This window comes from Dipteris shenzhenensis, chromosome 31, assembly GCF_047967505.1.
Source record: "Dipteris shenzhenensis isolate YYH24624 ecotype China chromosome 31, Dip_SZ_1.0, whole genome shotgun sequence".
NCBI classification, from domain to species: Eukaryota; Viridiplantae; Streptophyta; class Polypodiopsida; order Gleicheniales; family Dipteridaceae; genus Dipteris; species Dipteris shenzhenensis.
This window is the reverse complement of record NC_141626.1, coordinates 31167747-31239835: the sequence shown is the minus strand read 5'-3', so window position 1 is coordinate 31239835 and position 72089 is coordinate 31167747. Positions and strand designations below refer to the sequence as shown.

General features: G+C 40.4%; 1 protein-coding gene across 1 annotated transcript; it reads right to left on the bottom strand.

Moving 5' to 3' along the window:
* Positions 1 to 33507: 33507 nt before the first annotated feature.
* LOC147881337 (NAD(P)-binding Rossmann-fold superfamily protein) lies at positions 33508 to 70369 on the bottom strand. Its single transcript, XM_087369803.1, has 6 exons — positions 70110 to 70369; positions 68572 to 68724; positions 59775 to 59868; positions 37678 to 37760; positions 37303 to 37456; positions 33508 to 33868 (listed from the first exon to the last, which is right to left on the bottom strand). Exons 1-6 carry the CDS (start codon positions 70260 to 70262, stop codon positions 33633 to 33635), a joined length of 873 nt encoding a protein of 290 aa, XP_087225929.1. The 5' UTR covers positions 70263 to 70369; the 3' UTR covers positions 33508 to 33632.
* Between the last annotated feature and the right edge of the window lie 1720 nt (positions 70370 to 72089).

The following is a 72089-nucleotide window of genomic DNA, read 5'->3' as shown; positions in this document are numbered from 1 at the left end:
TTTGATGGGCGCTCCAGCTTTTGTGACACAAGTACATGACCTCATGGTCCCTCCCCCCCACTTAGTGGGGACCACTCCTACTTGGAATTTAGCTTACCAACTATCACACCAGCAATAGGGTGGGACCAATTGGCTCCCATCCATACCCAAATACACTTTGACCATGATTTGAATGCACTATATATGTCCCAATTGTCACATGAGATATCAAATGACTTGGAGATGACACAGATATTTCACATGCTTCATACAATTTGATTTTAGTGGTCCAAGATGTTGCCACTTTTGCTCCAAAAAAAAAAAATGTTGCCACCAGGTCCTTTCCCACTTCTCACTCTGTAGCCCATGCCCCGTCTAGCAAGATGCCCTAGACTCCATGGTTTAATGATGGATGCCAAGAGATGAGATCACACATCATATGAGAGAAGGATTTGGATAGATGAGGTGATCCAATCCTTTTGAGGAGGTGACTCCACCTTTGCTTGGGGGCACTTATTGGGGGGGCAGCCTATTATCTCTATGTCAACATAGACTTAGGTAGCACAAAATGTGTGTGTAGAGTAGTGGCAAAGCTCCACTTGCATAAGGCTAGGAATAATCTCTCTTAGGAATCCTCAACATGCAAGTTCTACTTGTAACTCGTACATGCATGTTCTATCCTACATGCATGTTCTACATGCAAGTTCTACATGCAAGTCCTACATGCGATTCCTACATGCATGAACATGAAACTTCTATATGCAAGTTCTACATGTAGAGAGAGAATGTATTACAATTCCTACATGCAAAGAGATAAACTCTCCAACTTGTATAAATACCACATAATGGAATAAAGCCCACACTCTTTGGGGCATTGTGTTGATGAGAACACTGTACGAGAGCTACCACTAGGGTCTTATGCTCAAGCTACCACTTGCAGCTTACGCTAAATGGTCAACCAAGTCATGTGAAAATATTTGTATGCCAAATATTGAGGGAGTTTGGTGCTCTATGCAAGAGGCTTACATGTGTATTGGTGAGAGTGTCTACCCATGAGAACACTATACGAGAGCTACCACTGGGGTCTTATGCTTGAGCTGCCTCTGGGGGCTTCTACCCATGAGAACACTATACAAGAGCTGCCACTGGGGTCTTATGCTTGAGCTACCTCTAGGGGCTTATGCTAAATGGTAAACCAAGTCATGTGAGAATATGTGTATTTCAAAGATCAAGCTTGTAATATGATGATGTGGATAATTGTGTGTTGAGAGTAGCCAAGAGGTTGTACTAGGCTGATGGATATGTGTGTAGGAACCAATGCCAAAAAATAGTCAACAATGTGTGAATTTACATGGGTGGCATGTGTGTGTGCAAGAAGAATGCAACAACCATAAATCTGAGAGGAAGATCACTCTGCCAAGTGTCACACTTAAGTGCTAAACTACCAAATGCCAAGAGGCTGACCTGGTGTTAGATGTATGAATGGGTATACTGATGATAGAACCTAAGGGAATGACACGGGTGGAAACTAATCAGTTAATATGGCAATAGCTTACTTGGCTTGGTGGAGTCTAATCTCCTCTATGGCTATGCTAGATCAAGAGGTGGTTCTAATGATGAGGAGTGAATGTTTTTGATATGTGGATAAGTCAGAATTTAGATGTAAGGTGCTCACTATGTAGAGCATAATTTGCCGATCATTTTTGTTGTCATAGCTCCTCCAAATTCCACTTGGATCAAAATTGATGCCCATTTGAAGTTTCAAAATGATGATGTGGATGGAGGGTGCACATGCAAAATGCACTATGTGCTTGTGAAGGGATAATAGTGCTAGCATGAGGTTATGCCACATGGCACTAATGAGCTGGCAATATGATGTGATTGTTGATTGGGCAACTGAGGTGGACTAACATGAGGATGTGGATTGACTGCATGGTAGTGTTGATGTGGCTGCACAAGTGGCTACTGATGTGGCAGTTGATTGTGCACCATGCTAACATGGCACTAACTACTGATGTGGCATGTATGGAGTAGAGTGATGATGGTGCTTAGGGCTGACATGGTAGTCAGTGAATGAGGTGGCAAGTGGCCAAGATGATGTGGCACTACGAGGTCAGCCAATGATGCGGTAGTGTTGACACATCCGATGATAAGGATAGTTTATTTGTAAGGTGACGTGGTTGCCTATGTGGTAACTGCATACATGCCAAGAAGGCCATGCTACTGACATGGTAGATAGGGCTACCACATGGTAGCTATTAGACCAAAACTATGTGTGTGGTAACCCTTGAGGATAGGGTTGAGAAAATGCCACTGGAATCTAAAAAGATTTTGTTAGGAATCTAGATATTTTGTCACATCTCCTAAGATTCCATAATGTCCTTTCTCCGTTGAAAAATTGTGTTGAGGTCCATGGACTATTAGAGAAGCATTTGGAGCTCACGTCATTTGTGCCAGAGTTGTGTGAAGGCTCATTGTTGATGGAGCCCGCTGATGCCGATCGATTGTAGTCCCATGAGCATCACTTTGGAGCTGCATATGGGTTGTTGTGAGCGGAGCCATCTGCATCATTGGTGTTGTTGGAGATCATGGGCATCACTTTATTGCTATGTAGAGGCTACATTGAAGGCGTCGATGGAGATGCTATCACAGGATCTAGGTTGTCTGAGATGGGCTTGTTGGCCCATGCTAGAGGTCAACTATGAGTTAATGATGGTGTTGGCTCAAGGTTGCCTCTCCAAAAGGTTGTTGGAGCATTGGCCAGAGCTTGTAGGCAATCATTGTCGATGGCATCGTTTGGAGTGCTTGATGCATTTGCCAACTAATTGTCTTTGTTGTTATAGGATTGCTGTTGTATTTCATGTAGAGATGTTGTGTTGTCGAGCTTCATTAGAATCTTCTAGAGCAACTTTGGTCATAGCATGTGTGCTTGTAGTTGCTTGGAGGGATTGCTTTGAGCATATGGCAGAACATGCTGTCATCTATTAGTTGTGGGAGCTGCTCTATGAGCTCGATTGTCCATTGTTGCAATAGTCAGTTGCTTGCTGTTGCTTGTTTGTTTTGAATGTTCAAATTGTAGAAGTTGTTTGAGAGTCATCTAAGTTGGTTGCATGTTGAAGCTGATGTAGATGTTCATTGCATGGTCGCCTTAATGCTAGGCCATTGCTGTAGTTCCTCATGGCATCAAGTTGTTGATGGCAAGCTATGTTTCTTGTTCGCTCTGTGTGAGCATCACTATTGTAGCTCTTGGGAATCACCACTCATTTTGGAGGCCACAGTTGTTCCTGGATCCTCCTACCTAGGAGCCCTCATTGATGGAGTGGTTGGTATTGCTGCACAGTTTTGATTCATTGGAGAGGGAGAATTCAATCATTGTAGTTTGTCGGTGATGCCACCTTGCTCATGGAGTTGAAGGCTCAATGGAACTCACAAAATAATCACTCATGAACCTTTCACAAAATAGACAGAAATACTCTCAATGGAATGGAGAAATGAACTCTCACAATGAACATAATCGTTGGAGACTGTATCTCAAGCCCCAAGGATTGGATTCTGTGCTCAAATGGCATTTTTTGATGAATTTGAGTGGCTGAATACATTATATGTAAAAGTTATGACACTTTCAAAAGTGCTGTCTAAGGTAGTTTCGCCAGCAAAACTCCCTTCGAAGACCTACTTCAAAGGGGTTTCGCTAATGAAACTACCTTGTATGGCTTGCTTTAATGAGGTTTCTTTGGAATAACCCTTTCTAAACCTAAAGAAAGATGAGAAGGGGCTCTATAAGAAGAGCTGAAGATGCCTTAAAAGGAGGGCTTAAGCTTGATGAAACAAGGCCTTACACTCTCTCACAATGAGGACGTCTCGCAAGGAAGGCTTATCACTCACGATAGTGTGAGCAACATCGGCTCTAATACCATGATAAAGTGGAGAGAGAGAGAGAGAGAGAGAGAGAGAGAGAGAGAGAGAGAGAGAGAGAGAGAGAGAGAGAGAGAGAGAGAGAGAGAGAGAGAGAGAGAGAGAGAGAGGAGTTCACATGATATAGCTACATGTACACTATGTTGTATTGAACATAATCGTGAATACATACATGAGTACCCCTTATGGTTAGGGGTACTCCCAAAGAGTAGCGAATCTGTAGATTATGCACCTTAGAGGAGGTGGAGATAGAGGAATGCTTCCTATGTACTTGCCCTGTGTACTATGAGATTTGAGGCTGATACCATTTTTTATTCGTGCGATTTGAGGCCGATACCATTTTTTATTTGAGTACTTGCCCTGCATACTATGAGATTTGAGGCGGATACCATTTTTTATTCGAGTAGGGATAGGAGCTTGGTCCTCTCTCCTAGTTGATCCATTTCTAGGATTAGGTCTACATCGCTCTCTATTTGATGGAGATGTGATGATATATAGAGACTCTGGTGCACCACATTGAGAGCAGGATGAGACAGCAACCTTTATGATCGAGCTAGATAGAGATAGGTTACATATATTTACACTTTTGAGTCTGCCCTTGGACATAGTGGAATTGAGGAGAAGGAGATAGATGACATGAGGGCTTGAGTGGGCTAGTGGGATGAGATGATGATGTGGAGAGGCATAGCTAGAGATGTAGAGATATGGGACCAGGGCATGCATGATGGAGGTCCATCCCATTGCAACTATACTCTAGGGAAATCATCCAACTAGAGGGGTAACCATTTATATGGTCCACTAGATATAGAGATCACACGGAGCCCACACCCCCCACCACTGAGAGACATAACCTGCCAGACACAAGTACAAGATATCTTCATAGCTCATAGGAGAGCCACCCTTGCACCAGGCTATATTTTTTAATCTTGAGTCTGAGTACTAGATCCTCATTATTTTGTTTTATCTTAGCACATACTACTCTGCAAAGGACCTTAGCAAACCATTTGTTTCATCCCACATGGCTTGTATGGGTTACTTCTTGTGATTGTACTTTGTCTCATGGGTCCTCGAGGCCTCTAGAAGATGTAAATACATCTTCCTTTGTTTCTTTCTCTCTCTCTCTATATTTTGGAGTAGCTCTTGCTTATGAGAGTTAACTATTATTCCTAGCTTTAGTTGTGTGCTTGATATAGTAGCTCTAGTGTCTGTAGTTGAGTCCTATAGCTAGTAACAAACCCAGTACAAGTGAGCCACATTTTTATTGTAGTCTTTCTCTTTGAGTCACAAGAATTTGGTAGTTGAAATCTTTTGTCCATCTCATGATATTTCATCCTCATCTTTTTAACACTATTTATTATTTTATGTGGAAGCTTCATAACATCCTTGGTTTGCATTCATAGACTTACAGTAACATGCTTATTTCATTTTGAAAGTTGTGTGTGCTATCAAATTTGTTTTAGATGTAGATGAAACTCTTATATACATCATCGATTTGTGTGAGAGTGATTCAATAGTTATACTTAACCTACAAAATTTCTTGCATATCGTATTAGACCTACAAAATTTCTTGCATATCGTATTAGACCAAATTTATTATGAGCACCTATGAGTCCTTTGCATGAGGGAATTGTGTTATAAAAACGTGTTGAGGTGTCGAGTGAGTTTGGGAGTCTTTGAAGAACCTAGAAACGTGTTGGCTCAGCAACTTTGAAGGATATTATGATAAAGTTTGATCCTAAGGGATTGCATTGATTGTGCCTATGTTGAATGCTTTTGTGATAAAGCTCTACAAAATTGTCATTTTTTTTTGCAATGAGAAACGACTTGAAGAGATAACAAGACTTGTTTAATGGAAGATTCTTCATCAACAATAGATTTTGTAGCTTTTGAGATTGCAGATAATGGTGATCAAGTTCTCTAGGAGAATTGCAGAAATATTCATTTTTCTTAACAGGAGGTCTACTAGTCGTGAATATACGAAGAAGAGATCATCAAAGCTAGTCTAATGGTGTTTTGGAAGAGTGATATGACAACTTTTAGGTGCTGTGGAAGATTTTTAGGTTTGATATAACTTTGTTTTCTTCATGGGAGGTCTATTGATCGTGATGAATATACAAAGAAGAGATCATCCCAGCTAGTCCAATGGTGTTTTGGAAGAGTGATATGACAAGTAGGCGATGTGGAATATTTTTAGGTTTGATCAAAGTTTTTGTTGGGTCAGACAGCTCTATGTGGGTGGCTCACTCTTTTGGATCATGCCCTATACCACGTTCTTCCCATTAGAGCAAAAAAGGAATGGTGTAGGTGATATGCTTCTACAAACCAAAATCGTTCTATTCTGGTCTTCCTTTAGCCTCGGCAAGAAAAAACAATATGTAGTATCTAGGGATGTCTGCTCTCTGTCTGCTCCTTCAAATTAATGTTAAGGAAACTGTTGAAAATATTACGTTACTATTTTAAGATTTATTCTTGATTGATTAAGGTTTGGTGAAAAGCCTTGAAAAGTAAGTACACAAGTTTTTAGAATATACTTAGTATTATTAAAATTTTAAAAAATTTGGGAAAGTAAGTGGTGGGTTTTCTAGAATATACCTAGGATTACTAAAATCTAATAATATCCTACCTAAAGAGTATATATATGGAGTAAATATTCAATGCCTATTTTGCTTTTCTTCAAACAGCTTAAGAGCTAACCAATGGTGGTTATTAGAATGCAATATTAATAGTATACCAAATGATCTTAATCAAATGGGTACTCATCCATATTTGTTCTTAGGTGTTGAACTTGATTTTGCATGAATATATTGTATTCCCTCAATCGTGCATAAATGAACATTGTGCAATCCAAAATAGGTCTTGCACTTATGTGGACCTACTTTTTGATTGTATTGATTTGATCCATCAATTGTATGTGAACAATAGTGGAACACAAAACATGACTTGTACTTGTGCAAACGGTTCCATTCTTACACTTATTTTTGAATGAATATATTTGATTCTTTCAATTATATGTAAATGAAAGCGCAATATGATATAGATGTTGCACTTATGTTAAAAAAATATTCTCAAATTTACTTTTGAAAGAATGTAATTTATTTTTTCAACCATATGTGAATGAATGTTTAACAAAACAATTATTATACCTATGCTTGTGAAAGAGTGCAAAAGTACTCTTGTAGTTACATGTCAAATGCAACTTATGTTCAGTCATCAAGAGGTCAAAGTCCTTGGTTGGGATTGAGTTATAGCTTGCATTTTGGTTCAATATAAATTATAGAAGCCCTATTGTTGAAGGATAACTTCTTGCCTCAATAGATTTTCCTAGCTAAGTTAATTATTGTAGCCTACTTAGTAAAGCTTGTGTAGGACCAGTAAAAGTAGAAGGTATTGAGATGTCCATTAGCCTCAAATTGTGATAAGATTACATACACACCTCAAGCAATTGAAAATGGTGGTGGGTCCATGTGTGAGCACTCTAACGCAACATAATAAAGCCTTTGATGAAATTGATGTATGGTCTTGGGATTATTACTCTTTAACAGTGGATCTAAGTGCCTTTTTAGTTCTCATTTCCCCCATCACAAGTGCCCAAATAATTTCCTCAAATGACTTGGAGAAATGTAGCATAAAGTTTCGAGCATGTAGATCACTATGCAAGACATGGTGTTGTGCATGTAGTGAAAAGGGGGCACAAGTGTGCTCAAAATATACAAAACGTCATGATGTACATGTTGAGATCTTACCAACATGTTTTCATCTTGTTGGCATCCCACCAGAGATGCTCTCTTACCATCATGCCCAAGATATGTCAACCATCTATCAAAATGATTTCCATTCTAAGAAATAAAATCATAATATTTTCACCTATTATGAGACCAAAGGCTCTAATGCTACCCATGTCCTAAACATCTCTAAGTATATGGTATCCTCCAAAGCATATGGCATCTCTCGGTGTCCCACCAAAGATGGTCTCTTACCATCATGCCCGAGATAGGTCAACTATCAATTGAAGTGATTTCCATTCCAAGAAACAAAATCATTGCATTTTCACCTATTATGAGACCAAAGGCTCTAATTGTACTTATGGCATCCTCCAAATCTTTTGCTTGCAAATCCACTATAAGATATATGTCTCTTTTTTACAAAAATTGCATGCAAAATGCATTGAATTTTTTTTTCTTAGTATGAAAACATAAGTATATGCATTGGTAATTCCTTCAGAAGAGCCCCATTAGTATAGATATCGAGCCTTGATGGAGCCCAACAACATCGTATATGTGTCAAGAATCCATGTCAAAAGAGAGCTACAAAATGGAAAAATGGCTGCAAGGCGATTATGTACTAAATCATGGGTAAAGATAGATATATCTAAGATAAAATCTACCCATCCTCCTCATCTACATCTCCGGTCTTTTCTCCTCCCTTGCCCTTTCCTGTGTCCTCATCCTAGGTCTTTCCCTAATAATGTTGTGTGTAACAATTTAGAAAATATAACAAAATCTTGATTTTAAAAATGGAAAGGGAGATGATTGGGAATAGGAGGATTGAAGACTTACTTGGGGTGCAACTACCATCTAATTGATAGAACTCCCTCACAATTAAGCTTGTCAAAGAGTTCCTACATGCCATGAGCATAAGCATAAGCATAGTCATACTCCTGCATGCCTTGAGCATAAGCATAATCATGTTAAAGAGTTCCTACATGCCATGAGCATAAGCATAGTCATATACTCCTCATCCATAGGATATCGTCCAATCGTGAAATACTTGTGAACCCGAATCAAAAACATCAAATGAAGTGCTATGAAGATAGCAATGTTTTCAAGCCAAACTAAAAAGTATAAAAGAGAAATATAACACACATACTACCATGTGTGCTCTAAGTACTTGTTTGCTACCACTCCCAAGATGTGAAGCACCTCTCTTCTGCATGCTGATTCATGTTGACTTTTGCTACTTGCCCCACTTATCTGGATCATTGTAGGACTCATTTTTGGCTGTCCTCCAATATAACTTGCTCATGTAAGGAGGTCTCATCTTATTTTTCCTTGCTACATCCTAGATCTCTGATTGGCAATGTTTCATTACTTTTTGCAATGCTTGATAGCATGTACTTCATATCAAAGTCATCATCGAGAGGTACATGGCCTTTTGGAGTTCATCTATGATACATTTTTCTTTCTCTTGAATCTAGTGTAGGAATGTATCTCGTAAGTTTGTCTCAAAGGTCACCTACATGAGCTACCTCATGTGGGCTATGACTCTGGACCCTCTAGCATCCTCAATGATCTATCATGACTCATTGACATCATATGATAGATCTATGAGAGAGGGTTGCTAGAAGGTGCATGGGGTGGTAGATGGGATGGAAGATGGCATGGTAGTGGATGTTTCTCCTATATAAATGTTCTAGTATTACCTATTGTAGATGGCATTGAAATGGCTCCTGGTACTAGATGGGGTTGTTGTGGATCTTGTAGCTCTTCCATCCATGGGGCTGGTGGTGACTCCATTAGTAGGCTATGTCTCAATAGATAACAAGTTCTTGGCTATGATGTACAGATTCTACCACATCATTTGAATCCTAACATGTATGGATGTCGGTTGTGTCAGCTTCCGCAGCAAATAGTTGTCTTGATAGTGGGTGGGCCTTGTATGTATGCAAGTCCACTCACACTATTTGCTCCTCATGCCATAAATAGATGTTATTGGTGCACCAATCATGTATGAGTCTGGACATTCACAAGAAGGGCCTACCTAGGATGGCTTCATATCCATGCTACTGGGGGTAAAGTCGATGACTACAAATCTAATGGGGTATGTGAAGCCAAATACCTTAATGTTAATACCCGTGAGGACTCCCAGGGGTTTAGCAGTTCCGTAGTGAACTAGCTTCACTACCAGGTGGGTTTGCTCAAGAGAAGGATTTCCCCACCTCTCCCAGCATTCCTTGGTGTAAACACTCACACTTGATCCCCCATCCAGGATGGCATCAACCCTTTGGTTCTAGTAGGTTAGGGGGATAACTGCATTAGTATCATCACCTTCAAAGTATTGGCCTAACTTATTGATGGGGACCTTGGGTAGGTTCTAGATCTTCTCCTACGATTGGTCAACTTTGGGGATGGTAGGTCTTGGGGGCAGGAATTGCCTGTTTATCCAGTTTGAGAGGTCTCACTAGAGGGTAGGATTCCCTCTTAACAAGGATGTGATTGGCATCTTAACCTATGTGGAGAGGAAAGTTGCTAACGTGGTGCTATCGCATGGTTCTTGAGAGGTCTCCCTACCTACTGGATAGCAAATCCTTGTGTCTCCTTCCTCTCATAGGTTCTATAGTACTGGGTCCTCTTGGAACATTCACTCAATCAAGTCTGGAGCCTCTGATCTATCGGAGCTGAATTGTTCCTCTTCTTCCACCCTCTCTGGCACCCTAAATGCCTTTTCCCCTCTATGAGTGGTCATGTAGTCCGGGTGGATGGTATTCGACCCTCTGCTCATCCTGTACCATGGTTTCATGTAAATAATGTAAGTGTGTGCAATGTGTATGCAATAAATAACTTGAACACCATTGACTCGCTAATGAATGAGATTCATTCACATCAAAAGTTTGAAGTGTCAAATTTTTCACTTGTAGTGTGTGCAAGGACAAGGCAAACTCTCTCATAGTCACGCTATCTTCATCTGATGAGGGCCCACTCCTATCCATATACCACACGACAACCATGCCAAAGATTAAAATTTGAACCCAATTGTCTAATTCTCTACTAACATTGTATTAAGTATTGGTATATTTGTTGACATATGGAAATAATGATGCCTATACCAACATTGTGGTTATATTTCAAAGAAAATACCATTGTCTATACTAATGCCTATATAGAAGTGCTATTTTGCCTCATTCTCTTCCATAATTTTCACCAATTTGCCTTCTCCTTCCTCTAATGTCTATTCATTGCTCCTCCCCTAGTTTACAAGGGTCTTCCCTACTCTTTCCAATGCTTCCGCCTTGCTAGAACATATTTGCAGGGAGATCGAAGAAGTATTTCAAGTTCCAAGGAGTTTGGAATTTTCTTCTTGTTCAAGCTCAAACCCAAGATTTTGATCCTCAAATCTACGATTTTGACCCTCAAATCTCTCCAAGTTCCTTCTAATTATATTATTCTTTCATCTAGTTTGAGGCATGCTAGTAGGCCATGTTGGAGAGGTCCATTTGTACCTCTCCTTTGAGTCTGTACATTAGGATACTCATAGTGGGGGTGAGATGCGTCGCATCATTGTTGCACCCGATCGGTCATGAAATCAAAGAGATTTAGGCAACTTTTAGGGAGTGCTAGAGCGATCATTAATAATGCTTGGAGCTTGAGGATCGATTTCTTAATGTACAAGATAAGGATAGTCTCCCTAATATCCAAGATGAGAGTATGGATGACCATTTTTAGATGCACTATATCACATGTACATGAAATGCTCGAGTCTAAGAGCATCATTTGGGAGTTCCCCTTGTATGATGGTGCTTTGATGTCAAAAGTATGGCCTTTGCCTTTTGATGCTAAATTCGCAAAAGCAACATATGGTTGGTCAAACTCTAGTGTCTTGGCTTTATTGAGGTTATTGCATTTAAGTCAATTCATGTTTGGATCTTATTTTAACAATAATTAATGTAATATTTCTTGCAGATATGAATTGCAATAGGTTGCTCTAAAAGATATTTCTTAAACCAAATACCATGCTTGCATCAAATCCCATGATTGGCATAAGTTTTTACAATTGTAACATGTACTTCATACTTAAGTGTAAATTAATATAGTTAATGACATTTTCATCTTGAACACAGGTGGTCTTTCATCTAGATCATTTTGCTCCAAGATGGTGGTATGTGGTCCAAGTTGCTACTTGAAGTAAACCAACTTTCAAAGATAGGAATGTGGATACAGAGATGTGAATGGATCTAGCTGAAGCAGATGGAATATAGGGAAGAATATGAAGATCATGATATGGGAGAAGAAGGTGGAAACAATGGCATTGCAAGAGAAGAAGGTGGAGATCATGACACAAGGGAAGAAGGTGGGGATCATGAATCACTTGATATTATCGAAGAGGGTGAAGAGGATAAGTTTTAGGTAGTACAGACCTTGATGATATAGGTGATTTGGGATAGAACTTGAGATAGAATTATTTGGCATGATGGACTTGGTTGAAGGCACAACCTTTGATGTAAATGCTACTAATTGATTCCTTTGCCTAAATGCTACTAATTGATTCCTTTGCCATGGAAAGGGCTTCTTATCCTTTGTCCCTTCATTTCTATACTTGCCTTATGTCGCTTTTTATATTAATTTCATCATGAATATATGACTGCTTTGAGCCCAGACTTTGTGTAGATAAATTTGTATCTTCCAAGTGATAAAAGTTGCAAGTCAAAATGATTTTGGATCCTATTGCAAAGTCCTTTCTCTACATTCTTTTGGATTACTAGCATTAATTGACCTTGGCTCAAGAAATGATGTGCATTTTATTGCTTTGAAGTTTCTAAAGTGAACCATTGTGGTTCTTCCAAAAGGAATAAGGTATCGCTTTCTTCAAGCAGATGTCTAAACTTTATCGTCCACCTTTGCATCTCTAAGAAATGGGTGAGGTGAAGATGATCTACTCTAATTCCATTGGTACAGGGGTATGTGGTATGTAATCCATCAGCCTTCAAGTTTGGGAGTGAACTAGAGACTTTAAGGAACTCATCAATGAGCCTAGAAAGAGAATCAATAGCATAGTGGTTAGGCTATCTTCCTGTCAAGATTTAGCTGATCTTAATCTACAAACCTGTGAATCTACATGGGTGAGGGATTTGTGCTTACAAGCATAGGGTCGCTACTTGGTCGGGTCATAACGAGAAAAACCTAGGAGTAGATTGTAAATGAGAATCATTTATTTCAAAAGATCTATTTCCATTGAGAGACTATTAATGTGGATTTGTATCCTAGTGTAAGCATGTCTGGTTGACACTGTACTGTCATTGATTGCAAATATTGATTGTGCAAAATATATGGTTCGATATAGATGGAGATGTGGGGAAGTCTGGCAAGTTGTTCAAAACATTAGTCATTGGTTTCAAGTGGAGGCTTGTGATTTATTGATTGTGTTTGTGGTGCTCCGAATGGAGGAAATATGTGGTTCTTATTTGTGGCAGGTGTGAATCAAGAAGAACTAGTCCACTAATATGTTTATAGTCCAAAATTCACACTTCTTATCTGATGCTCCTGGGTCACCCTTGGTTGTGGCAAAGCAAGATCAAGTAAAAATGGTCATGGCAAGAAGAAAATGAGGGCAATTATTGTGAACTATCTAAACTTGTGTGACCTTTGTGTGGGGAAGGCTTAAATTGGTTGATGGGTATTGATGTGATGACGATGAGGAATTGGTTTTTTTGGATCCTAAGACTCGATCCCCATGCATTGGCTATCTCTAAGTGGCAAAAGGTTACAATCCTTTTTTGAGTCCCCATGTATTCATGTAATAGATAGTCATGCTATTGCAAGAGTGTGCCAAATTGTGATTATTGTCCACTCAAAGGGTGGGCAAGGGCACCCCCTCATGCCCAAAAACTTGCACTCCAAGAGTTTCATGCCTTTTTGGATCTAGGTTGTGACTGGTTTTAGGTACACAGTGGGCTATGACTAGTTCTAGTTACATAATGGGAAGAGAAGGTAGGAAAATTCGGCCTGCATACAGCCTCTATGCAAATTTTGTGGGTTTCCATCGCCTATCTTGGCACCCGAAGGTCTTTATTTGGGGTCCCACAGCCGTAATGCATGGATAATGGCTCTAATCCCACGTTGGTTGGGTTATTTGATCTATACTTGGGTAGCATCGCTGCACAGAAATTGTCAATTTTATCTCATGGTTGGTGGCTCAGACCTAGCATTAGGAAAAAAGGGAGCTCATTTTGGGGACCTATAAGAAATTCGCTAGTTTCTCTTTTATCTCTCTTCTAAAATGTGGAGAAAACAATAAAATACATATATCTGTCAATTCAGGCCTACAGGTGTGTCAGTCCAAGGAGGAATAAAAAATTCCTTTCAAATAATTGAGAAGATGCTGCATTAAACTCTCCATATAGATTCTCTCTCCATATAGATTTTGCATCTCTTTCGACCGCATTCTGGTGGCCTCTCATAAAGAACCCATCACGCCATCACTTATCTATTTTTTTTCAAATATTTGAATGGTTATCACGAAAGATTAGATGACTTTATAAAAACCAGACAAGATGAAGAACCAACCCTCATGAAATGGTTGCGTGCAACCATGCTGCTAAAGAGGAATCTCAAAAGAAGTGACTCAACCATTTGAGCATTGATTTAGAAGTAACAATATGCACCACTATAGAAAAGAGAAAAGGTTCCGTTTGCAAATGCTGAGCGAAAGGAGAACATGAGAAGAGCAGGCTCCCAGCATATCAACTCCACTTATGGTGCGACAGATAGATTTACCCAAAATGTCCATTTAGAAATTTGAGCCCTGCATTTTCTAATCCGACAATGCTATTGAGTTTGTGGGTGACGGTAACAATGGAATGTATGGATACATTTCGACTCAACATTCAACTACAGAAATGTGCAAGACATTGTATGTCCGAGAAAGAATGGAGAAGGTGCAAGAAATGCCAATAAATTTAGACTTGAAAGAGTAGCTGCAAAGGGAAATCAAAGAGCATTCAAAGACAAAGAATGAGCTACGCAGAGCAAGAATGAAGAGAACGATTCTTGGAGACATACAATAAAGCAAGAGTGTGTCTACTGTCTTGCAAGAAAATCTGTATACTTGTTGCAGGGAAATTTTGAGACCTCAGAAAGAAAACATTGATCCTAATTTAATTCCCATCAGACAAATGAAGGGTTTAGTCTCCACTATTGTTGCAAAGAGCATGATGGAGGAAAAGAAGTTTAAGAAGGTAAAACGTGAAGTGATATACTTCAATATTTAGAGTTGTGTCATCAACATTAAAAGATCAATGGATAAAACGTGTGTTGTTACCAACACCAGCACAAGTGTGGAAGGAACGAGGTCATCTCAACCAGGAAATTGATAAGTTCATTGGACAGTACTTTCATATCGAAAGTGTATATGAAAGTGAAAAGGGAAGCATATATATAATGCTTGGAATAATATTTTTGTAGATCTTGAACAATTGTAGAGACTAATGGTTGAGTTCTACAGTATCACATTTGAAAAATGTAAAGGAGTTTTGAAGTTTTGTGAAGCTCGATGAGTGTGAAATTGTCAAGGAAAAAAAGTTAGAGAGAGTTTCTATCACTTTGATGAATCGAGCACTTAATCAATCGATCACAAAGTCCAACTCAAAGTACTTTAGTGTCTAGTCAAAAAAGAACATATGGTGGTTGGGCTCATTTGAGGTATGTAAACTATCGCCTTACAAATTAGTCTTTGTTTGAAATGTTATAAATTTATATCATATATCTTGCAAACTTTGTGGTTTTAAATTACAAGTGAAGATTGAGGACCATGTAGTACTTTATTGGGTATTTCATCAAATAGATATACCATCATTCATAAAGAGTTAAGTCCAAGGATGCCATCTTCATGTTCCAGGGAAGGGTGATTTTCAAATTGAATGGCATATGGAAGGTGACCTGAAGACACTAAAGTGTATGTTCAATATAAGCAAAGGGGGTAACTCAAAGTCCCCTTGCTTGTACTGCAACAAACCAGCGCATGTATTAGATTCTAAATGGTGGAAAATAGCTCCCAACAGAGATAAAGTAGATAAAAATTTCAAAGCGGTTCTTGAGATCCCATTATGCAATGTTCACATTTGTACATTGCATGCATTATGTAGGATCATTGAGAAACTAGTTTTCCTACATATTGGATTTGCATGGAAAGTTTTGCCCGAGAGCAGAAGAAAAGAGGCACTACAATCATTAGAAGTAGTGCTATCAAAAATTGGTCTCCATGGAGGAGATGTACATATTACAAAGAATCTTTAAAAATCTACAAATGGAAAAGATGTTCCTATCAAGCCATCTATTGGTGGAGTAAAGGTTAGAAGATTTTTGTCTCATTCCAATAAAAGAAAAATAAATGGTAGTAAAACAACATATGTATCAAGGATAAACTATAACTTGTGGAGAAAAGTACACAATGTTGTCAAAGATCATTAGGCAGATGGATTGGCAAGAGATGTCAAGGCAAAAGTGTGGAAATGCTTAGATAAGCATTTTGTTTTTTGTTACCAAGCTACCTTTAGCAAAAATGATCAACAAGCATTTGAAGAAGCGGTAAAGAGTTTTGTAAAGGCAATGAAAGAGGCTTGGACAACATGTAACATCACTCATTACGTGGTAAGAACAATATCCTATTTTTTAAATAAAAGAAAACAATATTAGTTTTATATATTCTAATTCCCACTTGCTTGTGTATCAAAACATCATATAACCTACAATCAACTTCCTTTCTTTGTAAAAGAAATACGGATGCCTTGCAATTTTGTCCACACAGGGAATGGAGAAATCACACTACATGGCACGGAATGCATTCTTTAGACATATACAACATTTTGGAGGGGAACAAAAAGCCAATATTTAAAAGAAGTCTTCTAGTGATTCTATCAAGGAATACTACAACTTCAAGCCAAGAAGAAATTTTATAACATCACAAGTTAAGCTAGCTTTTAGATTGGGTCAAAAGGAAAGAAGGAGGTGAATTTTAGAGAACTCAAATGTAGCACAAAGACATGCTCCAGTGGAGACACTCAAAGATATTTGTATGGGTAGATAGAAGCTAAGTGCTAAACCTTGTTCATCAATAGGTGTCATTAAATGTAACAATTTTTTTTTTGCAATGAACAAGACTTGGATCTTTCATTTATAAGAAGTCATTGTACACAACCATTGAAATATTTGAAATGTACTACATATATTTCTATTTTAAAATGTACATTGTTTTTGTCACAAATACACATAAACATAACTAAGACATTCTAAAATGACAATGTTCTCACAATTCAACTCTACTTCTATCTTGTAAAATATACAATGCCATACAGGCTATCCTTCCAATGGTTTGCTAACTTTTCTTGGAATCCTTCTTGTGACTTTGATTGGAGACCTTTTTTTCTTGAGTTGAGGAGCAACCTAACTCTTTTCATCTTGTGCAAGAGTTGTTGTGGTCGCAGTTTGCTCTTCATCTATTTTGTCGGGAAGGGCCACCAAAGAAGGCTCTCAATTCCTTATGAGCTTATGCTTTCCATAAGCTTCCAAGGAGAGGGGATCCTTTACACCACAAGCTAGTGCCCAGGCAGTATATGTCAAAAAGTAACTAGCTCTTGAGCCTTGCTTTCTAGCATAACACCAAAAAATAATTCAAGCAGATTGCTTCTCTATCAAAATGATCTTGTCTATTTGTCATGATATAGGATGACCACCCAAAACTTTTGACAAACACTTCAAAAAATAAGTAAGAGCAACTCCATCATTGTTGCTAAGCAATTTGCTAAAAATTAGTATCTTTGCAATAGATAGGTCTTTAATATAATGAGAAATGCTTGATAGTTTACCAAGCCCAAGAATTCTAATTCTAGCCGCCCTTAAGAGAAATGTGTCATCTTCAACGAACAATTGCCATACACGAAACACACTTAGATTTAAAACAGACCATGAAATTGCATATCTAAACTCCAAATTCAAGAAAGGTAGGTGTCTTACCTCAATATTCTCATCTTTCTCTGGTATATAATCATTAAACAAGAAGATACCCATCTCCTCCTTCCCCTTGGAGCTCTGAGTGATATCCAAGCTTGCTATGAGGTTCATTCATGCTTGGGTTTCTTGGAAGATTGTCTCATCCACCTCTTCATACATTTTGGCTTGCTCAACATAGATAGACAATGCTTTCGAAGGATTGAATTTGTCCTCCAGCTCTAACAAAGGATCATCATCAATCCTTACTTCCTTGTCAACCTTGCAAGATTGAGCAATAAGGGCAATTGCATAATCTTCTCTCAAATTAAATAGGCACTGTATGTCATACAACAAGACAAACTCTTTTCCCTCAATATTGAATGAGGGAAGAATGGGCATAGTGAGGTCAAAGATCTCAGCCTCAATGTCATCCATTAGGACAACATCTCTTAGGGTCTCATTTTTTAAGGCCACTAGGTCCAATGCTGCAATTGCAGCTCCTCCTCTTTCGGGTCAATCTTCTCTTCCACTTCTGGTAGGTTTGACTTATCTTCTATTTCCTCTTCCTCATCGCTATCCTTTGTGTCCTCAATTGATCTATCAGCATAGTGTACATACATGGCAAATGCAAGTGACTCTTCAAATATCTTTCAATTGCCCTTGTGTACAGTGCAGATTCCCTTGTGGTAGCTTCAAAACTATCAAACAGCTTGTGCATTTGATACCTCATTCTATCATTTGTGGCAATGTCCTTGATATGTACAAAAGTCTTACTATTGACAACTTTTGATCCTTCAACTGTCAGCTTGTGGAAGGATTCATACACCTCTCCAAGAAAATCCTTGTGTTGTGTTAGAAGAGACTACAAATCCATCTCCTTATTGAACATCTTATGGTATTTATGATAGTTCATTTGGCATTCTAACTCTCGTAGAAATTCAAAGAGCTCCAGTTGGGGTGACTTCTTTTCCTCCTTCTCCTTTCCCTTAGTTGCGGGTGACTTCTTTTTCTCCTTCTCCTTTCCCTTAGCAACTAGCTGTCCACTTTTGTCTGAATTCTTATCATTGGGTTTTCTTCTCTTGACTCCATCATACAAAATTAAAATTGAGTCCTACATGTATAATGCTAAAAAGAAACAGAAGAACTCATAAAGAAATTCTTACCAAGAGATTCCTCCTCCTCGATCAAGCTAACAACCATTAAGCTATCACCCATGAAGCTCTTATTATCTACATACTAATAGGTTAGTACCTTTTGTAAACTAGTCTTCCTCAATGCATTGTATAGACTCTTGCATAAAAATTTCCTCAAAAACGTGATATTCAAGTTTGTTCAAGAAAATTGCTCCAAATCACATTTTTTATCAAATACTAGCACACATAGCATTTTTTGTGGATAAACGCGATATAGGGTGTTTTTATGCAAAGAGGGCCTTAACTCACATTTTTAGGAATATTCTTGTCCTCTATGGAGCAAGGACTGGGATCTAAGGAAAAGTGAGGTCTAGACAATCACAGATCAATAAAACACTATTGCACACAAATATAGTAGATTCCAAAGTGGGATATATGAATACTTGGATTTTTTTTGTCCATAGCTAGCCTTGGTGACTTGCTTGTGGCTCTTGCATAGGTGCAATAAGAGGGGGGGGGGATGATGGCATTGATGCAGATAAGGATATGGTGTAGGGATGGAGAAAAGTGTAGATAAGAAGAAATGGCACAGTTTTCAATGCATGTCACATCGGTCTTGTCAGCCAGACAGGTGCAATAAGGGGGGGGGGGATGATGGCATTAATGCAGATAAGGATGTGGTCTAGGGATGGAGAAAAGTGTAGATAAAAACAACTAGAGGGGTGGAGAAAAGTGTAGATAAGAAGAAAGGGCACAGTTTTCAATGCATGTCACATCGTTCTTATCAGCCACATGTGTAAAAAATGGTCTTCTAGGTACACGTGCATTTATTTACTCATCATGTTGGCATAGATTTCAAGACAAACCCTCCACTAAGTAGAGTTACCACTCTTGATCCTATCTCTAGTTTTAGTTGCCTCCAACCTCACCAGCTCACCACCTCCACCACAAAGTCCCACTATAGCTCTAGCTCCAACCTCACTACCTCACCACCTCCATCACAGAGTCCCACTATAGCTCCAGCTCCAACCTCACCAGCTCCATTACACCCACTGTAGCTCTAGCCCCAACCTCCCCAGCTCCATCTCACACCTCCCCACCAACTCCAGTTCCAACCTGACTAGCTCGAGCTCTATTCTAAACCACCACCTTCACCTATTTGTCATTAGGACACACAAGACCAGGTAAGCAATCTATCACCAGTTATTGGTTTTTTCCTATTGTTAAGGTGAAATGGCCATTCCATAGCACATCTCATCTACATTCTAGGGTTTACGAGGATGGTGGAGTCTAATTGATTGATTAGATATGCTTCAAAGAAATTTGCTAAAAAAAGTGATTTTAGCATTTTCTTTGTATTTCTCCTCCATATTGCAACATGGAGTGTGTTGCTGAAGTATGTAAAATTTCATTTGCTTAAAAATGCGATTTCAATATTTTGCCCATATCTTTGTACCGAATCGCGTTTTTAAGAAAACTCTTGGGTGGCTTATTTCCTCATTATGTTTGGGTTTCTATCTAGGATAAGAACACAATAGACTATGGCAAGAACCAAAGCAACAACTAGAAAGAAAGGGAAGGGACCTGACATTGTAGGGGTTACCACAACTTTATCCAGATCAAAATCCTCAAAGAAGGGGAAGCCTATGCACATGGTAGCAAGGAACATGAAGAAGAGAGTGAGCCAAAGCAAATCTATCTTGATGGAGATCAGGAAGGCTTAGAAAGCCATAGGATATGCAATACCCATGGCAAGCTTGTGAGGGCAATATGCATCAACTAGTGTGTGGACTTTACATGGCAAAGGACTGCACTGCTTGCTCTCCAAGAAGCTATTGATGAAGAGTGGCTTATAGAGTTTTTCATGGACACCATGATGGTAGTAGCACATGCACACAGGGTCACTATCACGAAAAAAGACATCCAAACACTTATAAGGGTCAGGTATAGATATGACAAGATCCTTAATGCAAAGGATTGGGATGATCTAAAAATGAGAGATATCCTGTTGATACCTCCAGCTAGGAGACCTAAAGCAGATGTAGTCAAGATCATAGAGGTCACTCACCAACATGAGACCAGAGGCAAGGTTGCCTCTATAAAGAGTCCGCAAATTCAGTATAAGCTCCTACAACTTGGACCAAGGATCAAAGTATCTGTCCAGACTGTGAATGATGACCTGACCTAGGATTTGACAGAAGATTGCATCATGGCTTTAGCACAGAAAGAAAAACATGTCACTTGCACAATCATGCTTGCAACTCTATAGTAAGTATATATTTCTAGGTCAATTGTGTTTATGCCATTGTAGCATTCACTTTTTCATAGGCTAAGTGAAGTGTTTTTTTGTAGTTTTTTGAAGAGTCAGATCCACTGGATCCTTCAGCACTCTGTGTAGATAGTTGATCCACCTATATCTTTTAAGGTGAAGGATAATAAGACATCAACCAAAAGCATTTCCAAGTGGTTGCGTTTTTGCAATTTGGATGTGGTTGATATGATTCTCCTCCCATATTGTTCAAAGTATGTTCCCTGACCTTTCCCACTACTACCCTCTATTGAAAAAATCCTGATATGTTCAAATTGTATTTATACCCTCTTGGTATAATCCCCTCATGTTATTTGTTTCTCTTACATCAATCACTAGAGTTTGGTGCATATAGATGTACAACAAAAGCTATGCTATACCTTCAACTCCTTAAAGGGCACTCACTAGGATTTAGAATTGTAAGTCAATCATTCCCCATACTTTTGCTCTAAAATGCGATTTTCAGGTTTTCTCTTGAAAAGGCAGCCATATCGCTTTTATGCATAAGTATAAATTTTATATTTTGTTGCCCTTCATTCCCATTGCAGCTATCTCAAAAGACTAATGGATGCACTAGACTCCGTGATCCAAATTTAAAGATGTTAGATTCAACTCAACTAATGCAATTGCAGGTACAGTAGTTATTGTCACTTATCTTTATCTCCCTCTTATTTTTGCACTCTTCATAGTCCAATATATATCTTAGCTTTCTATTTTGATAAAACAGACACTACAATAGGAGGATCCTTACTCTTGTGGATGGAGGACTCTAATACGTGCAAAATATATGATGGACACATACTTTTCAGAGATACAGCTTGAATTTGTAAGTACTTTTATTGCATAATATTTAAGAAGTTCTAAATTCAATGCGCATTGATACAAAAAAGATTGAAAACATTCTTTGTTTTTATTGTAGATGAAAGAGGATAGTTTTGGCTCTGAATATGTACATAGCTTCAGAGCAAAGACAATTTTGAAGCTGCTAGAGGTCTCTTCCCCTTGTCCAGCACCAGACCGAACAATCCATATAGGAGAGGGCTTAAGAGGCCCTGAGGATCTTCGGATTGAACAAGAGGCTCAAAGTGTCCCTGTCACTAGCAATCTAGAAGATATTCTAGAAGGTGTTGGTGTTGATGAGCTACTCGAACAATTCTTGAAGGATGTGGAAGGAGAAGCTGTAGTTGATCCTTTCCAAGCAGAGCTACCACAAAAGCCCGAGCCGATCGATGCACGAGGAGGCAGTGCCGATAGAGGATGTACAGCACTATCATCTTGTTGCATTTATAGTAAAAAGAGAAAAATAAAGTTTTGCGAGGCAATCATGTAATTAATGTTGATGGAGTTTGAGCAACCTCACAATACAGATTGTTGGCCACCATTCTATCCCAACCATTATCCAAAAAATTTGGAATTAGAATTTCATCATATCCTTTTGCTCTAAAATTCAACATTGTCTTACAAACATTAACTGGATAATCCTAAATGTAAAACTATAAGTGGCATGAAAATGTTGATTTTAACTATCTTAGTAGCAATATTTGGTTTCAGGGAATGCTATAGTTCCAAAAATAGTTTGGCTCTGTATGATTCTGTGATGCTGCCATCAGGGATTGGCCAATCAACTATATTCCACGCCGGGAGATCTTGCTTTTTTAATAAACCATGTGAGTGAGCATTGCCCATCAATTGATAAAAGTGATCATAAAAAAATATACCGGATTCAGCCAGTGTTGTTGATTTTCTATCTTGATACTATAGCTCACTAATAGCACCATGTAAAGCATCAAAGAATCCTAGTATGCACTCCATTGGTTGCCACTCTTCGTATGATGAGGGATATATATCTGAACCAAAATAAAGATACTATCTGTCATAGAAAGAAATAGTTATTTTGTTTCAACTATTTCATTACACAAATACACTTACAATTGAATCTACGATGTGGAAGATAAGTAGGATAATCTCATAATACAAGTTCTCGGTGCATGTAGACATGTTGTATCCAAACCTCTCTAACGCATCTTGTGCCTTCCTTTTTTACTCTAAAATCTTTCACTCTGCCCTTCCAAGAAGCCAAAAAAGTGTTAGTTGATTTTTGCTTTCTCCGCTTGTTGGGTTGCATTAGAACCCAATCTCCTTTTGCCACTACTATCCTTTTCCAGCTACCGTCCACAGTCAAGTATTGGAAACTTCTACACATGAGATTAGTGAGGTAGGTCTTTATAGCAAAGAGATACTTTGTACATCCACATCTTCGCCAAGTAGAGCGACAGACCGTTTCCTAGTGGCACGACCAAAGTTTTTGGCTGCCACCTGAAATCCTCACTGTAATACCTGCAAAGTCAAAGAAACAAACACCAAAATAGTAAGACATTAACAAAAATGAATGAAATTGAGAACAAGCAAATAAAAGGTGAAAGAAGCTTATTGTCTTGAAAGTTTAAGAGCATCACAACAACATTGATGCAATGAGGAATACTTGTCGAAGAGAGAATGGAATGGCTCGTGGTGGCCTCCTACATTAGTGACTATACCTAGGCTCGTATGTAGAGGATCAAGTTGTGATCAAATGGGATGTTTTTACATCTCGGCTACATTTTTGTGTATGGTGCAAAACACATTCAATCCTAACTATTTGACTTTGTTTATGTTGGAGCTCCTAGACAATTTCAACACCTTCAGCTCAAAGGGGGAGCATCTCAACAACTTGGCTTTTTGCTTGGCTCATTGTTAGTAGCTCATCTCATCCTTAATCTAGTCAAGTGTGATTTTACGATTTTGAGTGGCATGTTGTTGGGACACATTGTGTCCCATCATGGTGTTGCCTCGGATTCGAAAAAAGTATCAGCCATCCGAGAGGTACCCATTCTACATAATTTAAACTAGTTGGGGCATTTTCTAGGACAAGTTAAGCGACAATTGATTCTTAAAGTACATGGCTATTATGGCTTCCCTTGTCTATTTGTTAAGGATTCTTTGTTTGATTGGATGTCAGAGTATACTTAAGCTTTTTGTTCTTTGAAAAACATCCTTACTCTGGTCCACCTTTGGTCTCGGCACTTTTTCCTCCAGATTGGGAGAATCCTTTTCATGTATACCTGGATGCATTGGATGTGCCAAATTAGTACTCTTCTGGTGGAAGGGATTCTTGCAAATTGGTTTCCACCAATGTACCATGCCAGGCATCAACTCTCAAAAGCCGAGCACAATTTGACTATTGAGCGGGAGGAGTTAGACATGATCTGTACACAATCAATGACTTTTCTTCATTACCTACTAAGTAATCCGTTCACCTTTCATGTGGATCGTTAGGCATTGTTGTATCTTGTGAGCAGGCTCACTTGACGCGGAAGTTGGTCCGTTGGATGCTATTGCAGTAATTTAACTTTTCACACATTGGGAAAAGATCATATCGTAGTTGATCTTCTTTCCCATATCAAAATGGGTGAAGCTATAATACACATTGCAGATCCTTTTCTTGAATGTAGATTTCTTTGCTCTTAAAGTGCCCTTGGATTGGTACACAAAAATGCTCACGTTCTTAGAGAGGAACACACCTTTCTAGAGCAGTATACCCAAGATCATAAGAATCATCATTATATTCTTGAGCATGAGCAGCTTGCTGTGTTGGAGGAGGCTCATTAGGGCTTGAGTGGTGGTCACTCTCTAGAGATATCACAAGGTAGAAGACATTACAAGCAAGGTTTGAAGATGCATGGCCATGGCTCGTGAATGCGATGTGTGTCACTGAGAGTGGGCTGACTTGGAGCTACAATAGGATATCCCACACACTGATGCTAGTGTTGGAAGCATCTTGAAAATGGAGGTGATTTTGTGGAACCATTTCAACTTTCGGCTAGACTTGCTGGTAACCCCTACATTTTGATGGCGACAACTTATTCTATGAAATGGGAAGAAGCCAAGGATCTCCTAGAAAACTCTACCACATCTTGGACAACTTTTTACATGAAAATAGTTTGTGTGGCTTTGGTTGTGTCCAAGTGATCAAGGGGGGTACTTTCTTAATCATGTCATCTAGGAGCTCACACAAGCAAATTAATGGTTAGGTGTAGTCGACTAATAATGTGCTGCAAACAATTTTAAACAAGGTCAACAACCATCAAAATCATGCTGATTGGGATTAGAAGTTGCATTCCTTTTTCAATGGTGTATGGCTTGGAAGTGGTCATACGCATGGAGTTTGTGGTTCCAAGTCTCGTGTAGTAGGATTTCCCAAGCTGTCCTCGGTAGATTCCATTCCTCTTAGGCTGATGCAATTATTCCAACTAGAAGAGCACCGAGTCCGGAGCCAAGGATGATTGATTTGTTGCAAGACACAAACGAAATGTATGGATGGGTTGCAACACAAAGGTCAAGACTTTTGATGTAGGCGATTTGATGTTAATGTTCAATTCTCGGATGGGTCCTCTCAAGCTTCAATGGATGGCCCGTACTAATTGTTGCAGAAAAAATGGATACTAGTATGTTTCACTTATATACTCTTGATGGAGAGCCAATTCCAAAGGTAGTTCGTGGGTTTTGGTTGAAGCCATATGATGGGCACCTTCTGTTAGATTCGACACCGGCTATTCTTTCTTAGGCTTAATGAGTGGTTGTGTGAAGTGGATCCATGTGTCCCCCCTGCTGTTCTTCGAGGCATATGGTATGGCTACACTTTTATGAGTGGTTTATTGTATGTTACTCTACCTAGGCAGTCCTCATCAAGCATACAAACAAGATCTCCTCGTTCTAATGAAGTAGCCGGCCGTCAAATACTTTACTTGTTCTTCTCTTTCATCTTTGCTAGAATTGCCTTGTAGTCAGATAGTGCTCTCCTTACGCTTTTTAAAAAGTGTCCCTCCAATTATTTTAGGCCATGTTTTGCACTCTCTCTCTCTCTCTCTCTGTCTCTCCTTCTCCTCCCCCCTTTTCAAAGCTTTCCCCCCCCCCCCCCTCTCTGTTCCCAAATGAACTCATCCCTCTAAGCGCAGTGCTCACAAGTACTTGTACTCGAACACCTTTTGTTGCTCATTAGTATTGCCTTCCAGGCAACGCTATACTAACATTTTTGTTAAAAAAGTGTCCCACGCCATTTCTTGCCAAGTGGCCCCCTTCTATTTTGGTTTAATCTCTATCTTTGTCTCTCTCTCACACACACTTTTTAAAAAAAGAACTCTCTCTCTCTCTCTCTCTCTCTCTCTCTCTCACTCTCCCACACACACATAGAGTTTGCAAATCTCTTTGCATTTGCAAGTGGTTGCATTATAGCATCCATTCATCTTGAGAATGGTTTGTGTTTGGAGGAAGCTAAGGGAGTGCTTTCGAGAACTTTGTACTCACTTGTTCTTTCCTCATCCCGTTTATTGCTTTTCGTCTTCCTTCGACTCTCACCATGATCACCTTTCGTTTGGAAATGGTTCAACCAATCGCATTAGGGATTTTGTAAAGTTGCCATGGGAGCAAACGGCTGTTCCAAAGGGAGTGGCAATATAACCGCCTTCAAGTATAAAATTGCAAAGTTCTCAAATCCTTCCATGATTCCTTGCTATTGGTTCTTTGTGGAGGCGGCCTCTTTGGTGGATAAAAGTTACGTACATGTCACGAAAACTGAGGATAGCGAGTGTTTCAATTGGGGACAGCTTGTATTCAAGGGCGTACAGAAAAAGATTGAATGATTGGGAAATACAGGGAATGCCAAAACAAAGATTGAGCCCTTCTTGACATTCCTAAGGTGCTGATGAAGAAGATTAATTGAATCGTGCTGAATCGGGATCACAATCGGGATCACAATATCCCATACTGTTATCAAACGAGGTGCAGTTGCTTTGGGTGTGGGTGCTCCAACGGGTGCTAAATGACAGCACATCAGTTTGTGGCCGTGGGGTGGCACCAATATTTGTAACGATAATGTCTGAGGTCTCAATATATTTGTACCTCAGTGGTTTTTATAGCTACTGAGCTTCTATCGCCCCAATTGGCTTCAGATCAGAGACTGCGACCATAATCCTAGGCTGATTGGATTCCACAACTGGCAACGATTGTTAGTCTCCAATATAATCAAATAAGTAATCATCAGTCTGCCGCCACAATTGAGCGCTTGGCATCACATCAGAATTAAACATTCGATTACATAGTTGCTCCATCACACCGCAGCCTTATTAAATATATTCAGTCATGAGTGGTTGTGGTGTGAGAACTGCTCATTTTTTCACAATGCTAGTTTGCAGACCGGTTTGTTGCCACTTCCCTGCAATCAGTACAGATGGAGCTGGGATTACCCACGAAAGGCTGTTGCTGCTAGAGGTTGCTTTTTCGGATTGGTGGCTAGACACATTAAGAATGGACTGCTTCACTAAGATGAAAGGACTGCTTCACTTTAAGAATGGCTAGACTCATCTGATCAACTGTGGAGCCAGTAGGTAGTCTCAATATTCTTTTGTTTAACCTCCCTTTGTTGCTGCTTTCCCATAGCTGGTTGCTACTTACACCGCAACATATCTTCTAGCAGCCAATAGTTATCTTTGCACAATGCAACCATGACTTCCAGACCATGATTAACAGATTGGGCCGAATGAGAAACACCAGAAGTCGAAGCACCATTCTGCACAGCGGTCACCACTAGAGGAAGAACAGCAGCCAAACCGGACGGAAGTGGAGCACCGCCATCCGGATAGTCTCAAGAAAGCTAGGCTGCCAGACTACAAGGTACGGGCAGAACAGATCAATTGTATATGGGCAAGCAGGAAAAACAGTAACAAATGAAATAGGTGAAGAAGAGGATGTTCGAGGAGGCGAATGCGGGAGAGAAATAGAAGCAATAGTGGAAGGTGTTCATGAAAGCTAAACAAGGTGAATGATAATAAATCATTCATAAGTAGCAATAGTGGAAGGTGTTCATGAAAGCTAAACAAGGTGAATGAAAAAGAAGACTAATTGGATTTGTAGCTCTTAAAAGAGGTTGGAGAGATGATGAATTGAAAGAGAGACACACAGAAAGGGGGGGGGGGGGCAGGGTTGGTGAGGGAGGGAGAGAGAGAGTGGCTAAAAATATGGAGGATTTGTAGGTAAGAAATAGTAAGTGGATCTTAAAATAACTCATGATTTTTTGAAAATCGAAAAATGACCATTTTTTGCTTCTTGGGAATCGTCTTCATGAAGCGTGATGATACATCTTAGGTACATATTCAAAGACTGCTTAGAATAGCCATAGACTTGTTTTAGCATCTCTACCCCTTTGAGCCAAGTTTGAGTTAACCAACTCAAGTTAACCCATATGGTGAGAGAAGAGGTAAGGAGACATGTAGTGAGCATCATGGCTACATGTACTTGAGAGCCTCAAGGCCCTCTTCTCGAACGACGATACACTTTTAGTCCCCACTCTATGCTTAAGGAAGAATGGGACTTCGATGACTTTTACAACACTTCAAGGATAAACTTATTTTGCTCCCTCTACTTAGTCGAGTTGAAAATAGTTTTTACTACTTAGGACAAGATGGACTTTTGAAACTATTCTTCACGACTTAGGATAGGATGGACTTTTGAAAACATTTTTCAAAACCTTCATGGATATCACTTGTGGCCCGCTCTATCCGTTGGGGCCTTAACCCAAATGGCAAGAGATGAGGTTAGGGGACATGCACATTGTAACTACATGGATGCTTGAGAAGGCCCTTCATGCATGAGGATACACTAGCAAAGTATTCCACACCTTACCCTCGCAAAAACATTCAAGACAAGATGAGCTTTACAAGACTTTCGTCAGCACCTTCAAGGATAGGGCTTGGAGTAGCCATAGAGTTCACCCCCTCTACTCCATTAAGACGATAAGCCAAATGGTGAGAGAAGAGAACGAGTCATGTACTAAGCATTCTAATTACAGAGATGCTTGAAAGTCTTGGAGTCTCGAAGGAAAATACATTGGCAATAGTCCACACTTTACAAAGTTCACAGATTACAATGGGCTTTCCAAGACTTTCTTCAGCATATTTTGGCATCTTCTCACCCTTTCTGAAGAGCCTCTTCATTTGTATGCCTTCTTCCTAGGTGGTTGACTAGACGTTTGTCAATGGTGGCCCATCACTCTCCCATCGCCTAAAAAAGAGAGACCACACAAACAGTTCTAACCAAATGTTGAGTTTGCCACTTCACTTGATTCTCCCCAACCAAGGAAAAAAAATTAGCCCAAAGGTTAGTTTGGATTGGAGGCTTCTCCTAGATTGCTAGTCTAATATTTAGAGCTCTTATTGGCCCTCAGGTGTTTTTCGAAGGACATGATCTAGATCTAGCTCTCATTGTACGACGACACTCAGTAGAGTTTTGTTCCCTCCAGGATGTTCCCTTTACTCCTTTCAGAGCTGCTCATGCTTCAATAGACATGTCTTGGGAGATTCTAGCTAGCATTGCAGCTTGGCATATTTGGAGAGTTAGATGTACAGAGGCGATGGAGGGTATCCATGTTCACCCTTCCCAGTATTTGGACCGACATAGTACACACTTTGATGGCCATATGGGCAAGCATGCAAGGATCCTCCAGAGCAGCCACTGCCACGAGAGTTACTTTTTTTAGAGTTTGGAGACGATCTCATTTCTTCTCTGAGTCTCTCTCAGGGTTGAGGTGGCATTTTCAGCCTCTGCCTTGGTTTTTTATTAGCTCCTTTTGAGCTGTTTTTGTCCTCATTCATTGCATGATGTACTCCCGCATTTGAGCTTGCTCTTGTGGTTTTCATTCATACTTACTGAAGTAATTTTCTTGGGGAAAAAAAATATTTAGAGCTTCAGTTTGCCCAAAAATTAAACAACTTTGTCAAATAAGCTTTGATTTTAGCTCTTCAAGAATTTAAAACAATCAGCATGAGGTTAGAATTTTCAAATTCTAGTTTGTAAAAAACTTGAATACAAAGTTATGATTACACCCATTGAAGCCTTGAAAATGGTGGCATGGGCTAACTATACATCGGGCAAATATTTGCCCAGTGACCCATACTTCCATAGCTATGTTCTATCCCTCTTCCACTTACAATCTCATCTCTATTCGAATCGTGAGCCACGAGTGAACTTGGATTCTCCCATTTATTTCTAATAGTTTTAGTGAGGGCCCTCGTGGCATTGCCCTATAAGAAACCATTCATTGTGAATCTCCTTATGGAAACTTGACCTTATTATTAAGACCCTTTCCATGAGCTTAGTTAACATCCTTTTTATGATAAATGTTAGGGCGAGGTTTTGTTATGAAAATCAAATCTTGGTATAGAAACAAGTTTTAATTATAAATAAGCATATGCTCACCTCATAGAAGTGTTCATTAAGTGATGTTGATAGGTAGCCTTCAATTAATCTAATGACAAAATATAGTATGAAGAACAACTTTTGTTGAGATATGGTGCCATGAGCACATATTAGAGGCTAAGGTATGGTATAGGAATGTATTAAAGTAGCCACCCTAGGATGTTGACTACATGATGTGGAGATGTGGATCAAGGATATCCACAAGGAGAAATGTGGATGTGTGTTGACTATTCTAAAGGCTCTCTCTATATAAGAAGCCTATCTTTGTATTGTTCATATATACATTGCAATAGATTAAGTGTTGCCTACTTTATGTCTCTTTCATGGTACTTCGATCCTCCTTAATCATCTAGCTCTTCATGTATCTAGATTAGGAGTGATCGATCCCTCAGTTTCACATGGTATCAGAGAATGGTTGTATCTTCTGTTGAGGTGCCATCCTTTTTGTTAGAGATTGAGAGAGTCAAAGAGTGAGAGATCTTGTGAGATTTCATTCCTTTGTGAGAAAGCTTGAGGATGTCTTCTCTCATTCTATTATGAGAGATTTCTACTCATCTCATTGAGACAAATTCCGTCCATTCCTTTGTGAAAGATTTATGTCCATTCATAGATCCCTTGTGTGAGAGAAAGTTCTTTGAGTATTAGAGTCTCTTTTTGTAGTGACTAGATATGAGAAGCACTCGGTCGACTCTTACAACCTAGCCACAAGTGCTAGACACAAGCATCAAAATGAGACTTCTTCTCCCTTGGCCAATCCAACGTTGCTTCCATCCAAATGACTAGTGGCCTCACCGCAAGCCGCCACAAGCACCTTCTCAAATCGATAGACGTGCTCTTCCATACCACAGCTCCTAGCAACAGCTCGGCTACGAGCAAAATCCCTCCAAACGACGATGCCATCACGCTCATACCTCGCTTCAAAGTTTTTTCAAAGGTTTCCTCTAAGGTTCCCATTGACTGACACGTGTCAAGATAGGATGGCAATCTTTAACTATGGTTAGATTAAAGATCACCATGGCTAAGTTCAATTGCTTAGACCATGGTTTTCTTAGACTTGGGTTAATTCAGTTCAGTTAGAAGATTGCCACGTGGCATAGTACCACCTAAGCACAGTCCCTTTGTAAGCACACGCCTGTAAGCAGCATGTGAATCCATGCCACATCATCAAAAGACCTCTTCTTCATAAAACTTCAACAAGCCGTAACTTCCAATCCAAGAAGAATTGCACATGCTCCAAAAAGAAAAAGTGATCGTCTTTTCGAGCTCTATGCGTCTGTCAAGTCAATTTTATTGTATGCAATTAGACAATGCCAAATTTGAAAGTTTCTTCAACTGGCAAGACCTTTGTAATGGCAATATGCACCCCAACTGTTGAGAAGTTCACCGGGGAAGGTCTATACAAATGAGGTATCTCTTGATGCATCAAAAGCTTTGAAAGATTGCAAAAGAAGACATACACACTGCACAAAATGATGTCTGGATGGAAAAAGATGAAGCAACATTATCACTTATCGATTTGCACTTGGGTCCAAACATAATTCATCATATAGACTCTAAGGATCATGCCAAAGATGCATGGGATGAGTTAAACACAATGTTTGGTGCAAAAGCCAAAAACCAAGAAATTCATATTCTATGGTTTTCACATGAGCTTCAATGAATCCATGGCACAATTTATCAATAAAATCAAAAGCGTTTTGACCCAACTAGAAGACATAAATGCAAAAGTAGAGAAAAAAGATACACTTGCAATCCTCCTTAAAAGCATGTCTGCAAAGTATAGTGCATTGACAACCACTTTAAAGAATCTCCCAGATCCAAAGTTTGAGAAATGTGTATCCTCTCTTCTTGAAAAAGAAAGAGAGTTGAAGGCATTGATATCAACATCGACATCAACACACAACAGCAATAATGAAGAACAAGCATTGCTCAGTAAAACATAAACTAAGTGTTGTTCAAGAAGAGAGTTGAAGGCATCGACATCAACATCGACATCAACACGCAACAACAATAATGAAGAGTTACCATTGCTCAGTAAAACATAAACGAAGTATTACCATTGCCAAAGAATGGGTCACTATCAAAGTGACTATAGACTGAAGAACAAACCAAAGTGTTACCATTGCAAGAAGCTAGGACACAAGGAAAAAGATTACAAATTGAAGAACCAACAGATCAACTACATGGAGTCATCATCAAGCCATGAGCAGAATGACAAGAATAACATGTATTGAGAAGCAAAAGCCTTATCACCTTTAGCCCACACGTTTGTAAATCAAACTTGACCACCTGAGAGTAGCCATGTAATCACTTAGGAGAGAATTTGATCTTGTAACTCATATCTGACCACCTTGCAGTAGCCAAAGGATCACAACATCAAGGGGAGGTGTTGAGATATGGTGCCATGAACACATATTAGAGACTAAGGTATGATATAGGAATGTATTAAAGTAACCATCCTAGGATGTGGAGTACATGATGTGAAGATATAGATTAAGAATATCCACAAGGAGAAATGTGGAGAGAATCCCACATGCGTTGACTATTCTAAAGGCTCTCTTTATATAAGAAGCCTATCTTTATATTGTTCATATATACATTGCTATAGATTGAGTGTTGCCTACTTTATGTCTCTTTCATGGTGCTTGGACCCTTCTTGATCATCTTGCTCTTCATGTATCTAGTTTAGGAGTGGTCGTTCCCTCACTTTCACAACTTCCACATAGTTGTAGCTATTATTAGATTAAGCACAAGCTAACCAAATGTTTCTAAGAGAAGGTATTGTGGAAGTAATATATTAATTATTAAAAAGAATCATAAATATCAATAGAAAATCAAACACACCTAAATCAAGGATCGAAATCATTCCAAGTGCATACATCACGTGTCATTAGTGGCATTCGTATTCCAAGTGATGTCCCAAAAAACCTCACTTTAGAAGAAAATGCTAAGGATCACATAATTGTTCCTTAATCTATGCCTAAGGATCAATATGAATGGCTCAAGCTACATAAATGTACTAATTGCATTGCTATTTTTTAGCATAATGTGTGAAGAACAATGTCGTAGCTCTCAAAGTCAAAGTCAACACACGAGAGTCATCATAATCAAGAAAGTTAAGTTTTCTACAGGAGCACTTAACGAAAATAGAAAAGTGAGAGCTACAAAACACCAAAATTGGGTTGTTTACCATAAAACTTTGGACATAAATGTTTTTCTCATCAAGGTGAATGAAAAGAGTGAAGATGAATAAAAAGCAACTTAACGGTTTTTTGAAAAGTTGAATAACAGATTTGTTGGTACTATCAAGCCTTACCATGGAATCTCTTGCCTATCATATGCAAAAAATTTAGCCGAATCTTCCAGTTTAAGTGAGTCAATTATCTTGATAAGTTTTCCCACTGACAATTCAGGGCTGAAAAGCTTTTCTGGAGAAACATTGCGTGAATAAGGCCTTGACAAATCGGTATCCACTGTTCCTGGATGTAATGACACACATATAACAGGGTCTTTGCGGCGTAAACACTCAACCGCTAGCGTCCTTGTCACTGTACAGTGGAAAGTAAAAAACAAACGTGAAACACCCCAATATTCAATTAACTAACTCTCTCTCTCTCTCTCTCTCTCTCTCTCTCTCTCACACACACACACACACACACACACACTCACACTAATGTAATCACATCCCTCCACACACATGTATCTCAGTTTTTTTTCATATGAACTTCTAGTACCATAGCAAGAGGAGACCTACAAAGGAGGATCCAACCATCTTGAAGTGATGCGTAAAAGCACATATCCATGTTCCATGCATGTCTTCCCTATCCGTTCAGTCCTATTATCACAAAAGATCACTGTGGACATCGCCGAGCTAGTGGCTAAGAGCACCCTCAATCATAGACTAGACAACCCCCTTCCTCCTACATGAGATCAATGAGGATATAAAAGGAGAGCATGCCCTAGAGATCACTATGGACATCACAAGCTAGTGGATAAGAGCACCCTGGATGATAGAATAGACAACCCCCTTTCTCCTACATGAGATCGATGAGAATATATAAGGAGAGTAGGCCCTCTAGACAATTGAAATTCTTATGCTCCTCCATGGGTTTGCTTCCCAGTTTCCTTCAAGCTCTTAGGACAAACTGGGATCTTGCTACTGTATGGATCCCTTTGGCCCTCTAGACAATTGAAATTCTTATGCTCCTCCATGGGTTTGCTTCCCAGTTTCCTTCAAGCTCTTAGGACAAACTGGGATCTTGCTACTGTATGGATCCCTTTGTTCAGATGGAACATTTCTTAAGGTTTTTTTCTCCCTCTTATATCACACATGAATAGAAATTAATAGACAGGATATAGTTGAAGGGCCAAGGTGGGGGGCTTCCTTATTGCAACACAATCCATCTTTGACAACAAACAAGGCTTTGGAACCAAGACCAAGCAAACTTGTATGTGTATATATAGACCAGATCAGCATGAGTGAACCATGCCCAATTTTTCTTGAACCAAACAAAGAACACTTAAAATAAGTACCCAGGGTCATCACCCCAGTGAGTTCTCAATTCCAGAACAGCATTGATTACAGCATTTCTACCAATACATTAGCAACACAAAAGGCTTCGCAACAAGAGACTCTGAATTGCGGACAATAGTTTCAGGCTTATAGGTCCTCTGGACATCGAAGCTTGGACTTGCTACAGGAGAAAAAATTCTAAATTTGTCTCTCTGGATAGAGACTTCCAGCTCGTAATATTCCATGGGGCGAACCTTTATAATTAACAAGCTAAAGGCAGCATTCTCAAAACAGAGGCAATAATTGGCTTAAATGAAAACAGTACTCAAGGCTCAGCGCAGAAACAGTAATCTCTGACAGATTCAGGACAGCAATAAAAGATGGTAAAGAGAGCCTTTAATGCCTTGATCAGGTCCAACCAGTAGCTCTCAACGCAGGGATAAAATTAGGACAGAATCAGGGCAGCAAGAATTATACTGACGGAGCTGAAGTAGCAATTCAGAGCCTAAATTCAAGTAGAATAGCACGAATCTCTAGACAAGCACCCTCACAAAACAGGAATAAGCCTGACATAGGGTAAGGAGGCAGGCATTAGAGGCAGCAATAAGCCTGGCAAAGGTTAAGGAGGAAGGAGGCAGACATTAGAGAAGCAGAGAATGGCTCCAACAAGAGGGATGATGGAATGGGAGACGAGCTATGGGGCTACTGTAAGAAGAGTGTCACCTGGTAGGGAGGAGGCAGGATGGACTGATTTGGATGGGTGGGGAGGTTCTCTAGGGCAGCATGAACTACCAAGGATGACAGGAGAGGGAAAAGGGGGGGGGGGGGTGTTGTCATCCCCCTGTTTTGAAATGCTTTCTGCCCTTTAGATACGATACTGAAAGTTCTCTCGAAGCAATGCTCCATGACAACTGTCATTATACACACGGGATGCCATGTGATACCACTTTGTACCTTCAGTCACCACTACTCTTCTTAAAATTAGTCATATTCTTGAGCCACTTCACTTTCTTCTTTCAATGAGCAAATATGACCCAAGTCACTTTCTTCTTTGAATGAGCAGTGTTGCTCATCACATTGGGCACTTCTGGGTTGTATCTGCCAAAAGTGTTACATGGTGCACTAGTCTTTGCTCAAGGAAATGAAGTGTTTAAAAAAACAGATTTGTTGTTTTGTAATAATTGCAAAAATCAGGTGAAAGGACCTAGCGATGTAACACCATCGTAACTGGCCTGGTTACCAAGGTTTCCCTCCTATAAAAGCATGACCTATTGAATACACACGATAAACACAGAATACGTGACTACAACATGTGCACATTCTTGGTGAGGTTATCCCTAGAAGTATTTACAACATCCATTCTTGCCAGCTCATGGATTGTGTTGCATTTTTCATCAATTCCTCAATATGAGCAAACATCCTAATGCATTGTTCGTCAATTCCTTATATCCTATCCTCAATGAGTTATGAATGATCCCTTGTGTTTGAGTTCTCGAAGAGACATACGAGGGGAGGCTTGATCTCAATGGGACCTGGTCATCAGCCAGGATGATCCCAAGTCCTAGCTCAAGAATTGGAGCCCACCTAACCTAAATTAGATCACCACACATAGGTAACTAGGGTTGGGCCTTGTTATAACCAATTCCTCAATAATTGTGGCTGGACCTCTGTTAACCAATTCCACAGGACACCCCAGTTACACACAACATTTATATATAAGCAAATAAGGGAAAGCAGAAATAATTAAAAATAGTTGTTAACATAAATACAACCTTGTTTTGCTCCATGACAAGAACCACTATCCAGCACTCAGTTGATCATCTCACCCCCGCGTGGGATCAACTACCCGTTAGATCTGCACGATTGAGCCTTCACTAGCTTGAGAAGAATTAGGACAAAGGGAAATTGACACAAGTCATTGAGGCTTGGATAACTTATGCATACTTGGACAAAGGGATGACGCCCCATGATGAGAGATAACAGCATTGAAATTTAACCACATCATTGATTAGTCCCCTCTATGATAACCTGATGGAGCTCAATTTTGATCGAGATCCAACAAGAGATAGATATGGGTTACATATAGCCCAAGATCCAACAAGAGATAGATATGGGTTACATATAGCCCATGGTCCCTTTATGATCACGAGTGTATTTTTTAGCATGAGTTGTTAATTTAGTTAGATTGTTTCCTTTTCATGTTATAGAGCATCGAGGTTATTGAACTTATTTGGTTTCATAGACTCTTGAGGTCTCTTGTTTAGACGTTAATACATCTTTCTTTCTTTCCTTCTTCCCTTCTCATACTCACTCCTAGCATCGACTCCTAGGATTAACAACTATAATAGAATGAATCAAACAAACACATGCTCCATATTAGCGTTTCAGCTCTTTTGTACGACAACTTCTTATCTCAAAACATACAAAGAAGCAGATCTACAAGGAAACGGCCCAAGATTGCTTACATACATTGATTAAGTGCAGCTTTTGAAGCTCGATAGGCATACCAACCACCTAATTGGTTATCAAGAATTGACCCAATTCTAGCACTTATGTTTGCAATAACTGCTGCTCCTCTTCCAGTACCTTCGCCTCTTCCTAATTTGAGAAGTGGCAACATATGCTGTGTAGAAAGAGAGGTCATCTTTTTAGGAAAGAAACTTTTTTTAAAAGCATGCTGGTAAAGTATTCAAATTTTGCATAATGCACATTAGAATCCTCTATATAGCCTAGTAGTTTATTTTGCCTATGAAAAGGCTTAAGAGGTGTTGCAATGAGATATATCTCTAATTGTAATCTTCTCTTGAGCATTCAATTCGTTAGAAGGAAACTTCAAATCCATACCTTGGCAACAATTATTGGCCCAACTGCATTGGTTTTGTATGCACGCAATAAATTATCAGGATCCACCTTGTCTAGGCTAGTCTCTGTAGCCATTCCATCCACAAAAAGAGCACTCAATGACCTGTAGCAGCAGAGATTGAGCAGGAAAGAGACTTAACTCTTTTATCTTGTACAAAGGTCAGCAACAACCAATAATTTAATTCTCCCACATAAAGTTGTAGATTTACCTTTCGTCAATGATCTGTGAGACTAAGAACAATATACATTGCCACCTTTTAAAATGTAGTTTTCACGATATATTAACATCATTTTTTGAAAAGGCAAGGCAATTCTCCCTTAATCCAAGTCAAATGAACACATCCTAGATTCAAATTGCTATTTTGATGCAAAGGCGGATGCATTTTCCTTATTGACTAACATGTCACCTTTTGTAGGCTCCATCCACTCTCTTTTGTTCCCAAGTCATTTGATATTAGGCCATTGTTGTACAACATACATAACTAATCTATTAGGCTACTAGCCTAATATATAAAATTCAAATGCAATTGCAAATGCATCCAAGGACGCACAAGGGTAAAGGAGTTCTCACGCATGCAAACAAATAAAAGACTCTTACGTCATGCTGTTTTATACAAAGCCAAACCCAAAAAGGATGTGGCACAATCCCACATCCAACCACCCTGTGTTCATGATACATCGTGAGTGTTTGTATGAATTCCTTCAACTATTCTACTCCAACACTCAAGAACCTGTCAAGAGCATTGCAATGGCACTATGAGGTCTAGAATCGGTGCATTCCATCCATAAATGTTTTTTCAGCACCAACATGTATTAATTGCAGTGTTGTCAAACCATCGAACTACTGCCGCTCACTCGACAAAAAACGCTACTTGTTTTGCAACCATTTCTAAATCACTATTCTTGACAAAATTAATCTTCTTGAAAGACATACAAATTTTTATAACATATGCACAAACCAAAGGAAGCACGCACGTCTAGCTACCCAAACTTTCATGATATACTATGAGTCCCTTTTTTCCATAAAAGTGACTTCCATAAACTATTAAAAAAATCAGTACATGAGTAAAGACTTGAGGAATAAATACACCGCATGAAAAATCCTCGGTGGTGGCCAAAAATGCCAAAGTAAACTAGAGGAGGACTCAGATAAGAAAGGATTCTCTTTCCATTCTTTGAGAAAACTCCTCTTTGCAAATACTAATCTAGAAGGTCCTTGGATCCTCATACCAGGGATTACGTTAACATAATATCGTAAACGTGAACATGTTATTAACGTTGTGTACTTACGTTGTAAACTCACGTTAATAACGTGTGTATTATCATAACCGATCAAAGATTAACCGATAAACCGGCTATTTATTTATCCCGTCGAGATATTCAAGTATCCCACTAGACAATTTTATTCCCGATGGGCTATTGGAATAGCCCAGCGAGCCCCGCCAAGAGATAACTAAATCTCGATGAGCTTTCTTAATACATAATATAAACGTCCCCAAATTTGAAAAGAGTATAGAGACAACTCCTTGGGTAGCACACCCTTGCTAGGGCTGTTTGGTTGTTAACTGTTCTTAGAACTAAGCTCTGAAATGATTTGTTGATTGGGCCATTTGTCCTACTCTTGGGCTGTGTTGGTAAGGCCTTGATACAGACATTTCTTTAGAGTGTTGATGAGACCTAGCTTGTTACACGGATTGGGCTATTTGTCCTTTATTAAGCAAGGATAGTCCATGATACGCATTATTGCAAGGACCTTTGACACTCAGTTTGTTAATTGTAGAGTTTGTGTTTAGGTATTTGGGCCATTTGTCCTTCTTTGGGCAAGAGTAGCCCTAATATCTATTCTCATGTGTTGCTTGTGATTGTATGCTATTTGTTATGTATTGTGAGCTACTAGTCCTATTATTGGGCAGTAGTAGTCCTCGTGTGACGTTTCTGACATAGGTATTGTGCAGTGGATGAATCTTAGGTTAGTTGTCCTATAGTGAGTTGAGCAAAACTAATCCCTGAGGAGGCCATTCGTCTTAGTTACATTTATGTTTTGTTGTGTGGTTGACTTTTGGACCTTGTGTCCTATTCTAGGTAGTATATGTCCTAAAGAAAAGCTTACTATTGTGTTATTATTATTTGAATCATGTGTATCTTGTATTATTAGGCTTGTGTTACAATCTGCGTGCATGTATTTTTGAATAATAATTTTTATATAGGACCACATGTGAAGACAATAGAGAGGCTTTCAAATTATACATTGGTAACTCCAGAGAGAAGATTATTGACTACTACTAGGTCTCAAGTATGCAAAAACTTATGTTTTTTTGATTTTGCAATGTTTTAATTATTTAGAGTATATGTAAGTGCTATTGCCTATTGGTTTTGTAAAATGTTAGTTTAGTATTTGATTGTTGCATGTTCATACTGTAAACTCTATGAAATATGAGTTAATTGCTTAAATGTGTTCATGGAAAATCAGGTGATAAAGGTTAATGTAAAAGATATAGAATCCTTAGTCATTATTACAAGTTGAAAGTTATTGACTCTCGTGAGGGATTTGTGATAATTAGGCCTTATACTAAAACAAAGGAGTCAATGGAAGACGGTACAGATCCTAGTTTAGTGCAAGTCCGTCAGCCACGCTTGTCACAAGGCTCTAGACTACAAGCAATGGTTACGGAGTCTAATCCTAGTCAAAAAACGCAAAGCAAAAAGTTACCTGGTGCTAAGTGACAATTTGTCGATAACTTAAATGGCAAGTATTACGACTGGGTGTGTAAGTACTATAAAGTGCAAAAGAGTGGTGGAGCCCCACATATTAGAGATCACTTCTTTGGCAGTAATTTCAAATCAATAAGAAAATGCACCTATCCTAATAGGCAGAGACTGGCTATAAGGCTTAGGAAAGAAATAGCTAAGGAAGAAAAGAAGAAAGGATGTTGTCAAGGAACAAGGCTTGACATTGCTTTTGCATGCACAAACACATCACGTGATAATGTGGCCAGTGGGATGCACATTAATGTAGACAGAATAGATCTGAAAATAAAGACCGAATCAAATAATTCATAGTCCAATATACATGTCAATGAAAGGATGCATCAAAATAAAGATCCGAGTTCCTCTCAAATACCTTCTTCAATGATGAGGCAAACATTCCTGCATGAAATCTTTCAAGGGCCTTTATTTGAAGATGCGCAGTATGCACTTGCAAAGGTAATATTCTTCGTAGGATCGTCATTGTCGATGGTAGACAAGCAACCATAGAAACATGCATGGAAGAAGATTAGTGAATTCAGTTCTGGTTTCACTCCTCCATCTTATTACAATACCATGCATTCTTTGCTAGACAAATGCTATGAAGAGGTAAAAGAGAGAGTCAATCGAGTAGTCTTAAATAATCTTAATCTATCGGGATGTATGATTGCGAGTGACGGTTGGTCAAAAGTACATCGCCCTCTCATCAACGTAATGGTTGTCTCACCTTGTGGCGAACACTTTGTAAGAGCTGTTGATAGCTCTGGTCAAATTAAGATGGGTACTTACATAGCACACGTTAATGTTGATGTTATTAATAGTGTGGGAGCAACAAATGTGGTACAAGTGGTGATGGATAATGCAAAAAATTATCGAGCTGCAGGTGAAGAAATTAAAAGGATTTACCAATGTATATATACTACTGCTTGAATTTGATTTTGCGGGATTAGCACAAGAGTGATGATACACAGTGGTTCAAGGAGCCTATCGAAGATGCTCACAGAATAGCAAAATTTGTGCTTAATAGACAACAAGTCCTTGGCATCTTTCGATCACATATGAATTCAATGTTAAAGCTACCGGTGGAAAAAAGATTTGCTACGCACTTTTACGTTTTTGAGGCTTTGTTGAAAAACAAAGATCCTATTAAAGAGACATTCTCATACACCCTCTATAGAAGGTGGAAAGAGATTCAAAAATTAGTTGAGAAAGACTTGTTTTGGAAGAACGTAGGAGACACATACCATGAAATGATGCATGTGATATATGCTATCAGAGCTCTTGACACAAAAATGCCTAATGTGGAGAAAGTATGGATAATTTGGTGGGATGTATAACAGAGCCTGCAAGACCCAAAAATACTGAAAGAATCGATTGTGTCCATAGGGAGAATACCATACAATAGAAGAAAACGCAATGTGTTGTGAAAATATTTTCATCGAAGGTGGGTATCTGCCCATAGTCCGTTGCATAGTGTAGGATATCTTTTGGACTCGGAGTACTAGAATATGCAGCCTGAGACTGAACAAGAAGTCATGGATAACTTCTATTAAGTAGTCAATACGTTCTACCTGAACAAAGACCAAGCTGCTCAATGCATTTCAGAGTTTATCAAATATAGATTGAAAGAGGACAGATTCAACGGCACTTTTGTATAGAAAACGGCCAAATAACAATCAACATGAAAGTGATGGATGTTGAATGGTACGGGTTGTGAGCTTTTGAGGCCATTGACAATGCACGTACTTGCTGAATGTGCTTCAAACTCTAGTTCGAAGAGAAATTGGAGCACGTATAAGTATGTGCATAGTACTATTCGAAATCATTTGTTGGTCGATCGAGCTGAGAAATTGATATATATGTACTACAATAATCGTATCCTGTTAAACATTGAGTCTAGTGCCTACAAAGAGCAAGCTCCACCGTAGTCCTATGACTGTTAAGTCGATGAACAATTGGACGATGATGTGAAGATTCAAAGAGCAGTTATAACGGAGAAATAGATTAAAGACAATTTGAAATCAAAAGTTAATCAAAGAGATGCTTTGCTTAATGTCCAAGTACAAACAATCGACAATGAGGAATAGAATTTGTAGTCATTTCCAACATATGTCCATACTTTAAAACAAGACTTTATACAAAATACTGTAGGCTTTAAACTTACTTTAATTATCTTCAAATAAGACTTTATACAACCATGAAATTTTTGTGAAACAAGCTTTCAGACGAAGTAAATATCGCTGAGTAAGACAGACGAGACTTCATGGGTAACTATCTTTCCATATTTCAATGGCGGTACCCTAAGGAATATGGTAATGCAATTACCTTTTCGCAAAGATACATATAGGCGTATACATCTCAAGTTGAAGCAAGAAAGAGTGATCAGAAACCCGAGAGAGGATCCAAAAATTGAAGCTAATGACATGGCTAGATTACAAGGATTTCTAAACCATATTCCCTCAATTGTGCACACCCTTGTGGATGCAATGTTTGTTGTTTATACTACAAGGATTGTGCATTATGATCTACATGCTGAAAATATTATATTGGACTTTACGAGAGACCATTGTCATAGAGTAGGTGTCATTGATTGAGGTCTCATGCAAAAGGCTGGTGAGACTAGACCAGCTTCTAATTTTATTACTAGGCCCTAGGGAATGCATGAGGCAGAGTTCGAGTCGAGGAAAGCTGAACGTAATGAAAGAGGAAGAGACTGAGAGAGTCGGTGGCTCCGAAGATTTTGAATCCGACATGCTCCAATGCATACTCGAAGGCCTCCTATGTATACTCTCTCGATTGGATCATTAAGTAAATATTCACCTTTTGAAAAGAGTTTCTAGATGTATATGTGAAAGTAAACTACCGCTTGCATACAAATTCTGTTCGAATATCTCGTATAAATACTATTGCGAATCTTATGTTAGAAAAGAAAGTAACTACACATGTTGCTATGATTGATGCAAAAGAAAGAATGAGCAAGTTGAACATTAATTCATAGTTGGTCATGCGACCAATGATTAAAATAAACCCAAGACTATAGTTGGATATGTTGTATTTGAATTACACGCTTACATACAAATTCTATTCGAATATCTCGTATAAATATTATTGCGAATCTTATGTTGAAAAAGAAAGCAACTGCACGTGCTGCTATGATTGATGTGAGAGAAAGAATGAGTAAGTTGAATATTAATCCACAGTTGGGCATGCGACTAATGATTGAGATGAACCCAAGGCTATAGTTGGATATGTTGTATTTGAATTACAATGAACATATATTTGTATTGGACATTAAATAGCTACTATGCCTGTGGCACTATCTTATTCATGTACTTGTATCTATGTATTCAACTTTTCATTAATTGAAGTTTGTGATTGTTTTAAAATTGATATCTCCACATGACACTCATTGCTTTAAATTTAATTGATATAGACAAGTGTAAATTAAATTATTTAGATGATATTATTTAATTGATATCCAATTGTTTTAAATTTCTATTGTTTAAATTAAATTGTTTAAATGGACGCTCACTGTTTTAAGATTAACTAATAGTTATTTTAAATTGATATTATTTAAATAGTATTATTTAATTGATATTCAATTATTTTAAATTTCTACACATGACGCTCATTGCTTTAAATTTAATTGATATAGACGAATTGTGATTAAATTATTTAAATGATATCCAATTGTTTTAAATTAGATTATTTAAAAAATATTTAAATGGATGCTTATTGTTTTAAGATTCATTGATATTTAATTATTTTAAATTTATATTATTTAAATAATATTATTTAATTGATGTCCAATTGTTTTAAATTTCTATTGTTTGAATTGTATTTAAATGGACGCTCATTATTTAAGATTAATTGATATCCAATTGTTTTAAATTTGTATTATTTAAATTATATTGGACGCTCAATGTTGAGATTAATTCATATTTAATTATTTTAAATTTTATCACATTTTTGCTTGTGTACTTTCGATCTGTAGACACCTGTCATCACACTACATGCATATTTCCATGGTTGAAGAACAACACCCCGGATGTAACAAAGATAGGAAAAAAAGACAATTAACAAGAGGAGGTTGCAACAAAGGAGAGAGCTCAAAAAGCATTTGAGCGAATGCGAGTCTTAGCCCTGGAGATGGATCCAACCGGAGTGACGTGTTGCTGTCAAAACTAGCAAGGGGACCAACCCTGCATTCCTTCAATGGAAGAAAATCAAGAAGCAGGTTTTCCTTGAAGATGTGCATTCAATATAGTATCATTGAGCGAGTCTCGAAAGGGACGATGCAAGGTAGACAAGTGTACGAATGATGAAATGACAAACACTGATAGGATCTACCTCAAAGTGTTTAGACATCCCCTTATCACGTCGATTGTCTATTATTCTTTGTGAAAATGTTATACATGCAATTTGTCCGAGGCGAGGATGTGGACTTCAGCTCTAAAGAGTTGGTTCACAATGTACATGATCTCCGGAGGAAGACTATCACATTCACATGGGAAGAGCTGAATCTAGCACTTCAAGAAGCTGTCTTAGAGCTAAAGGTATATGCAAATTCTCTCCTCGAGAAATTGAGCCAATAGGAGACAGAAGCGAAGAGGTGGCATGAGTTTGCACAAAGTCAAATGCCACCTCGTCCAGTACAATCTCAAGCTAGAGATAACTGAGCTAAAGCAATTGGTGAAGCAACTTATAGAGTTATTAAAGCATCAGATTGACTCAACTCCTGAATCCATGACTGTGAAGCATCCGAAGGATGTCTAAACTGCAGTAGACGAAGACGTTGATTGCAATGAATGTTTTGCCTGCGACTCATTTAACTCATGGTCTGGATATTACAATGATAACGTAATCTCTAGTCAATTGGCTTTTTTCCCTATCTCTGTTACATTCGGGGTCATGTTCTTCAACTATGGAAGTATGCGTGTATTGTGATGACAGGTGTCTACAGAATAAAAAGACATGATGTTCAGTACACAAACAAATATGCGATAAAAATTAAACAATGAGAATTTAAAACAATTAAATATCAATTAATCTTAAAACAATCAACGTCCATTTAAATACCATTTAAACAACTCAATTTAAACAATATAAATTTAAAACAATTGGATATGTACAGAACAAAAGGACATGATGTTCTGTACACAAACAAATATGCGATAAAAATTGAACAATGAGAATTTAAAACAATTAAATATCAATTAATCTTAAAACAATGAGCGTTCATATTTAAACAATATAAATTTAAAACAATTGGATATCAATTAATCTTATAACAATGAGCGTCTATTTAAATACCATTTCAACAATTTAATTTAAACAATAAAATTTTAAAACAATTAGATACCAATTAAACAATACTATTAAAAAATGAGCGTCTATTTAAATATCATTTAAATAATTTAATTTAAACAATAAAAATTTAAAACAATTGGATACCAATTAAACAATATCATTTAATCTGCACACGTCTATACCAACTAAATTTAAAGCAATGAGCGTCATGCACAAATACCAAGTTTAAAACGCAAATACAAACTTCAATTGATAAAAAGTTGAATACACAAGTACAAATATATGTTCATTGTAATTCAATGTCTAGTACAAACATATGCTCATTATAATTTAAATACAACATGCCCAACTATAGCCTTAAGCTCATCTCAATCATTGACTACATGACCAACTGTGAATTAATGTTCTCGCTCATTCTTTCTCACATTAATTGTAGCAGCATGTGCAGTTGCCTTCTTCCGCAATAATATCTATACGAGACATTCGAACAAAATGTGTATGCAAGCGATAGTCTACTTTCACATATACATCCACACTCACTCAGTCTCTCCCTCCCTCGTGCTTCAGCTTTCCTCAGCTCGAACTCTGCCTCATGCATTCCTTGGGGCCTAGTAATAAAATTAGAAGCCGGTCTAGTCTCGCCAGTCTTTAGCATGAGACCCCAATCAATAACACCTACTCTGGAGCAATGGTCTCTCGTAAAGACTTAATGTCCTTTACTCTCTTGCTCCTACGCTTCTCTACCCATTGAGCATTCCATAAAGATATTCTTTCCATATCTTCAGTTGGTCATTGGAGTCCTAGGTCAGTGACATGCTTAGTGATATTTCCAATGACACTGAGACATGTGTTTGACTACTTCCGGGTGCCATAATCTTGCCTCCATCAAATTTCATTTTCCCTCTCCTTGAAGTCGCATCTTTGCCGCACTCAGTATTGCATGAGTTAAGTCATCGAGTGATGTGGCATTTTGAATGGTGCTCTTGATAGCAGTCGACAACATGCGACTTATCTCATTGACTAGCTCCAACCTAAGAGCTCTCATCACATACATCCCTTCTCTCATCTCTTCCGTAACTGACGTCACCCATTCTGTATACAAGACCCATTCACAATGAGACAAAGAGCATGCTTTTTGATAACAAGATTGTTGTAGACAAGAAAACAAGGATGTCAAAACATAAGCATAGTAAACACGTACACATATACTATATAAAAATTAAAACATGTACATGTTGGTCACATCATTATTTAAAGAAGAAAATATAAGTGAGTTCATTTTGCATGCACGTGAGCATCAAGCACAAATTGCTCGTGTAGATGTAGATTGTAGATGGAATGAGCATTGTTTGATGTCACTATAGTGCACGCATGAGAATGAGAATGTAAGGAGAGATGACACAAATGCCGAACGAACGACAAAGTGTCGAGCTCTTGCATAGAGACGAACCTAGTGTAACCACACGAATGACCGAATAAAAGACCAAGTGTCGAAATCCTACATAACTTAAACAAAGCCTACATAACTCCCCACTGCCTAGAAACGACACACACCGCCGACTAAACGACCAAGTGCCAAGTCCACTTCTACCTAGTAGTGCACACTTTTAAGAATGACACATACAATCGCATAAATGACTAAGTGCCGAACTATCCCTAGATATTGTTTGGAAAGGAAGGTGTTACGTCTCAACGACACACATGGCCAAAAAGATGACCAAGTGTCGAGGAGAGTAACATACCTATGCGAACGACCCATCTTGCCGAATGAATGATAAAAAACCGACAGCTAGGCACCATTAACAACACAAAGTCGAATCAAAACTACGAAATTAAAATTCAAAATAACATAATGATAAAGGTTTAAATTCTAAAGACTCTAGGACAAGCAGGTTATAGGGAAGATGAACGACAGGGAGCTCACCGTGGGAAGATGAACACCAAGGCCCGACACGAAAAGCTATTTCCTGACGGGCCTTGGCGGGATTTTGCCAAATCCCGCCGAGGTTTTTGCAAGTTATCATGTCACTGCACACCGGCTTGTTACCAAGCTCTTAATAACGTGATAATGTGAAGTTGTTATTAACACACATTATTAACGTAAAAAAGACCCGTGATTACGTAACTACTTGAACTCTGCCTCAAACAAGTAGCTATCAAACTATGTATAATCTCTGTTTCCAAATGCAGCACCGACTCTGTAAAGTATGGATATGTACATCCTCAATGGCCTCTATACATTTAACCCTCCAAATATGCGAGGCTGTATATTAACAATGGCTCTAGCATCTACGTGACCATTCAAGATGGAAGAAGTATGCGTCTCAACGACGCTCAGCAACAAGCTCTCACAATGAATGTTATGAGGTGAGAAGATGGCATCCATCTATTAATGCTGAGCCATTCATCACCTAATGAGACAGTAAAAGAATGAGCCTAACAAGGACAAGTCTTCCAAGGCTCATTTCCTAACAACCCTAATAAACAGATCCCCCTTGATAGTGTTTGTTGAACCATCTAGTCCACTCCAAAGAAAATTTTGGATTTGTTGTCCAATGCATCCTCATGAGTTGCAGCATCATTTTCAAACAAACCAAATAGTGGCTAAAAGTACCTTGATAAGCACCACTACTCTAGATGCCAAATCCAACCTCTAAAAAAGGAATTTCTTCTTGCTACTCTCTAAATCTAAATGGATTGTCATATGGTCTACCAGCTCACTATCAAGGAGCTTTTGATCCTATCTAAGGGAAAGCTTCAAACCTAAAATTTCAAAATGAGATCTAAGAAGAGACCCATAGCCTTTACTATAAATAGGAAGAGAAGGGGAGCAAGAGGGCCTCCCTATCAAATGGATCAAAAAATCTGAAATCTATCTCCTTTGGCACCCCTGATAAGAACTAGCTATGGATTAACCAATATAGAGAGGACACCCTTTTGACCCAAGAATCTAAGAAGCCTAGATGTAGTAAAGTGCCCTCTAGGAAGCCCCAATCAATAGAGTCATAGCAGACTAGAATAAAAGGAAGTAAATAGGACAAGGGGATACATTAGGTAGGAGAATTAGTTAGAGGTCAACATCTGTTGATGTCCCCAAGAGAGAGAGGGCCTTGCTTGTGGGTGTGCCTACCCACTGAGTGAGGCTAGGATAGATGAGGGAGCACCTATGTTGTGGGTGTGCCCGCCCCTGTGAGAGTAGGATTGTGTGGCTTTCTAGTGCCACGTTGGCCATCGAGTTTCCTAGGACAAGTTTGGAGCTCTGTGGGCAGGTCTGCCCTAATGTGCTACCACAAGTCAACCCTTAAAGGCACCTCTAATGGGCCCTATATGAAGGCTGTGGAGCAAAGGGGTGGCGTCGGCCACCTTAGCTGTTTGCACCCCCCCATAAGCTAGGGGGTGAACCCCCTTTATAGGGCTAAGGGCAACGCTAGTGTTGGGTGGGCCCACACATGCTGGTTGGCCCCTACAGATGGGGGTCCGCCCCTTCTAGATCGGCCGACTAGGAGGGGGGGACTGCCTATATATAAGCCCCCCATTCTCATAGTTTCTCGTCATTAGGTGGAGCAGCATAGCTAGCTCAATTGAGCAGTCCTGGAGCAGCATTGCTAGCCTTGTACAACAATGCTAGGATAGGCAGTGGAGCAGTTCATCCACCCCTTTGTGCTTCCAGTTGGTGAGCTTGTTGAGCTGTCCAACGGAGCTCTCAAGCAACTTGTTTGTGAAGAGGTTTTTCCCTTGTACCAAGGTTTATTCCAGAGATCACTTGCAGTTCTCTTGTGCCTTTCTCTCCTTCTCAGTGTGGTGTGTGTGAGGTGTGCTCTCTCTCTCTCTTCTCTTCATTTCCACTCTACTTCTCACATCAACTCCATCATACGATTCCTCAAAATCCAAAACGAGAATGGCTACGTCTTATTGGCCCACTTAGAACCCTCCCAATATAACAAAATTTAAGAAAAAATACTCTTGCCATACACAAAGCCGATCTGTTTGGCATGAATTAATTCTAAAGGAGAGGGCTCTCGTCTAAGGCTGATTGCCTTGGCTTATAAGCAATGCCCAACAAAGTAATTGGTCTCCATTATACCGTCAAGGTTTTTTTCTTGTTTGGAAATGAGGTGAAGAAAAAGATATTATATAATAGAGAAGAAAAGGAGGAGGAAGAGACAAGAAGAACAGCCATCATAAGACAAGGAGAAAAAAGAACAATCACAAAAGAGAAAGGAGACAAGAGATGAAGAAAGAGGAAAAAGGAAGAGGAAGGGAAAAGGAGAAGCAAGGGAAGAAGAGGAAAGAGCCATCATAAGACAAGGAGGAAAAAGAATGATAACAGGAGAGAAAGGAGACGAGATGAAGAAAGAGGAAAAAGGAAAAGGAAGTGAAAAGAAGAAGTAAGGTGCAGACAATTAACAATAGTAAGAGGAGTTGAACCAAAGCCTTAGCTATCCCAAAAATAAAGAGAAAAATATTTTATTTTGACTTGGTCAAAGAGTATTGACTTTGATCTTAGTGATTTAACTTCTATCAACTAGAAAGTTTCAATCTTTTTATTGTGTTTCCTTAGTTGCATGGCGGGGACACCCATAGAGGACTAGGATTAGTCCAAAAGAAGTAGAATGCATGCATTTGAATCTTTAACGCGCAAAATGTGCTTGGTGGTGTTTTCTTTGTGGCAAGTGCATAAAAAGGGCTAGAATTCCCATATTTTAATGAGAAAAGGCATGCAACAGTGGATGTGCAAAGTGCTAGAGGAGCCATCGCCAAAATTTCAAATTTCCCAACTCACACAGGTTCAAAGTTGATATCTTTTGCCGCAGTTAGAAAGCAACTTGATCCTTCTAGCCAGGTTAGCAAATTTGAGACGTATTTGCTATGTTATATTTTGTGATTTGCTCTAGCATCTTCTTTGAGCTCTGTGCAAGCTGAAATTTTCATCAAATGATTGAATTCAACCTTCGAACGGGGTCAGGGGTCTCGGGCGGAGGGTGAGGGGGGGGTACTTCTGGCCCCTAGTATGTGTGTTCTCTCCTCCTTTTCCTCCTCGTTTAGTTTGTTAAGATTGCCAAAAGAAATTCACTATTGTTTTCCCATCAAATGAATCTACCAGATGCATGTTTACCCAATTCGAATTCTTCTCTAGGGTTTAAATGCTGCAATTGAGGAATTTGGCCACAATTTTACTGAGAAGTGCTGTGTTTTACGGTTTTTGGACTGATTACAGTGGTATCACAGCTCCGGATCAGTAATTTCCATGGTGGTGCCGATTGCAGCAAGTAATCGAAGTCCAGAAGACACACACAGGGTGCAACAAATTCGTTTCGCCATTGTTTTTGTAAGGGAGAGAACCTCTGGTGCAATTTCGAATCAGTTTTGTACTGATTTTGTGCAGCCAGCAAATTCAGGCTCTTGATCTAGCTGAACTGGCACTTTCTAAGCATTGATTTGACCCATCCAGGTGGGTTGTGCTTTTGCTGTCCACAAATTGTCTTCGCAGCTGGTGTAAGCGGACAAGGATTGACTTGGGAATTCATTCGTCAATCAAGGGGAGGAGGTCGACTCGAACACAGTGAAGCTCTATCCGTCAAATCTTGCTGCAGAGGGAAGGAAAGACCTCTTTTTTCTAGAAGGAAAAAGAGGGCTCAAGGGGAGGGGGGCTGAGAATGAGCGGGGGAAGGGGCTGAGAGGAGAGATGGCTGAGAAAGAAGGTGCTGAAAGGAAGGATAGGGGAGGAGGGGTGAGAGGAGCTGCAAAGGCGGTGGAGAGGGTAGGAGAAAGAACTAGAGGGCTAGGTGAGGAGGATAGGAGGGCTAGGGAGAGGTCGAGGGAGAGTAGAAGCTTGGGGGGGGGGGGGGGGGGGGGGCGCGGCGAGGGGGGTTGTTGTGTGTGAAGAGGGGGGGTCAGAATTGCAGATGGGGGAGGTGGAGAGAGTGAAAGGAAAGGTCAGAGGGAGAAGAGCAACAGAGAGAAGGTGAGAGAGAGAGAGTGAGAGTGACACTCAAGATGCGGGTGTGAAGTGATGAGCCACACCACAAACTCTTAAGTTTTATTAGGATTAGGTTTTCCCCCTATGACTGTCTTAAGACAGTCATAAGTGTCATATTTTTAACAAAGGGGTGGCAATGTGCCTTTACCCCAACAACCTCCCACCTAAAGGCCAATATGCCTAAGGGGAGAAAAGAATAAAAATTACAGCAATATACAGTTACTGTATACAAGACCATAAAATAAGAGTGGTCTCATCCTAATCCCATGTTGTTGCGGCAATGTGCAAACCCCTCTGTAGGCAAGCTCTTAGTGAGCAAATCTGCAGGATTATCATCAGTATGCACCTTCACAAGCTCAAGTCACTTGTCTTCCTGTGAAATGATATTTCACATCTATGTGCTTGGTCTTCTGATGAAAGACCGCATTCTTTGCCAACATGATAGCACTCTAACTATCACAATGCAAAACTGGCATATCTCCTGTAATGCCCAAGTCTCCCACCAGCCGAGTAAGCCATATTGCTTCCTTGCAAGCCTCAGTGGCTGCAACATATTCAGCTTCAGTAGTTGACAGTGCAACGCATTTCTGCAACCGAGACACCCATGATATAGCACCTCCTGCAAATGTGAAAATATAACCGGTAGTAGACTTCGGGTTATCTACATTCCCTGCATAGTCTGAATCTGTAAAACCATGCACCAATGCATCCTGCCTACCATAGCATATGCACAAGTCTTTGGTACCCTTGAGATACCTCAAGACACCTTTCACTGCTTCCTAGTGCCGCTTGCCTGGATTTGCCATATACCTGCTGATGACTCCCACCGCAAAAGCAATATCCGGACGAGTGGCAACCATGGCATACATCAAAGAACCAACTGCAGATGCATACGGAACCTTGGCCATTTCAGCCTTATCATCATCTGATCTGGGGCTGTCCTTACTGCTGAGTTTTAAATGTGGAGGCAACGGGGTACTAATAGACTTCCCCCCCTCCATTTTAAACCTCTGCAGTACTTTGTCAATGTACTCCTTTTGTGACAGAAACAAAAGTCCCTTGGACCTGTCACGAGTAATCCGCATGCCAAGAATATGGTTTGCATCACCCAAGTCTTTCATGTCAAAAGACTTATGCAGTTGTTTCTTCAAAGTACTAATCTCATGCTGAGATTTACTGGCAATCAGCATGTCATCCACATATAGAATGAGTAGCATCAAACTGCCATCCTTTGCCCGTTTGGTGTACAAGCAATGATCGGTCTCACACCTATGATACCCTCATGAAGGCATCAAACTTTTTGTACCATTCTCTTGGTGCCTGCTTGAGTCCATACAAGCTCCTTTTGAGCTTACACACAAGCTGCTCTTTCCCTTTAACAGCATATCCCTCTGGCTGACTCATGTAGATCTCATCATGGAGATCTCCGTGAAGAAAAGCAATCTTCACATCCATCTGACATAAATCCATGTCCTCATGAGCAACAAGAGCTAACACTGCTCTCAAAGTAGTCATCTTGACGACAGGGGAAAAGATCTCATCAAAGTCAATGCCCTTCTCCTCCTTAAATCCCTTGGCAACCAATCTGGCCTTATACCTCAGTAAAGCATTTGAATCCACTTTGACTTTGTAAACCCACTTGCATGGCAAAACCTTTCTGCCTGCAGGTAGCTGCACCTAGTCCCATGTATCATTTTGAAGTAGGGAGTCCATTTCAGATTGCATGGCTTTCTCCCACTTCCTTTTCTCTGTTCTTCCCATAGCTTCCTTGAAGCTGGAAGCTCACCACAATCTGTCAGCATGATAAAATCAGCCACATTATTGGCTCCTGGAACAAACCTGTCAGGAGGCCGTTGTACACGGGTGCTCCTCCTAACAAAACGATCCGGATTAGAGCCTGTTCGTCATGCATGACGGGTGGCTGTACCACCATATCTGGCTGTTCTACAGCCCCATTTGCTGGCATATTCAGTGGTGCATCATTGGCAAAATTATCTGGCTGATTTTCAGCCTGTATACCCTCTTGAACAGGGTTATCTGCAGCAGCCTGCTGCTGCATATAAAAGGGCATTCTTTGCTGTCCATCATCATCATAAATAACCCTCCTGTATTCCACACGGGATCCCATAACCTGTACCCCATTTCACCTTCGTCACCATAACCCATGAAGATGCATCTGAGAGACTTTGGCTCCAGTTTGGTGCGCAGTTCTTTGCGTACATGAGCAAAGCACTCGCAGCCAAACACACGTAAGTGCTTATATGAGGGTGGCTTGCCAGACCACACCTCCTCTGGCACTTTCAACTCCAAAGCCTTGTTTGGCGACCTGTTAATAATGTGAACTGCTGTTTGCACGGCTTCTGCCCAAAAGCCATGGGGCAATGCAGCATAAGACAACATACATCGAACCTTCTCCTGAATAGTTCGATTCATCCGCTCACTTACACCATTTTGAGATGCATTATGAGGGGCTGTGAGTTCCTATTTGATGCCCTTAGCTTCGCAAAACTGCACAAAAGCATGTGACACATACTCACCCCCATTATCGGATCTGAGGCATTTCAGCCTGCGACCTGTCCGATTCTCAACCTGAGCGACAAACTTCTTGAAAGCATCTAAGGCATCGCTTTTATGCTTCAAGAAATAGACCCACACTTTGCGTGTGGCATCATCAATAAAAGTAATAAAATACTTTGCACCCCCTAGTGATAACTGTGGCATCTCACACAAATCAGTGTGCACTAGATCAAGCGGTGCTCTATTCTGGGGAGTTCTCCTCTTATGAGGAGTCACAGAATGCTTGCCAAATATGCAATGATCACAAGTAGGCAAATCTGAAAAAGAAAGAAACGGCAGATAACCCAAACGTGACAGTTCTTGCATTCCTTTAACAGACATGTGTCCTAACCGGCTATGCCAAAATGAAACCTTTGGCAACTCGGTTATGGCAACAACATGATTACCCACACTGGAAACATAAAGAGGGTACAAGGTATCACTCTTATAACCCTCAGCCACTACAACCTGGCCATCAGTAATCACCCATTTGGAATCCCCAAATGTGGTGTGGTAACCACTGTCATCCAACAAGCCAGTGCTAATCAGATTTTTCTTGATTTGCGGCACATGGCGAACACCATCAAGCATAAATGACCGTTCATCAGGGAATACTATCTGTATACTGCCAATCCCTGCAATCTGACATGCATAGTTGTTCCCAAGGTGAACAACTCCATGAGTCCCTGTGTAAGAAGTAAACCACTCCTTATGAGGAGTAACATGAAAAGAAGCACCTGAATCCAAGAGCCAGGTGTGCATGTCATGGCCATCAATAACCAATGTCTGTGCAATTACAGCAGAAGAACATAATACCTCATGTCTGTCACTGTCACTGTCCTCTGCTGCAACATTCACTGCATCCAAGTCATCTACCTTGGCCTTGCCTTTGCCTTTGCTTCCACTGCCTGCATCCTTTGCTTCAACCTTCTTGGCTTTCTGATCCCGTATAAACTTGAAGCACTTAGACTTCACATGTCCCTTCTTGCCACAATAAAAGCATTCAATATCCTTTTTACCACGGGACTGACTGCGGGATTTGGACTTACTAGCAGATCTCCCCTTCTGCTGAGTCCTGCCTCTTTCCTGTACCTGCAAAGCATTTGAAGACTTGCTGCCCGCATTATTTTTCTTGATCATCTCCTCCATGAGGAGAGAGCTCTCTACATCAGCATATATAAGAGTGACATTCGAATTAGACAAGGTGGTCTTGAAAGTGTCCCAACTCTCAGGAAGGGTACACAACAAGAAAGTAGCCTTGAACTCCTCATCAAGGTTCAACCCCTGTGCAATCAGCTGTGTAAAGATGGCATTGAACTCACTCAAGTGTGAGGTCATAGCTGTACCTTCCTTCATGCGAAGATCAACCAGCTTCTTCAACCAATACACCTTACTGGCTGAACTCTTTTGGGCATACAACTCTGCTAGCCTCTGCCATACACCATAAGAGGTCTTTTCAGCCTGAACATTGTACACAAGAGAATCACTGAGAGTAAGCATGATAGCAGCCCTCGCGGACAGATCTAGCTCCTCCCACTCATCATCTGACATCCCAGATGGCTTGACACCCTTCACCCTTATGGGCTTAGAAATCTTCTTAAGCAGAAGTACATTCAAACACTGTTCTGCCCATAATGCATAATTGTGTGCCCCTTCCAACTTCTTTATGTTCAGAATTGATGATTCACTTCCCCCTGATGCCATATCAGATAAGGAAAGTACCTGACTCCCTGTAAGTCAAAAAAGGACTGAATAAAATTCTGATTTCTCAGAAAAAACCTGCTCTATCAAGAGCAGGAGCACTCACAATAGTGCTGTTTTTACTGTCAAAAAATCTGCAGCAAAACAGAAAAAATTTCCCTCCAGTTACTGTACCTTCTGACACACTGTACCGTGCTCAAATAGGCATAAAACAGTAATTTCAAAATGCTGCAGCTGTTCCACAAGTGCTTTAACAGTGCATCATCAGCTGACAAAGCACAAAGCACTGCTGTCCTGATCACTTCTCCCACCTCAGATGAGGTATTGCACTGATTTTATATGCATAAACCACTTGTCATACACTGTTTTGTTCACTGAAAAAAAAAGGCTCCAGACTCTTCAGCCTGTCACAAACCTGCAACAGAAAATGGGACAAATCCCAAACAATCACCCTTCTGCCAAGGGGATAAAAGGCATCTGAAGGTCTCTGACAGTAACCCAAGTGCTCTCAATCAAAATCTGGGCAAAAGCCCCTTGATTTGACACCTGTACCAAGTGAAGAACACCTCAACACTGAGGTAGCATACAAAATGTAGCGCTCTCCTGGCACTTTCACCTGACAATGCAATGCATAAACAGCCCTGTGTACACAATAACAACACAGATCCCAACGTACAGAGACTGAAGAGAAAATCTTTTGAGCACTGTCAACGATGGACAGTTAGGGACCGAGTAAACTCGATGCGCCCTGGCCAAGCATGGCTCAACTGAGATTTTCAAAAAAATGTCGTACACAAAATGTGACCTGCAAGAAATGTCACTGAGTACACTGCGGAAACAAGACTAATGTGGGCTCCCTGGCTCCACACTGCCTCAAGGCATACACTGCATAAGCTTCCAGGCAAAAGCCCTTTGAAAATGTCACCCAAAAGCTGAGATTTGCACTCAGCAAAGGCATAAAAGTCCTCTGCAAAATCAAGGAATTACCTTCCCAAAAAACAAGATAGCTGTGCAATCAACCACACACTGTGGTATTGGTCACCTCAAGCACGAGGGAGACGAAAGTACTTTCTGTACTTTCAAAAAAACACAGTTTTGAGAACTTAAAAATGATCCTGAATGAAGAGCAGAGTGCTCTCTCTCCTTCTCTTTTTCTCCCCAAAAAAAAAACCGATGTACCTGCTGTACTTTTGTACCTTTGTACCGGCAGCACTGTAGTACCTGCTGTACCTGTGTACTTGTGCAGGGTACAAAAAAAAACTTTTCGGAAAAACAAGCCTTCCTTGACGCAGATCCCTGACGCTGCTCCCAATCGAACGAAGACACCTCACTGTCGTAGTCTGTACGGCGGTCCGTACAGTACGGTCGACAGTACGGCTGTACGGACGACCGTACGTCCGTACACGACTGTACGGCGAATGGGCTTGAAGCCCAGCTGATGCCCGCGCGCTGCCTGTGCCCACGCACGCGATGCCTACGCCCGCGCGCTGCCTGCGTCCACGCCCTGCCTGCGCTCTACCCGCGATGCTGCCTGCGCGCTGCCCGCGCTGCTGCCTCGTCGCCCCGCGTAGCTGTGCCGCGCTGCAGCCCTAGCTGCTTGCTCTATGTCAAGGGGGCACAAGTCCCAAGGGAGGTAGAGGGTATGGTAGGCAGGGGTAGAGGGGGAAGAGAGGCTGGCTCTGATACCAGTTGAAAGGAAAGGTCAGAGGGAGAAGAGCAACTGAGAGAAGGTGAGAGAGAGAGAGTGAGAGTGACACTCAAGATGCGGGTGTGAAGTGATGAGCCACACCACAAACTCTTAAGTTTTATTAGGATTAGGTTTTCCCCCTATGACTGTCTTAAGACAGTGATAAGTGTCATATTTTTAATAAAGGGGTGGCAATGTGCCTTTACCCCAACAGAGAGATAGGGAGGGGGTTGGGAGAGAGCAGCAGGGGGGGGCGCCTCCAGCCCGGGAGAGGAGTAGGGGGTGCGGGGAAGGGAGAGGAGCTTGGAAGGGGCAGGGGAGGAGCTAGGGAGAGGGAGCGGGACAGCAAGGGGGAAGGGGCAGGCTGAGGGAGGGAGGGGGAGAGGCTGAGAAAGGGGCAGCAATGGAGGGGGAGAGGCTGAGAGGGGGCAGCAAGGGAGGAGGAGGAGCAGCTCTAGGTAACATTTTGGGTGCCCTTTTGGGGCCATTTATTGCCCCGAGTGGCAAATTATTAATTATCTTGTCCCATGCATGATCTTATCCTAAGCAGACTTCCATGTACTGCTAGTTCTCCAAGTTAAGGGACTGGCTCTCGTGGACCCTATGGTTTGGAGACTGACCTACACAGCTCGTGCCTGATTGACAAAATGATTCTACTGTTGTACGAGTAATGCATTGATGACAAGCCCACACTGCACCTCAGTGCCATGGCGCATGTAACATATGCTGACAAATGTAGTCCATCCAACCTCTTTTGGCAAGGCCTCTCAGTCTCTCCAACCTTACTAGCTCCAATCTGTGTATCCCAATTCTGTGCATAGATATCTGCCACAGCTAGCACCTCTCTTTGTTCTCAATATGTTGCAATCTCACTGTATAGATCAGCCAATGGTGAGATCTGTAAGAAACGAATGTGTTGCTGAGCAGCGATTGTGTATTAGCAGACAGTAGTACAAAGATCTTTTGTATCCCGTTTAATTCCTATCAGTATGTATCAGAACTGTCAATGTGTTCTAAGCATTGCATTTACTAAAGAGAGACTTGTACAAATCAGCAACTCCCCCTTGCCTTCTTTTTTATCAGTCTTAGCAAGCAATTGCCAAGAACCTGCATGTATCGGGTTCCCAAGTTTCTGCTAGGAAGCTATGTCTACCTAATGGATGAAAGGTCCAATCCCAGGCCCGCAACACCAATCGTATCCTCTCCAGTTCCAAAACACCAGCTCAAACCCTCCACATAGTGCATGGGCGCTCCCCCTGTTTTTGGTGGCGGAAGTGAGAGAGAAGAACAGGTGGAGAAAGGAAAGGAAGTGGGAAGGCAAGGGGGAAGAGAACAGAAGAAGAGGAAGCAGAAAAGCGAAGAAAAACAGGAAAAAGAGGAAGGGAAAACGAGGAGCAAGCTTAATGCCAACCTTGAATGTAAGGGGGGCAGCAGCAAGAGGTGAACCGTACAAAAATGGGCAGCAAGTCATGATGGGTAGGGAGGGGGGCAGCATACCTCACTGATAAGGGTATGAATGCAAACATAGTGCACAGGGATAGAACCCATCCATCTGTAAACCAAATTTAGTCCAACATTCACAAGACAAAAGATGATAAATAGCTAGTGTCTCTCCCATTTAAGAATAGTGGTGTTAGCTGGACCTGATTCCACCAAACATGTGTCCTACTTAAAAACCAGATGACCACACACCATGAAATAGCATCATTTGTGTAAAGAGAAAATACATCAAACGTTTGATCACAGATCATACATATACATTACTCCTTCCAAACGGAGGTGCCTGACGACAGTTCCATGCTTGAAATCAGGAAGATACCATTCCATGTAACAGAACTTTATTTACAGTCATACACTGACTTTTCCAACACTTTAACACTCCCTCTTTCTTTCCACGGGAAGCATATGATACTTATGAGAGAATACTTCATGAATAGTTCCAATGGTATTTGAAACTTAGCATTTTATCAAAGAATAATCTCCAGCCAGTACATATCACCACATGTTTTTCTCTTTCAATATTAAGAAAACATAAGGGAAAAGGGTTTGAATACATTCCAGCAATTTTGTTCAAACATATTTTTGGATTTCGGAACATACCTGGCTGCATTACATTTGGGATATGAAGAATTCCAGCAGTATTTATCAATAGATCCAATCGACCAAATCTGTCAGATATCTGTTTTGCAGTATCCTGACAAGGAGCTTTTTTCATTGTTAGTTTTAAGGACGACCCCCCCCCCCCCCCCCGGCGGGCCTTCTCTCTCTCTCTCTCTCTCTCTCACACACACACACACACACACACACAAAGGAGATTCCTTGATTGATAACACTCATAAGGACACTTATTCGTACACTTTGCTATCAGTCCACTTGTTGCAAAGGGAAGACTAATGTTCGGAATCAGGAATGGGGTAGAGTCACCTGTGAACCCCCTTGAGGAGACAAGGGGAGATGATCCAAGGGCCGATTGGGGCAGTTGAGGGCCAGAGTGCCCCCATTTTGTATGGGGCCTAGCACAAGGAAATGTCAGCCAAGACAGCCTGTCAAGCAAGTGGCCAACACAGGTCAGCCTGTAACAGGCTGACAACTGGCCAAGCTGCAGTTAGCCAAATCAAGAAGATGGTCAGCCCCAAGGGCAGGGGCCTGCCCTATAGGCCTCCTCTCCCTTATCTGGTATCAACTGAAAGGCTTTCTTAGCCTGTGCATGAGCCAGACCAGGAAGAGGAGAGTGGTGACTAATTTTCGGTGTAATCATTTTCTGTTTTCAGTTATAATACAGCAGTACCTTTGCATGTTTTTCCAACTTCTCTTTTGCATCTGCTTTATTGTCTGATATGCTAAATACAGCAGTACCTTTGCATGTTTTTCCAACTTCTCTTTTTGCATCTGCTTTATTGTCTGATATGCCATCATCTATACACAACCATAGGGTGCCCAACTTTGAGAGATTTTGAAATCCATAGACTAATGCTTTGCTAAGATTTAAACATCAAAACATTTAAGAACCAGCAAGGAAGAGCAAAAAGAGTGTAAAAGGGAACTGCAAGAGGCGATTAGCAAGCATCAGCATCATATTCCATTGCATCAATAATGTGTCAGAAATTGCCACTACACATAGAGAAACCAACAATCTTATTCTAACATATCAATGTCAGAATGTAAGGGTCAACTCCCCAACCATAAGCACCAATATGAGGAGAGTACAAGGGAGTGACACGTGGGGGAGAAAAGGTTGTGAGAGAGTGTCATGTGCGCAGCATGCAGGCTGCAACATGGGCGTCACTGAATCGTTTTTCTTGTGATTAATTCAGGTCCATGTTTGTGGGCAGACCCTAACACTGTTGGAAAGCTGGTATTTGGAGTAAAAGTGAGTGCAGCAGCACTTCAGTATAGGAGAGAATAGTAAGGCAGCAATGAGCAGGCCACTAGCACCTTGGTTGGACAGATTTGGTCAACTAGCTGTCTGCCACCTAATCAGCCAGATCTAGCCAATCAATAGTCTGGTAGGTGGCCAGTCAAATCAGGCCCTGATCAGTCTGCTGCTTGAGCCGATGCAGCAAAAGGGAGGATTCAGGACAGCAGCAGGATAGCAGTGATAGATGGGTCTGTATCTGACTTGAGCAGTAGCTTGACTGCCAAGTTGAGGTATCTTGTTGGTAATATTTTGTTATAGAGCTTATCTCTTTTGGAGAAATTATACATGCTATTTCTGACTATACTCTTGGTTGTATATTCTTTTGCATGTTCTAAAATTATACACAAAGTGATATTTTCTTTGACTGTTGAGTGACCTTGGGACCCATGCAATTGCAAGAGTTAGCCTTAGCAAGCGAGTCTGTTTTTTGTTGAGAGATCAAGATCAACTAGTGTTCACATTGATGAGACGCCTGGGTGACCCGCACTTATCGGCATGGTTGGTAGCGGATACGGTTGGTATGCTCCCCATAGTTACGCTGAAACGTGTTTCAAGGCCCAGCTATGGGCCTTGAAACACGTTTCAGGAAACTATGGCCAATCCAGAAACACCGTTTCAGGGCTGAAACGTTTCAAAGAAGTTTGTGTTGATTTCTAACATGCAGATGGTTTGGAGTGATGTGAGGAGTCGCTCACTATGAGAATATTGTAGAGGATCTTCTCTCTAAATACACTCCATAGAGTGTGGAGTACAACAAAAAACAGCAAATGTTTTTATGTAGATGTGGGCAAATGCAGTGGCATATGTGAGGCCATCCAATGTTATGCAGCTTGTTTTAGATGGTGAAAATACCAACAAGGCTGTAGGTGCTTTATTGGAGCAAAAGTATCCTCACATTCAATGGAGTTCTTGTATTGCTCATTGTTTAAATAATTTGTTCAAAGACATTGGCAAATTGCCTTGAGTAAAAAATGTTATTGACAATGGAAGAGAGATAGTTGCATTTATTACACGCCATCATTTTTCTCTTGTACCTCAAGTTTGCAAGCAAGGAGCTCTTGAAGTATGCGGAGACAAGGTTTGCATACAATTATCTGATGCTTCAAAGACTCATTCAAATGAGACCTGCACTTAAGCAAGTTGTGGCAAGCCCAGAGTGGGATGCATGGCCCACGTCTAGGCAAGCCCTTGGGATGTCGGTATATGACTTGTGTATATGCAGCGATGACTTTTGGGCTAATGCATCACACATCTATGTTTTGCGTAAGCTGATTGTGTTGTTGCTGAAAAAGGTTGATGGAGATAAGCCTTATATTGGCAAAGTATATGAGGGGATGGATCGCACGATAGAAAATATCAGTGTGTTAGAGAAAGATCCCCAAAGCTTAAGAGAGTTGGAGAACTTGGCCGTGAGCAGGTGGAACCAATACTACTCTCCCATTTATGCGGCTGTGTTTGTGTTGGCAAGAGTTTCAACACAAGGGAAGTGCATAACAAAGTGATCGAGAGGTGGTCCATGGTTGGAACCTGACTCTTCAAAAGATGGTACCAACTCCTGATGCTCAGCGGAAAGTGAAGGACCAGCTCGCCAGTTATTGCAAAAAGGAGAGCATATTTGGATGGCCAAATGCCCAGCATGACAGGTAATTTTAACTAGTTTCAAATTTCAGATTATAATATTTAGCCACTAGTGAGTTGTGACTCATAATTTTCAGATTTCATGAGCTTTGCCACACATCTGAATTTTATGAGCTTTACAATTTCAGGTATCGAGTTGGGTCTTTTACATGGTGGGAGGATTATGAAGCTGATTCCCCTAAGCTGCAATTGCTTGCCATTCGCCAGGGTTGTAACTCCTCTCTTCTGAGCGCATGTGGAGCAGCTTTGCCCACATCCATACAAAGAAGAGGAACCCTCTCAAAGCACAAAGGGCGAATGATCTTGTCTTTGTTAATGCAAACTTGCGTTTGCTTAACAAGATGAGACAGAAGTACATGCATGACAAGTTTTTTGGTTTTCATAAGCCTGATGACGCCCTTACTGATGAGGAGGAGGAGGAGGAGGAGGAGGGGGAGGAGCTTGAGGATTGAGCTATCTGGATTCTAGATTCTAGATTTTGATCATATTATCATTGATGTAGTAGATGGCCTTAAGGTTTATAGCCTAGGCTTTTTGGATTTTGTACTTTCAAGTTTCGACATATATGAAGTTGAAACTTTGAGCCATATATTCAATATTGGCATTTTGTAACTTGTCAATATTTACTATTTAGCCTTTCAGATTTGTCATTTATTCCTCACTCCTCCAAGGTGAAAGGTCCAAGTCCTATACAATGATCTATCTTCAAAGTTGTAATTTTGTAGATTGTGGTATGTCACGTGTGTTATGCACAATGTTTTAAGTTACAAGTAAGCTATAGGCTGTAGCATTCTAAATTTGTGTGCGCTCAGCTCAAAATACTTTTTTCTAAACCCCCTCCCCCCCTTGATGACATGGCGTTTCCTTGTTTCAACACTACTAGAAACCCCGAAACGTTTCCGTTTCCGTTTCAGTTCCCCATTTCTGTTTCCCCTACCTATGATGCTGCCAATGTGTGATGACTACTCTATTGTACTAGAGTTGCAGCATAGTTAGTATGCCAAGTCCACCTAGTCCTAAGTTGAGTTTGGGCCCTATATAGGGCACCATTTGTACTTTCTCATTATCTAGTTTGAAGTACATTTCAGTTCCTTCTGCTTGTTGTCTCCTCCTTGGATTCCAACTTCCTTCCATCTCTCCCTCCATCCAAAAATGGTATCACAACAGGATCTCTTCCTCCTACCTGCCTCCCCCATGCTCATTGCTCAACCGACATTGTTCTCAAGGAAACGAACACTAAAACTCGAGATGGAAGATGACCTAGGTCAATGGATTGGCTTCTAGTTCAATGGTTCAAGCATTAGTCCGGAGTTGGGGGCGAGCAATATAGCCCTCCCATGACTTGCAGCTCAACTCATACTTTCAGAGTAGCTGCAGCTACTCCAGCCTCTCCCACAACACCATTCATGTTCACAGCTCGCCATTCAACGCCACCACTTTAGTGTTTAGGATTGTGCCACTAAATAGCTGGTTAGTACGAATCTACACCGCCACAGCCCATTTAATGGAATCGCCTCTTTCTGGACAGCACTTCTTGCATCGCGCATCCATTCTTGGCTATTTTGTGTTGTGCCAGGTGTGCGTGGTCAGATTTGTAGCTTTCTTGCTGTTTCTTGCAAAACTACGACCAGTGTGCTCCAAAAAGCATCGAGTATTGCTGTTCTTCAGCCCTGCTGCCTTGACCTACACACAATTAGGTGACACTAATTCAATGAAAAAGCGTGTCTCACACAGACCGTACAATCTGTACAGCTGTCAGCACAGTTCGTAGTACATACGACTATTCTGCACATGTTCGTACACTTACACTCGACCACTCTACAATTGGGCTTCATGCTTTGTGAGAAAATCACCTTCAAATACCAGCCATTTTTAGTCTGTTTCTGTTCAAACCACCTTGGTTTGGTATTCGAAGTGGTTTCATGCTCCCATTTGCTTTTTGAAGTTGCATTTGTAGGATAGTCAGCTGAGTTGACTTTTATAACAAAATTTGGGCTTTTGGTATATTTGCAGTCAAATGCAGTGGTACTTAGAATTGGAGCATTTGCCCTCTTTTTTTTTGTGGCAAAAAATAGACTTCCATTAAGAAAGAATAAAACCTGCAAGAGCTCAAGGTGGTAATACATCATGCCGTGCATGAAAAGACTCCTCAAGAAGAGGTACAAAATAACCAAGGTTGAAGCTGAAAATGCTAGCTCAACCCTATGGAAGACTCAGAGAAGAAGGGAGAGCCCCTCCATTCCCTAGCAGAAGCAGCCTGAGAGGATCTCTACATGCTCGTCCGGATGGCCATCAGTGTATGTATAGTGTCTATCCATATACTAGCCATAGTGTGAGAGGGGTGAACCTAGCATCCATCCACAGCCTCTGTGCACCTAGCTTTCCATATATGTCACACTGAAATGCTCGCTAATATCTACCAAGAAGAGTCCACCAAGGCATGCATAGCCCTAAGGGTGAGGCAAGAACGTCATCCAGAGAACATGGCTATAGCCCATGATGAGTCATGTCTCTCAAAAAAGGCCTAAGGCCCCGAAACGGAAAGCCACGCAACTGAGCCCCCAAGTCATGAAGAAGGGGGAAGGAGCAAAAGAACTGAAAATCCTAGCAACTCCCTTCCATATAACCCCTACCTGTCTTCAATCCAATAAACAATGCTGAATAGTCTCCACAATAGCACGGCGACAGGGACAAGTAGGATCAGCCTTGAACCCAGATCTCCACAGGTTCACTGCAATCCCATCATGAATAGAAAGCCAAAAAAAGAGAGTTATTTTTCTTCTCACATGGGATTTCCAAAGTCTTCTCCAAAAGTTTTTCTGCAGATCAACAAAAATATGAAAGGCATCCCAAAGAAGAGCTCTGAAGGGCCTCCAACCTCTACAACTAAGCTGAAATTTCTTGGCATTGCTGACCGTGAAACGAAAGGGAAGGCTCTTCTCTTAGTGCCCTTCGCCAATCCACACCCACTCTCGTCGGTCCCACTGTAGGCACTTTATGAAGACACCTCCATAAAGCCATAACCTCCATGATCACAGGGAAATGAGAAGAGGGTCAAGATTCAGGTACCACTAAAAGTCATAACCAATCTCCACTTTCAGTCAGAACCAATCTCCACAGCCTACAATTCTGACCGGCTGAAATGCTCTCTCTAGCAAGATTTGATCTTAAGATCTGGACAGCCTGCCCCTTGAATGCACATCAAACACTAGGGCATCCTCATGTACATCTTGACCTGCAATAACCTGAAGTGGAATGCCCATACTCAAGAATGCGGCCATCCAAGTGGGGCAAGTGATAGGCATGTCATCTGTCTCAACCCAATCCATTGGCAAGGCCTCCTGAATTCTGCCTGCACTCCCTTTGAGATGACTAACCATTTGAGCTTTTGACTAGCTTTGATAGCTTGGGGAGGCTAGTGACTAGGCAAGCGATTCTCAGGTTGGGTTGCAAGAGCAACGCATGAGTTAAGGTTTCGGCTATGTTTAGTGGCACTGGGCCAGAGCATATATAAGGGCCTAGGGGTTCAATTTTCATTCACGCAACATAATTGCCTTTGATACACCCTCGTATTTAATAAACACCTGATGACAACCAAATCACAAATTGGTCTTGCTTTAGTACTTAGCCACACCCAACTAATCACTTAAGCCAATAGAACCATGCTTCTTCACCGATCAACACAAGCGAAGCCCAAGGAGAACTACTTGGTTATATTTGATACTTTTATAGATTCTTGGACTGTCTTTGTACCTCCTCTTCTAATTTGATATGGTGGTTTGAGAATAGCTGCAGTGTCAAACAATACATCTTTCAAGTTCTACAACCAAATCAACATGCTTTTCACAATCAGCCTAGTCAAAAGCCACGAGAGAGGCCCTTAGTTCGTGCGAAACGATCCCAAACAAGCCATTCAAAAGCTGCTCACAAACTGCTGAAAAATCACGCACAAGAGTTTCAGAATCTGTCTGCAAGAATCTGCCAAAGATCTGCTGTAGGAATCATACAACTCCGCCCCCAATTAATTGCAAAGAGGCTGCCACAGCAATTGCTCTAGAAATCAGAGAATATAGAGGATCTGTACTTCCCAAAACTGCAACTAGACGTTGAATCTGTGTGCCTCAACATTAGAAGAGCTAATAATATGTGCACCTCAAATCAAAAGAGGTGTTCCAAAACCTCTGAACAACCCCAGCTCTTTTTCCAATCCTGTCCCTATCAAGCCAAGAATTGCCCACAAATCTTAAGTGTGCCAAATTGTGGAAGAAGGTTTCTGCCCCCAAAAGCACAAAAAGGACATGGGAAAGTAAGCGGATAGATGGTGTGCTCAATTCTCAGTTTCAAAACTTAAGATATGCAGCTGTTATGTAGTACAAATTTGCAAGAAAATATGCCCAATTTTGAGATAATGTTGGCCAACTGCCTGATCAAAACCTGTTCAAGTAGACGTGAGGGAGCAAATGCTTCCAACAGGGACAATCAAAATCACCTCAGTAAAGAGTGAGAGTTTGCTGCCCTGACGTATGTAACAGAACTGCCCCAAATTTTGCACTAAAGCTGCCTCAAAATCTGTACCAATGCTGACTCAAAACTTGTAACAGAGATGCCTTGAATTATGTTCCAAAGCTGCCTCAAACACTGATATAAGTCTGTTTTGCATCTGTTCCAAAGCTGCCTTGAAAACTGAGAACAGATGCAGAATAGGTGCACCTCAAGGGCTAATGCCAAAAGAATCGCCTCAAAACCCAAAATTTTTGCACCAAATCTGAGACATTGCTACGAAGCTTGTTTTTTTCTAAAAGGTGTGCATGGAGAGAATTGAAGAGAGTGGCTGCCTGGAAGTGCAGAAAGCACTTGAACAGCACAGCAAGCACTCGAAAGGCATGGAAAGTAGGTCCAAGAGCTGGGCGAACTAGAGGAAAGCTGAGAGGAAAATGCTCAAACTTTGAAGAAAATGCTCCAACCTTGAGCTCAGATACCAAGTGTAAGATGACATATGTCTATGGAGACTAGAAGGTGACTCCATTATGTGACCATCCAACCACACACTAAGGAGGGAGATCTTAAGCCACAGGCTCACCTCAAGAATGATCTCAATCCAAAGGATCCAAGGTCCTTAAAAACTAGTGCCCCACCTAGCCTAGTATCTTTTAGCACCAGATATCTCTAGAAAGTTGAAAACTTGCTATTGAACGCTCTTCATGAATTCCTGAACACTAGACTCCAATTAATCCCCTCTAGACCCTAGGCCACTGAAAACACTCCTACGTGGCTAGCCCAAACTAGCCCCCTACCTAGCATCCTCCTCTACCTCTCATAGGACCTCATCCCGGGCAAAAGGTATTGTCGCAGAGTCTTAATGCCTCCCACCGTAAAACCTACACAAACGTTCCCCTAGATTACAAGTGATGTAACACTTGCCTTGTCACCCCTAGTTGTTAGATAGTGAAGAATTGTGTATTCCCTTCCATGAAATGTATATATGTAGAGCTTCGTGCCACCCTTTACTTTTGGATGACTAATGGTACTCATAAATTGCATGATTTTGCAGGGGGCTACGAAGTCACCCCGGCTTTACGCAGGGTTTCAACTCCCAAGAAAAAACTTCGTGGAATTGAGAGAGCGATTCAGATTACTAAGATATCAAATCAAATAAATAAAGAAACAGTGAGGAATGCAAATATCAGTGTAAAGGACATGCAAAAAGGTCAATCGCAAGCATTGATCCCATATTTCCAGTCTACTATATCATGTATGAAGTGAACCTGAACTATTATATGTGCTAGCAAATTGAAAAGAAAAAAAATAAGGTTAAGTGCCCATTGTTTTTGTTGTGCATACCTGCACTGTGCTTTCCTTTGTTACATCTAGTTGTAAGATAGTCAACCGTGATGGATGCTCTTCCTTTAAATCTTTAAGACTTTGTGCAGAGTCTGGAGTTCGACATGTTGCAACCACTGATGACTCTAGATGCTTGGCCAGAAGTTGTCGAGTCTGTAGGAAAAATTATTTCCCTTTAGTTTAAAAATTTGTCATGGCAATTTTTCATCCGTAAAACTAAAGACTTCTTTAATTCAACACCACCAGAAGGCATAGAATAAACATACGCCTTCATAAGACAAAGAAATCCAACATTAGAAGTGAGAATTTCCCTACAACAACAAAAGGGATGAGTGAAGAGAAACGTAAGGAAAAGCTGAAAAGGAAAGGGGAGAATAATCGTGCACATAAAAAAGACGAGAATAAAACAAGTAAATTTTAAAAAGTACGCTGCCTTGAATGAGAAAGGAAAAGGAAAGGTCATCATCTAAAATAACAAAGAGCAACGTAACAATAAAGAATCAATTCATGCGTGTAAATATCTTTAAGCAGTTTTTAGAGTAAAATGGCAACAAGATATTATAAAAGCCCAAAAAGTTTGGTTTGTAAATTCGGAGAAAAGGAAATAACAAATTTACTGCAATGATACGGCGGCCTACAAGGTGTCACAAAAGGGCACAAGGCAAAAGAAAAGAGGAAAATAGCAAAAAGAATAAGGAGACCAAAGGGAAAGGAAAGGATCGAATTTGTCTTTACATTCCATCTTGAAAAGTCAAAGTTGGGGGTAAAAGAGAAAGCTTTGACTAAGAAGCCCGCCACCCTATCGATTGCCATGCCGTGCTAAGGCAAGGCCACAAAAAGAATACTACATATGATCTCATCCATATCCAAGCATTCTCCCAAGTTTTCGAAAGTTCAAGAATAGTACAATATGCCGTTACAGCAAAAAATACCTTCGGTAGAATCTAGCCTTTACAACGATACCCTTTACAACGATACTTAGCGCCGGAGCATCACCAAATGCAGGATGCGTTCTACCTTCTAGAAATAATTGAAACCCAATTCATAAAAAAAAATGAGGAGGAAAAACAGCAGGTTGGCCCTCTTGAAATGAAAGTCTCCATAACAAATGTGAGGTGATGATAACGTTAAATAATGGCACCATCTCGTCCTGCAGACAATCATTGAAGAATCATTCCATCAAAGTCTTCAATGAAGACAGCTTATTTGAGAGATCAACTTTTTGGTCACACGTCCCACGGGATCGTGCGTCTTGAACGGAACTTGTCTCCGACCCAGAACTTCACGAGTTGCTCGATATGGTGTTTCCAGCTCCTTTCACCCTCTGCTTTTTCCGCTGCTCTCCAGCTCATAGAAGAAACAAGTTGTGCTCAAGAATTCGAGCTCTTGTGGACTGTTTCCCTCTTTCCCCTAACCCTTTAACTCCACTCAGAGCGTCCATTCCATTTAGCCATAACGTGAAAAGATATTTAGTTTTCTGAAATACATATTGCAAGGACGTTTCTTCGCTTACAATCTGCGGTGCGGACGATACTCACAAACTCAAGGCCAAGGCCACGGGAAGCAGCAGTCACCAAAGAGACGGGATGTGAGGAGCGAGCTGTGGAGCTAGAGGAGCGGAGGGCAGCAAGCAAGAGGAGGTTGGGAGGACGAGGACGATGGCGAGGCAGCACAGACGCCATAGCCATCATTCCTTGCTTCCACACAAAGAGAACCGATGTAGACTCGCATTTTCATATCATCAATGTAGAGTATTTATAGGAGAATGAATGGGCGGGGCACGAAATGTGCCCCCAAAGGGGAGAAGACTCCCAAGGAAAATTGCCCCCACGGGTAGACGACTCCCAAACATCACCTCTTAGAGAGCTTCCCCGCGTCGCCTCGTGCCCCTGCCGACACCCCATCATAAAAGGATGCCCGCTCACCTGTGAGCTCTCGCAGTCAAATGCCAGCCGCAAAGTATGATTTTTCTCCGAGTTCAAACCCATGAGCTCAGAGTTCCGAGCTTACTCCCTACAAGATTTCAGAACACACCCTTTCTCAGGGAAATAGTACTAGATTCGTATCACAAAGATTACCAACCCTCGTTCATGATCACAAAGGTAGAGTTGCATGCAAGTCATAGAGCAATCCAAATAGTAACATAGACTATGTTGTCAAAACATACATAGTGCAAAAAACTTAGCATCGAACTTTTGTGTCCATAGCATGTTGCAAAAGCATACATATTACATAAAACTTAGCATGTTCATAATAATTTATCATGTACCACATATGGACTATGTGCACCATGACTCATATATATGACTAAAAAGGAAATCCAAGCACTACATATCCATATCATGATATCATGTTTACGGTGACTTATATATATGGCAAAAGAAAATTAATCTTATCTTAGCATGTCCATATCATGCTACCATATAGCACAAGCAAACTATGTCCATAGCACACCGAATATAACAAAATATCATGTAGCCCAATTGAACTATGTGCACCATGACTAGTACATCTATTGAGAAAAGTAATATAAACATTGCATGTCCATATAATGATCTCATGTCTAATGCAACTAATGCACGGACAAATAGAAGTTTACCAACTTAGCATGTCCACATTATGCCACCATATAGCATAAGCAAACTATGTCCATAGCAAGGTAGACTCCTAGATGTCACTCTCTTGAGCCATATCATCTAATATTAGATGGAAAATAACCACTTAAAATCATAAAAAGGCCCAAGATACCATGTTGACAAACTAAATCAAGCATAGGTTCCACATGTAGACTAAACCAAACTTGAGTGTTGCTCTCATGCATGGCTCGGTACCTACTCCAAACTCCAGCACCCCCTCTACGACACAAAAACTCCATAATGCATAATAAAAAAGACGGGATTTTCTCAAGCCCCACACACCATGTCTCTTTGCCTTCCTTTTTCATTGAATCTGCTGATGGCAAGTAATGAGAAAGCATGTAGTCACTAAGAAACAATCGTAACTTGGAGCACACACCACTTGCTTCTTGGGAAAATGTATGTGCATTATGGCCAACACATTACTGTGCCATGACATGAGAAGCTATAACTTGTAAAAGGGCATTCCTACATATTTAACAAAACCAAATAATCAACATCACCTCACCATAATCATGGGTCACCCGATTTCAAAAAATTATAGCTAACAAACTACATGTAATTTTGACATACAATCAATTGGAGATTGAAGGTAATTTTGCAGAGAAAATTTAAGTTCCCCTTTGCGCCTCGACTTCATCTTGGCCATAGACCCTGTTTTTGGGTAGACGTATAACATATCTCTGTGTATGTCTCCTTCCTTCTATGTAGCAATCTCATCTCAATCAGACAGTTCTTGCAAAATGCACGGGAAATAGCAGAGCCCAAAAGCGGCTAGTCAAAGGCAAGGAATGGAGATCCATCAGATGCCCTCTATGCATCAGGGATTGGTGTCTTAAAATATCTCCCTCTCCCTTGCTCTGTCTCTCTGTCCCTCTCCCC

Bases quoted from the DNA above. Each gene is read 5' to 3' on its own strand.
- LOC147881337 (XM_087369803.1), bottom strand. From the start codon at position 70,262: ATGATGGCTATGGCGTCTGTGCTGCCTCGCCATCGTCCTCGTCCTCCC. The intron at 68,725-70,109 runs GTGAGTATCGTC...TTTTTCCTACAG, and splicing joins GTGGCCTTGGCCTTGAGTTT to ACTCGACAACTTCTGGCCAA. The intron at 37,761-59,774 runs GTATGTTCCGAA...GAATGGCTACAG, and splicing joins CCCAAATGTAATGCAGCCAG to AGACTAGCCTAGACAAGGTG.